The sequence below is a fragment of the Schistocerca americana genome, chromosome 7 (assembly GCF_021461395.2).
Source record: "Schistocerca americana isolate TAMUIC-IGC-003095 chromosome 7, iqSchAmer2.1, whole genome shotgun sequence".
Lineage (NCBI taxonomy): Eukaryota > Metazoa > Arthropoda > Insecta > Orthoptera > Acrididae > Schistocerca > Schistocerca americana.
The window spans coordinates 593,332,494-593,404,582 of NC_060125.1; the positions used below are offsets into that span (position 1 = coordinate 593,332,494).

General features: G+C 42.3%; 2 protein-coding genes and 1 non-coding gene across 4 annotated transcripts; 1 reads left to right on the forward strand and 2 right to left on the reverse strand.

The window, feature by feature from the left end:
- Positions 1-9,306: 9,306 nt before the first annotated feature.
- On the reverse strand, positions 9,307-17,197 carry LOC124623130 (prostaglandin reductase 1-like). The gene is made up of 2 exons (XM_047148919.1): positions 16,976-17,197; positions 9,307-9,924 (listed from the first exon to the last, which is right to left on the reverse strand). The coding sequence occupies exons 1-2, from the start codon at positions 17,195-17,197 to the stop codon at positions 9,307-9,309; spliced, it is 840 nt and encodes a 279-aa protein (XP_047004875.1).
- A 39-nt stretch (positions 17,198-17,236) lies between these two features.
- Positions 17,237-56,110, reverse strand: LOC124622392 (prostaglandin reductase 1-like). 2 transcript variants are annotated; one of them, XM_047148081.1, is made up of 3 exons: positions 55,910-56,110; positions 49,616-49,966; positions 40,901-41,535 (listed from the first exon to the last, which is right to left on the reverse strand). In XM_047148081.1, the coding sequence occupies exons 1-3, from the start codon at positions 56,108-56,110 to the stop codon at positions 41,083-41,085; spliced, it is 1,005 nt and encodes a 334-aa protein (XP_047004037.1). In that variant the 3' UTR covers positions 40,901-41,082. The 2 variants fall into 2 exon arrangements, 1 of the variants encoding a protein (XP_047004037.1); XR_006980628.1 differs by lacking the exons at positions 40,901-41,535; positions 49,616-49,966 and adding an exon at positions 17,237-17,326 and having other exon boundaries at positions 55,910-56,024.
- Positions 56,111-70,722: 14,612 nt separating this feature from the next.
- On the forward strand, positions 70,723-70,797 carry Trnas-uga. Its single transcript has one exon. It is a non-coding gene; the product is annotated as a tRNA-Ser (tRNA).
- Positions 70,798-72,089: the final 1,292 nt, after the last annotated feature.

A 72,089-nucleotide genomic window follows, 5' to 3' on the forward strand; every position in this document is an offset into this window, starting at 1 on the left:
AACACACCAGATTACTTATAACCAAAAATTTTAACAACTCACACAAACACATTAACTATGCACCCCGTAAGAGGGATGGAAATAGTACAAACACTGACACTAAGAAATTATTTGCCACAAAAAGTGCAATTTGTTTTTAAAGGGGCTCTTACGGTTGAAGGGTGGCAACTTTATAAAACCCATGAAATTCAGACTTACATGAAATGTACAACATGCTCTACATTACACATATAACGACTCGCAAGATGATAGGCAAGATAAAAACATATTTCAGGAATTCGGACTTTACCTTAATTCTATAAATTCGTTAACACCGAATCCGACAAACATGACAGAGGCAGCTATTAACGTACGGCAGATTGACCAGGGGCGGGGGATTACTAAACAACCCGAACCGCAGATTGCTGTAAACCTCCCCAATTCCACAAGGGAAAAACGGACCGCCCAATTCACAAATAACCACCTTCACGCGTGTGGGCAAACGGAGAAGAATGGTGGGACGACCCCCAAACAAAGCGGCTGGTGACCTCACCAAGAAAACAAGTAGAATTTAACAAGTAAATGAAACAACATATCTCCAACCACTTAACTTCTAATAAACTGCGATTTCTGTCGAAGACCTGGCGCAGCACCCCCAACGCTCTCCCGAACCGTCCGCTGCCAGCCGCTTCAACGGACGCAGGAAGGCGCGGCGATCTCCCGTCTCACGGCGTCGCAGCTCGCACCAGCCAGACCGATGTTGTGGTTTCGCTCCTGTTGGTTTCTTGTGAACCGCGAAGCCATTACCCCTTCTATACGGCGCTGCCCACTGGACTGACGTGGGGACCTCACACGAGCCGACGCTCAAGGCGGACAAGTCATCTCGCGTCTCAGTGCGCGACCGACCATCCGACCGATCCACCCGCCAATGACCGTTGCCCGAGCAACTCGAGCAGACTGGCGGCCTAACGCGCAGACTCAGATGCAGTAACTCAGCCCCTACCGGGCGACCACTAGCTAAGTTCTGTTACTGGCGGTGTGGCAAGACTCATTTTCTGGTTTTAAAGTTGATCCAAAGGATAGACATACTAGCACTCCGACGACAGACAGACACTAACTGCCGTACAAATGCAAACGACAGACAGACCAGCAACTGGTGACGCGAGACTGACCTAGCCTCACTCCGACTGACCCCCTGACCAGACTCACCAAGACTGGCAGACTAACCTCTTTGTCGGGCTCATAGCGCCCCTTAAATGCACGTGAACAGGCAACTTTTCCCCTTTCCCACCAGGGGGAGACACCAAAGCTGCGACTGCGACAGCGGCGCCACCGCCAGAATCGGAGGGCGACTGCTTTACACTACGCGCTGCGGCGCGCTCTTCAAAACAGCAATTTTTCCACGGCTCAACAGTGATGAAGGGCACGCTTAGCGTGCGTGTTTTATAATCCGTCTTTGTTAACAAATCAGATTAAACTTACTTCTCGTTTTCTCGTATTGCTGTACCTCAAGGACCCACCTCTAACAAATACTGACAAATATTTTGCCTAATTATCATCCTGGGCAGTAACACAAACTACCCCCTTATGGAAGTCGTGTCAGCATGGGGATAATTATGGAAAATCTTCAGTCCCGAAGAGGTGCAGTACAACGTGAACTTCGAGCAGCGGCAGCGTGAACATCTTCCGACTGCGCGGGGACATCCAACACTGGAATTCAGGTTCGTCTACTCCAGTTTGGCTAGAATATGAAACGCAGTGATGGATTTTTATTTTACATTGAGTGACTCATTGGCGTTAAATTAGCCAAAATGTTGCAATCCAGTCAGAGTAACGTTGTCGACCTACAAACTGTTATTAATGAACTGCAAGAAGAGATTCGGCAGTTAAAAGCAGAAAGAAGCGAGCGTAACATTCCGAAAGACTTGTCAAATGATAGTTCATGCAGTACAACTACAATAAAGAATTTTTCATTGTTGCCATCAGTACCAGTGTTTAGCGGGAAAACCAAAGATGACGTGAAAATGTTTTTTCGTAAACTTGAAGGTGCCGCCCTGTTAGGATCATGGAGAGATTCCGATAAGCTAGTGTTTGCCAAATTAAGAATTCAGGGAGCAGCACAAGATTTCATTAGCGCGGAGCCTACTTGCATGAAAACAGAAGATTACAATGAGCTTAGAACGATTGTTGTTCAGAGATTTAAACGTAAAAACGCGATCAGATTTTACAGAGAGTCGCTTTACAGTTTGCGAATGCGACGAAACGAATCTATCGAGCAGTTTGCCGAAAGAATTCGAAACATCAACGCTCAAACGTACGAGTTAGTAGAAGATGAAAATGAAAATGCACTCAGTTGTTCGAAGCCGACCAGAGAGCCTTGGACACATTCATTGCACAGAGAGGAAGTAAGCAAAGCTGGTAGACTGGCGCGATGTAAAACGTTTCAGGAAGCAGTAGCACCAGCTGTTGTTTTCGTTGAAGCACTAAGACGACCGAATGAGATGTAGAAGCAAGAACGCAGAGTTTTCAACACGACAGTACACTGCTACAGATGCAATAAGCTGGGTCACAAGCGTAAGGATTGTAAAGAGAATCAAATCTGCTATCATTGCTGGATGCAGGGTCCTGTTTCGAGAAATTGTCGCAACAAGAAAAAAGGTAATGCGAACAACAGACATTCTGCCAGATCTTTAAACGAGTACGGGGACGTACGGGCCACCACTCCCTCCGCCCCTTGCCAGAGACAGTGGTTCCTGTTAGTTCCAGCGAAAATCAGACCGAAAATGACTTCGTGATAGGTGCTGTATATCGTGGGAGAAACATCAAACTACTTATTCACACAGGAGCACAAATCTCATTAATGTGGTGTGGCATAGATAAACGGGATCAACTGAAACCGCCGCTATTAAAAGTGCGAGGATTAAACGGAGGGAAGCTACGCAACTATGGAGAAGTTGACGTAGAATTAATTCTTGGCCAAGGCCAAGATGAGGGTGAAAATAAAGATAAATACACAGCAAGGGTGCAAGTAGTTTCAAATAACGAAACACGTTACGACGGTGTACTTGGATTTGATTTATTGTCCGCTAACGGGGCAGAGATATTTTTCGCAGAAAGAAAGATCAGACAAGGCCGTAGCAACTACAACCTAGGAAATCGTTCTTCAGACCATACTCAAAGGAGCAGCAATACTCAGTTCAAACTGTCCGAGTCGATGTTCAAATTGATCAGCCTCAGCAAATTCTCAAGGGAGCAGGAAAGACAATCTACGTTGAAATTAAGTCACACCGATGCAAGGAAGGAAGTCTGTTATTAATTGAGCGATCCGAGAAAAGTGAGTTACTGGATATAATGCATTGTTATGTTGCTAGAAGTGTAGGTGTCGCTACAATGGTGAGACAGAATGTCGCAGAAGTCCCGGTTACAATAACGAATATGAGCAATGAGGATGATGTTTTGCCACGAGGAAAGAAAGTTGCTGAAACGTCGAGCGTAAGTTACAGTGACGTAATACAGATTCCAGATTAGGTAACAAATGCTGCAGTTATAAACACGGATTTTTGTAACAGTACCGCAAAATTGCAACGAGGAGACGAAGTTAATAATGAACTGAAGCGCAAGATTTGGAAGAAGATAGAAAATTTGACAGCTGATGAACAGAAGATATTACGCCTGTTTAGTTGGAGTACGCAGATTTATTCCGAGAACGTGCAAATTTACCTGTCACTCATTTAGTTCAGCATCGTATTCATACAGGCAATGCAGCACCAATCACACAGAAACCTTACCGAATACCATTCAGTCAAAGAGAGTTGGCAGAAAACATGGTTAAAGAACAATTAGAAGCCGGAATTATAAAACCAAGAGACCCTTTAGACCCACCATGGTGTTCGCCTGTTGTAAAGAAGAAATCAATTTCTGGAGAACCACAGTTCCGTTTTTGTGTTGATTAGCGATCTTTGAATGCTGTGAACACACCCAACATTTACCCCTTACCAAATTTAGTGGAAACCTTGGATTACTTGGGTAGATGTCGGCCGGCCGCGGTGGTCTAGCGGTTCTAGGCGCTCAGTCCGGAGCCGCGCGACTGCTACGGTCGCAGGTTCGAATCCTGCCTCGGGCATGGATGTGTGTGATGTCCTTAGGTTAGTTAGGTTTAAGTAGTTCTAAGTTCTAGGGGACTGATCACCATAGATGTTAAGTCCCATAGTGCTCAGAGCCATTTGAACCATTTTTTTGGTAGACGTCGAATTTTTTCAGTATGTGATTTAACAAGTGGTTATCTCCAGTTAGCAGTGCATCCAGATGATCAATCAAACAATTCATTTGTAACAGCAACAGGAGTATACAAGTATCATCATATGCCATTTGGACTTCGTAATGCTCCAGCTACATTTCAACGCCTGATGGATTCAGTTTTACGAGGGCTCAACCCAACACAAGCACTTGTTTACCTAGAGAATGTAATAGTTTTTAGTGAGAACACGAAGCAGCATATTGAGAGAATACAGGCTGTTTTTGAGCATATAAGAAGCGCAAACCTGTCTTTGTCAATAGATAAATACCATTTTGCACAAAGTAAAGTTAACTATCTTGGTCACCAGTGAAAGTGTTCGACCTGATCCAAAATTAATTGAGGATGTAAAGAATTTTCCTGAACCACAGAATTTGAAGGAACTACGATCATTCTTGGGACTGTAAAATTTCTACAGACGATTTATAGCCCGTTATGCGAGTATAGCTCTTCCATTGACACAGCTACTGAAGAAAGGAACCACATTTAATTGGTCAACAGAGTGCAAAAAGGCAATGGAACAACTTAAAACTGCTCTAACCACAGCCCCAACGTTAGCCTATCCGGATTTCAGTAAACCTTTTATTCTTTTAACAGATGCATCCAATTTTGCTATAGGTGCAATCTTGTCTCAAGAAGTGGATGGTCATGAACATCCAATCTCATTTGCTTCCAGACAATTAAACAAAGCAGAATGTAATTATACTACTACTGAGAAGGAGTTTTGTGCTTTGTGCTTTGGTTTTTGGTATAACACATAACATATGTTTCTTAACAGGAAGAGAATTCACAGTTATTATAGATCACGCTGCACATAAATGGTAATTGAGCTTAGAGGATCCAAGTTCCAGATTAACAAGATGGGCATTAAGACTGAGTGAATACCAGTTTAAGGTTATTCACCGACCTGGTAAATAACATTTGAATGCTGATGCAATGAGTCGAGAAGTCAATGTTTGTCTTACAATAAGTCGAGAAGAAGAGTTAAAGGCAGCTCAAGAAGAAGATCCACAATGAAAATTATGGAAAAATGATTATAGTTATGTCGAAATAGATGGATTATTGTACAAAATCACTAGTAAAGGAAACCGCCTAGTTATTCCAGAAAGCATGAAAGAGCAAATCATGAGATAACAACACGATTCTTTATTATCAGGACATTGTGGTAAAAAAGCAACAAACATAAAAACAGCTCAACTGTTTTGGTGCTCGAGTCGCAAAGCTGACGTTTTCGAGTTTGTTTCACAAAGTGATTCCTGTAACAGACGGCACACTGTAGGGAAAAGTAGATCACCATTGCAAGAACTGCCAGAGACAAGTGAACCATTTGAATGAGTGGGACTAGATGTCACAGGGCCGTTGCCTAAGACTAAAGATGGAAACAAATACATATTGACAATGTTAGACAATTTCTCTATATACCTTCTCATGATACCAGTACCTGATCAGAGCGCTGAGACTATAGCTAAAGTTTTTGTAAAAGAATCGATTCTTAAGTTTGGATCACCATTAAGTATAATTAGTGATCAAGGAACGAATTTTATGAGTGAATTACTTAAACAGACTTGTAAGCTCATGCAAATAACTCAGTTAAGGACTACATGAGCACACCCTGGAGGAAATGGAAGAGTCGAACGAGTCCACAGAACAATTATTAAAATGGTTAGCCATTATGTGAGCAGCAAACACGACAATTGGGATGTCTGTTTACCATATTTGATAAATTGTTAGAATGCCAAAATGCACAGCTCAACTGGCCTAAGTCCATATGAAATCGTCTACAGAAGAAGAATGCACTCACCCTTGGACTTTGCACGATCGACTGCCGGAATCAGCAACGAACATGTAAGGGATCTAGCACTAAAGGAAGCACGGAGGGGAGTGAAACAGCGAAATCATCAATCCTTTCTTCAGCAAGCAAGACAACACGACAGCCAAGCAGCAGTGCCATAGTATCGAGTTGGAGATCTTGTGTATCTGAGCAACGTGGTGTTAAAGAAGAGTCAAGTCAAAAATTTAAGAAGTTTTGGAAAGGACCATATCCAATATTGGAGGTGTTGTCGACAGTCACTCTTAAGCTCAAATTGCCCTTTCGTTCGATTGTCTTTCATGTCAATCGTGTAAAGCTATTTCTGGGTAGGTTTCCTGTAGTATCGCAAGACGACGAGAGCCGACCGAGAGGCAGACCTACTGTTCTCAAACCCAGGAAGCGAGAGTGGAGAGGTCGCAGTCCAGACTTCGAGGCCGAGGCATCGCCACGTTCCGAGCGATCCTGTTCCAGACACCCTTACAATCTGTGTAAACGTGTGTAGTGTGTGAGAGTGCAATGCGTATGTTTATTTCAGCCATGTGAGTATGTGAATGTGTTGTGAAAATTTAGTACTGAAGCTATTGCACGAGTGCAAAGTGAAACTAAGTCTTTTATTCCACAGGTTACCACAAGAAACTCATTTATTTTATGTTTATTGTTAGCTCTAGTATTTAGAACTAATTATCCATGTTCATTTTTATTCTAATGTTTGCTGTGATAGGGTATTCTACTAATGCTGCAGTAACAGTACTACAGAGTACAGGTGTTTTGTTTGAACCACGATCAGACATGGTAGTTTCAACAACCAATTCAAAATTTGTCCTCAAGTACAATCTGAGTGAAATCCAGTAACAGTTCAGTTCTGTAAAGAAACAAGTTGATCTAATCCGTTCTGTTAAGGGTAACGATACAACTTTGGAAATGGGTAAATCTTGGTATAATAACTAGATCACAGCTAAAATGCAGGTAGAGTCTACATTTGCTAATTATGAGCAAGAGATTTACCGTTTTTTAAAGCTTTTGTCACACAAAACTTTAATTAGGCATAAACGTGCCTGGTTTGATTTTGGAGGGAGTATCCTTTGTCTGTATTTGGTACTTTAACTAGTCGAGATCTGCTGGAAATTAAAGGCAAAATATTAGCTCTTGAAGAACAGTCCAGTACAGATTCAACTAACCTCTTTAATGAAATTATCGTATTAAAGAATATGCAAAGAACCATTACTAACCACACAGTTTTCATTGAACAGATTGTAAAGCAAATTATCTTACATTTCCACGTAATTCGTAATGAAACTAACGCAAGTATCCAAGAATTATTGCAAGGATTAAATGCTGTCAGTGCACACTTTGATTTAAACACACTTTTGTTAAGGATTACTGATAGTTTACCAAATGCTGTCATTGATGCCCTTAACTTAAGAACAGCCTTAGAAAGTAGTTCAAATGATTGTTTGAGCAGTGTACTACTACATCCAGAACAATTTTTACAAGTCCTACAATCAATTGAGCGAAAGCTAGATGCAACCTGTACTATGATTTACCCTGTGTACTCTTACAATTTATACGATTACTATAAGTTAACCTCTACACACTCTTTAATTATTGAAGATGAATTAACTGTTATTGTTTCTATTCTCATTGCTAGATCAAAGCATAATTTTGAAATGTGTAAGATTTATACTTACCCCGTGAAATGGACACAGGCAGGTACTCATGTAAAGTATGTACTGAATGATTACCTACTGATCAGCAAGGACTGAAGGTATTTTGTGTCCCTAAATGAAAGTGATTTGCATATGTGTAAATGTAGTCATAAGTTAATCGCCCTGAATCGGCAGTATTCTTAGACAGTAGAGTGTACAGCCGTGAGAAAGAATTGTTTATGAATCATTCCCCAAGAGATGATTGCTGTAGAATTTTAACGCATCTTTATCATCCATTTCTTAAACGATGTTCTGAAGGTATAATTTTCTCATTTAACTCCACGCTTGATGTCACATTTACATGTAAAAATTATGATGCACCTGAGGTACCCTTTACACTCAAATTGAATAATAGCGGATTAATTTTGAATGCCACACATTGTGATTTATCGTGTGAACTATTTGATATGCCTAGTGTATTGCCAACTACATGCCACTGGACATTTGCCATTAACGAGAATGTTGTCTGTTTGTTACAATGATTCATACATATTAAAATATGGAAAGCATTCCTTATCAAGTTTTCCTGAAGACAATAATTTAATTGAGGACATCCCTGAAAATGTAATCTCTTGCAATAATGAGTTAAACTTCATTGTAGCAGCGAATAGAATTAATTCCTTCGATTCATCCAGCAATGTTAATGCATACCTGATTGTCAGTATTGTGTTTTTATTGTTTTTATTAATTTGTCTTTTGTCAACAGCATTGGTCATGTATGAAACTGTCATCCTGAGCCGGCCGGAGTGGCCGTGCGGTTCTAGGCGCTACAGTCTGGAACCGAGCGACTGCTACGGTCGCAGGTTCGAATCCTGCCTCGGGCATAGATGTGTGAGATGTCCTTAGGTTAGTTAGGTTTAATTAGTTCTAAGTTCTAGGCGACTGATGACCTCAGATGTTAAATCGCATAGTGCTCAGAGCCATTTGAACCATTTGCCATCTTGAAGGCTCATTTCTTTGCACCAAACGTTACTGTATTTGCAAACGAAATACGTGTTGCAGTGCCTTCTGATGCCGCAAATGGCGAAATAGATTCGTAACGCCCAGGGGGTCGTTTGAAGCCACCTATGGTTGCTCTTTTTCTCTGGGTAAAGTGATGTAAGGGTTTAAGGGTTGCGCGCAGGCGTACGGTACGATACACGCGCTCGCCAGCCGATCTGTTTGGAATGCTGACAATTTGCTTGGTCAGTAGATGCGCGTCCGGCCACACTGCGATGCAGATTACGCCACTGGCCACTGTCTGCAGCATACAGTATTAACTAGCGTGGCCTCGGGCGCGAATATGTCTCTTTTCTTAGCTCATCATGGAGCCTTTCAATATGACCATAATTAGGATGTCAGACACAGTGATGATGGGTACGTGTTGCATGCATGTTTTATAATCCGCCTCTGTTAATAAACTGTTTAAACTTACTTCTTACTTACAAATCCTGTCAAAATATTAGTATAATTATCATCTGGGGCAACAACACAAACTATCCACTTACAATATTTATTTTCATGTATTTATTCAATTTTTATAATGATGTGGAATGATATTGAAAAACTGAAACCACAAACATAAGTTTTGAAGAACATTCTGTTGCAACCATGCACCTTTCTCTTGATGTACTGTGTACAAAATACTGAAAGAAATTGTCCTGGTCCTGCTTGTGAAATTGTTTACGATACACTATGGTTCTTCGCACTTTAACAACAGCCTTCCCCAAGTTGTCACCCTGCAGCATACCGGCGAAGGCTTTTGGGGTGTTTTGAAACCCTTCTGTTACAGTCTCACGGTATTTGATTTTTCCCTCTCGGACCCACTGCGTCAGCTGGGTAATGCCCTCTTCCCAGCGGTCGTGCCACTGTGAATACAGGAACCCCTCCATGCGGAGCTGCCTGAATACGGCTGCGGGCTGGATGATGGTAGCCTTCGGGAGGTTAGATTCGTTGTATCCAGATATCGAGCCGCACACCGAGATGCGGCCCCACTCTCGCATGCTGTTGATGACTGCGCTGCTCAGCTCGCCGCCCACGTTGTCGAAGTACACGTCGACGCCGTCAGGTGCCGCCTGCTTCAGCGCCTCTGTGACGTCATTTGTCTTGTAGTTAAATGCGTGATGGAATCCCAACTCCTCTTTCAGCCACTTCACCTGCGGAAGAGAGGACAGTTACGCAGCTAGAAGCGTGAGTTCTCAATTTTCGTAAATGGTTATTGAAATAGTACTAACTCATTTTGCTTTGTAGGTGACTGTTCAAAATCGTTCGAGGCGAATGTTTGGACTGTTCTTACTAATAGGTCCACAGTGAACACCTTCCCCTTTCTATCTCCATAAATAATACCTCTAAAGTGTGGTAGATTTTTGTACTATATTATTATCATTATTTCCAATTGCACTTTATTTTTCATTCTGGAATAATAAGGAGCAGTCAAATAGAAATGAGACAGATGGGAAAAAGTAGATCAACTGTTTATTATTTCAAAATTAATCGGCGTAACTGCTAACACGTTTACTCCACAGTGAGACAAAATCGTCGTTCCCTTCGTGGAAAAGCGTTTGCGATTGCCTACAGAATCTTGGTTATACTGAGGTGTGCATCTCTTCATCCGAAGCAAACTGACAGTCAAGAATGTCCTTCAGGGCTCCGAAAAGGTGGAAATCGCGTGGGGAGAGATTGAGACTCTATACAGGATGTGTGAGGGTCTCCTAGCGAAACTTCTGCAGCGAAATCGAAGCAATATGTGGGCCTGACCCTTGGCAAGTTGCCAAGTTTTTTTTTTTTCCAATGGGCTGCAGAAGTTTCTCTGGGAAGTCCTCACACATCCTCCATACAGCCTCAATCTCTCCCCACGCGATTTCCACATTTTTGGAGCACTGAAGAAAGACATTCGTAGCCGTTGCTTTTCTTCGGACGGACAGGTGCACGTCTCGTTACAACCAAGATTCTGTAGGCAACCGCAAACGTGTCTCCATAAAGGCAACGACCATCTTGTCTCACAGTGGAATAAATGTGTTAACAGTTACGTCAATTAATTTTGAAATAATAAACCGCTGACTTATTTTTTCCCCCTGTCTCATTTCCATTTGACTGCTCCTTATTTCGCTGAAGGTAGTGACCATCTTTTCCCACAGTGGTCTACACGTATTGGCAGTTACTCCGATTACTTTTTAAATTATGAAGTATACTTGCTTTTTTCCATTGGAATCATTTTTGCTTTTTTCCATCAGAATCATTTTCATTTGACTAGCACTTATAAAAGTGATATTATTAATGTAGTAGTGTTCTCTATTTTGACTATTTTCTTTTAATAACTTCCGGATATGTTATGATGTATTCTGTTCCATAGGATCAGCATAGATCGTTGTTCCTAAAAAGCAGATAGGGCGGTCACATTTGAGTAGCTGTAGTTGGCTGTACTCTCCAAGATCAAAGACATTTATAACTCTGTAACTAGATCGAGACAAAAAGGAATTTCGGATATGTGAAATTTCCGGCCAATAAATAGTTAATCGCTTGAAAATGATTAAAAAATGTGTTATCAATACAGTATACAGTGAGGAAACAAAACACTCTTCATCATGGCTAATTCATCAGTTAAAAAACCTCCATACTCATGTAGACGCTGAGTTTCAAGTTTGTCCTTACTTTCTTTCATGTCTTCATTGATAACAATAAATGTCCAATACTATGTGCCTCAGATATTCATTACAGCTCTCAGCCAGACTATTCAATTAAGTCCAGATCAGATGCTATACCATACACGCAGCTTCTACATCTGCATGTACATGTATAATCCACTGTGAATGTAGGGCCCTACATGGAGCACAATGCGTTCGTAGATCTATCATATTCTCAGTCAGTACATATACTCGTTTCATTATTTTTTGTTTCTCTTCTAATGAAATCTGGATAAATAACACCCAGCAGAATTGGTAGTGACACTGTATGTTAAGCTAACGCCATCTGGACCTTTTCATCATCATCATTAGTTGGTTCACTCATTACTGATTATCGTCACCTCATTTCGTCATTTATTTCTTAAGTAACTGAACCTTCGACCAGACGTCTCCATCCACCTCGATCTTTAACTCTTTCTAAAATAATGTAGAGAGGTAGAGTGATAATCTTCCTCACATGATCCAACCATCTCTTTGCCGCTCTTTCTCGTAGTCTTTTGCTTACGATTTTGCCTTACTAGACGATCCTCCCTAAACTGCCTGCTTCTATTCTCAAAATGTGCCCAAAGACCTAGAAATATTTTTGAATGAGATGGGAAGATAAATTTCTTATCACTCTAAGTTCTTCTATAATGGAAGCATTGGTTCTTCTTTCTGTCCATGATACGTATAAGGTCTTCCACGACCGGATATCGGTCACTAGCTTTCACGGCCCACGTCTCACGACTGTACAAGAATGATTCCACCAGACGCATCTTCATTGTTTTGGATATTGCCCGGTTCTGCCAGACCTTTGTGAGTTTAAACGTCGGGACCAGGAAATCCGGTTCCTCACTTAAATTCTTTATCACACTGTCCTGTGTCATTTGTCAGAGACCGTAAACAGATATAGTCATTCAGTACATTCAGATCTGTTAAGCAGCCTGCTAGTTGCATTTGATCTATATCTTGGTGTATTATAACTATTAGTTTGGGCTTTTTTGTGGTTATCTAGAGACCTAAATTTAAACAAGTAGTCTTCACTCTGGAGAACAGATCAATAAGTTCCTCCCCACTTCCAACAATAAGGGCACTATCATCTGCAAAGAGTAGATATTACATTTTCCTGCGCTCAGCATCGCTGCACATTACCGTCGTGACCACAGCAAGCTGTCTGTACGTGAATGGGGAAGAGGAGGAAACTGCGAACACAGACCATTTAAATGGTAGTGCAGTCGCAATGTATACGACTTGCTTTTATATTTCACGTTTCCCAACAACAAAGATCACGAACGAAACAATTTTTTTGCTTTGCAATTATTTTTGACGCGCTGAAAATATAATATAATTTTTGTGCGGTACAAATTCTCGGCGTAAGGGCAGACACCGACAGATTCACAGATTTTCGCACTCAGGTTGCTGTAAATCATGATTCGCTTAGTTTCATAATAGAAAAAATGTGTTTCACACAATTATGCCGGTCGAAATATTGTAGTACTTTTCCAACCTCATTATGGAGACTTGGAAATTCTACGAGAGGAAAGCAATGTAGACGTCCTAGACAGTTTTAACGTAAAAATATTTCTCATTAGAACGGGAACTACCTTTCAGGTCAGTCAGTTACAGTTAATTGCGCATGCACAGGAGCGCTTTCAACTGAGACGGCAAACGTCCTCGATAACACCTGTAAGACAGACAGACTGTCGTAGGACACTATCCTTGTAATTCTTTCATGGGCACAATGAATTCTTCAAATCTCGCGTTTTCCTTAACAGCAGCGAGCTTAGGGTTGGTTGGTTGGTTGGTTTGGGGAAGGAGACCAGACAGCGTGGTCATCGGTCCGAGCTTAGGGAATTGGACTGTGTTTGTCTGAATATGTCCCTTCTATAATCCGATCTTCTTTTTGAATGCATTCCCATAAAATCAGAAGAAAGATGTTTCTCCCTTGCAATGTCTTATTGTGGGCAGTGTGCAGTCAAGTCCACTTAAAATACTAGGATGATCTACTTTTCAAGCCTCCTCTCCAAACCCCCCCGTCCTCCTCTTTTTCATAAATTCAGCAATAGCGTATTGACTTAATCGACGTACTTTGTAGTGATATATAAAGTCTCCATACCTTCGATCAGTTCCATCGAAAACTGCTACAACTGAGAGTGGAATAATGTGAGCGACTTCAGCAACTTTACTACTCGTACCATTCATTTGTACCAGTGTGGCATGCCTGTACATGTAGCACAAAAAGCTTCTTGATCTGCAGAACAGTGAATTCCGTCTGTCGATTGTTGTAATTTTTCGCTCTTTCATTGTTCGCTAATTCTTTAAATTGTTTCTGCATGGTATTGTAATATACAAGAAACTGATATAGGCATGCGTATTCAAATAGGGAGATATGTAAACAGGCAGAATACGGCGCTGCGGTGCCAATGCCTACATACGACAGAAGTGTACGGTGCAGCTTTTAGATCGGTTACTGCTGCTACAATGGTAGGTTATCAAGATTTGAGTCTGGTGTTATAGTCGCCGCACGAGCGATGGGACACGGCCTCTCTGAGGCAGCGATGAAGAGGGAATATTCCCTTACGATCATTTCAAAAGTCTATCGTGGATATCAGGAATTCGGTAAAACATCAAATCTCCGACATATTTGCGGTCGGAAAAAGATCCTGCAAGAACGGGACCAACGACGACTGTACAGAATCGTTCGACGTGACAGAAGTGCAATCCTTCCCCAAACTGCTGCAGGTTTCAGTGCTAGGCCATCAACAAGTGTTAGCGTGCGAATCATTCAAAGGAACATCATCAATATGGGCTTTCGGAGCCGAAGGCCCACTCGTGTACCTTTGATAACTGCGTGACACGGAGCTTTACGCCTCGCCTGGGCCTGTCAATACCGGCATTGGACTGTCGATGACTGGAAACATGTTACCTGGTCGGACGAATCTCGTTTCAAACTGTATAGAGCGGATGGACGTGTACGGGTATGCAGACAACCTCATGAATCCATGGACGCTGCATTTCAGCAGGGGACTCTTCAAGCTGGTGGAGGTTCTGTAATGGTGGGGGTGGTTGCAGCTGGAGTGATATGGGACTACTGATACGTCTATATACAACACTGACAGGTGACACGTACGTAAGCATCCTGTCTGATCATCTGCATCCATTTATTCCCATTGTGCATTCTGACAGACTTGGGCAATTCCAGCAGGACAATGCGATACACCACGTGTCCAACAGAGTGACTCCAGGAACACTCTTCTGAGTTTAAACATTTCAGTTTAGTTTCACAGCAAATTTGCTGTACCCATCACTTATGCAAATGCATAACACATATTGGGAATAATAATCCCTATCTTCTGTCATCCCCATTCCTTTTTAAAGGCTTGTGACGATGGATTGCTAGACTGCTTATTTTGTGCTAACAGCCACTGGACCTGTGAACGTCTGTCATACCACAAACAAATAGCGGACGGTAGACAGCGCTGACACCATCATTCTGCCCAGCTGTAAAGAGTCGTGCCGACCAGCTTATGACACACTGCAATACTACACTACTGGCCATTAAAATTGCTACACCACGAAGATGTGCTACAGACGCGAAATTTAACCGACAGGAAGAAGATGCTGTGATATGCAAATGATTAGCTTTTCAGAGCATTCACACAAGGTTGGCGCCGGTGGCGACACCTACAACGTGATGACATGAGGAAAGTTTCCAACCGATTTCTCATGTACAAACAGCAGTTGGCCGGCGTTGCCTGGCGAAACGTTGTGATGCCTCGTGTAAGGAGGAGAAATGCGTACCATCACGTTTCCGACTTTGATAAAGGTCGGATTGTAGCCTATCGCGATTACGGTTTATCGTATCGCGACATTGCTGCTCGCATTGGTCGAGATCCAATGACTGTTAGCAGAATATGGAATCGGTGGGTTCAGGAGGGTAATATGGAACGCCGTGCTGGATCCCAACGGCCTCGTATCACTAGCAGTCGACATGACAGGCATCTTATCCGCATGGCTGTAACAGATCGTGCAGCAACGTCTCGATTCCTGAGTCAACAGATGGGGACGTTTGCAAGACAACAACCATCTGCACCAACAGTTCGACGACGTTTGCAGCAGCATGGACTATCAGCTCGGAGACGGTCACTGCGGTTACCCTTGACGCTGCATGACAGACAGGACCGCCTGCGACGGTGTACTCAATGACGAACCTGGGTGCACAAATGGCAAAACGTCATTTTTTCGGATGAATCGAGGTTCTGTTTACATCATCATGATTGTGGCATCCGTGTTTGGCGACATCGCGGTGAACGCACATTGGAAGCGTGTATTCGTCATCGCCATACTGGCGTATCACCCGGCGTGATGGTATTGGGTGCCACTGGTTACACGTCTCGGTCACCTCTTGTTCGCATTGAGGGCACTTTGAACAGTGGACGTTACATTTCAGATGTGTTACGACCCATGGCTCTACCCCTCATTCGATCCCTGCGAAACCCTACGTTTCAGCAGGATAATGCACGACCGCATGTTTCTGGATACAGAAAATGTTCGACTGCTGCCCTGACCAGCACATTCTCCAGATCTCTCACCAATTGAAAATGTCTGGTCAATGGTGGCCGAGCAACTGGCTCGTCACAATACGCCAGTCACTACTCTCGATGAACTGTGGTATCGTGTTGAAGTTGCATGGGCAGCTGTACCTGTACACGCCATCGAAGCTCCTTTTGACTCAATGCCCAGGCGTATCAACGACGTTATTGCGGCCAGAGGTGGTTGTTCTGGGTACTGATTTCTCAGGATCTATGCACACAAATTGCGGGAAACTGTAATCACATGTCAGTTCTAGTATAGTATATTTGTCCAATGAATACCCGTTTATCATCTGCATTTCTTCTTGGTGTAGCAATTTTAATGGCCAGTGGTGTAAATGAAATGTCGTGCTGTACCGGGTACTTCCAGAAAGGAATGATCAAATGCAAGAAGGACCGGACCAAGCCTTGGCCTGCAAAGCAGCCAGCACGAAGTGTGGCAGGCTGCGGCCGGCCCTGGTATAGAACCTTGACTGACTCCATTTGTCACGTCTAAGCATTTAGAGTATTCACCATCCACCTTTATGGTTGCAGTATGACTGGTACGAAGATCTTTCAATAATGATACTAGGTACTTCTAAACCCCAAAATCATTGAGCACATGCCTCTACTCGTCCCACATGACACAATCAAAGGTCTTTTTTATAATCTAGGAAAAAAATTTATGCAGGGCACAAAATTCACGACATTTTCCAGTTACCTGCCTCAAATTCAGGCTTGTCTCTCGAGTAGTTTTACTTGTGACAGGACGTGCTTGTTCTGCAGAAATCTGAGACTGCAGGAAGAACAGATGCAGTCCAGTTTTAGGCATTCGCCAGTCTGCTTGGTGGCATTCTCGATTCAACTAAACAGAATATCAGGTACCATGTCTGAATTCATGTAAATGTACTCCTCCTCGAAGTTACGTTCTTTGCAATACAGTGTAGCGAAACCAAAATGGGATAGTGTCTTACCTTAGCGTCTGATCCCGCGAAGCCAATTACTTTGCACCCCTTGAGGCGCGCTATCTGCCCAACTATGGACCCCACAGCACCTGCTGCCCCACTGACTACGGCGACCTCTCCCTTCTTTGGCTTGCAGACCTCAAGCAGTCCAAAGTAGGCCGTGATTCCAGGCATGCCCAGCACCCCCAGAGAGAGGGAGAGGGGCAGCTCCCCCAGGTCTGGCACCAGCATGGCCGGAGACATGAAGTAGGGCGCGTCCAGCCCCACATCGGCCAAGGTGCGGTCGCGCCACCCCCAGTAGCCGACCACGTACCGCCCCACGGGGAAGCCCGCCGCACGGCTCTCCACGATGCGGGCCACCTGTGGGCAGAGGATAATATTCTGTTACCTGCATATCACTGCATAACAACGAATAAACACCTCACCACAAACATCTACATCTACACAGATACTCCACAAGCCACTGTACAGTACGTGGTGGAGTGTACGTTGTACCACTACAAATCGTTTCATTTCCTGTGCCACTCGCATATAGGGCGAGGGAAAAACGGTTCTCTACATGCTACCGTATGAGCCCTAATTTCTTGTATCTGATCATTATGGTCCCTACGTGAAGTGTATGCTGGCGGCAGGAGGATCGTTCTGCAGTCAGCATCAAATGACAGTTCTCTAAATTTTCTCAATAATGCTCTTCAAATAGAACGTCTCCTTCCCGCCAGGGATTCCCATTTGATTTCCCCAAGCATCTGCGTAACATTTACCTGTTGTTCGAACATACTGGTAACAAATATAGCACCTCGCCTCTGAATTGCTTCAATGTCCTCGTTCTATCTGACCTGATGTGGATCCCAAATACTCGAGCGCTATTCAAGAACAGGTTGCACCAGCATACTGTTTGCGACCTCCTTTACAGATGAGCCATACTTTCCTAGAATTCACCCAATGAACCAGAGGCTATTATTCGCCTTCCTTACCAAGTCCTCACAGCTCGTTCCATTTCATATCGCTCTGCAACGGTACACTCAGATATTTAAACGAGGTGACTGTGTCAAGCAGGATTTATGCTGCATCTGAACATTACGGGTTAGGATTTTCTATTCATCCGCATTAACTTACGTTTTCTCACATTTAGAGCTAGCTACCATTCATCACACCAACTAGAAATCTTGCCTAAGTTAGCTTGTAACGTCCTACAGTCACTCAGTTTCGACACCATACGGTACACCACAGCAATCGTCAGTAAACAACACCAGATTGCTGCCCACTGCGTCCGCCAAATCATTTATGTATACTGAGAACAATAGCGGTCTTATCACACGTCCCTGGGGCACTGCTAACGGTATGATGAAAACTCGCTGTCTGTTAGTTAAGAAACCTCCGAGCCACTCACGCTTCTATGAATTATATGCTCGTATCTGTGTTAATAGCCTGCACAGGGACGCCATGTCAAATGCTTTCCGGAAATCTAAAAATACGGAATCTGTCTTTTGGCGTTCATCCGTAGTTCGCAGTATATTACGTGAGAAAAGGACAAGCGATGCTTCTAAAACTATGCTGATTCGTGGGCATTATCTTGTCGGCCTCAAGAAAATGTGTTATATTCGAGATGAGAATATACTCAACAATTCTGCAGCAAACGGCAGTTAGGGATATTGGTCTCTAATTTTGCGGATCCGTTCTTTTACCTTCTTATGTGCAGTAGTCACCTGCGCTTTTTTCCAGTCTCTTGGCGAGAGATCGCAATAAATGCAAGCTAGGTAGGGGGCCAGTGCCTTAGAGTACTCGCTGTAAATCCGAATTGTGATTCCATCCGGACCTGGTGACTTATTTACTTTCAAATCTTTCAGCTGTTCCCCAACACGCCACAGATACGTATTACTGTGTCGTCCACGCAGGCATCTGTCCAGTGCTCAAATGACGCTACGTTTGTGCGATTCGGCTGCGTGATCGATTTCTCGAATGCGAAATTTGAAGCTTCGGCTTTCGTTTTGCTATCTTTAACTACCACAGAAAAAACTGGTCAACAAGGGAATAAATGAAAGCCTTAGATATGCTTCGCGATTTTACATGGGGCCAGAAATTTCTCAGGTTCTCTGCCAGACCTTTTGCAAAGGTATGACACTGGCAGTTGTTGCATGCTTCGCGCATTATCTTTTCACAGACGCACGAATCTCTACTAACCTTTGCTTGTCGTTATTTGTGCGCTCTCTGACTTAATGATATAATAACATTTATTTCTCTCTCTCCTTTGTTTATTTGTAACATACCTATCCTTTATTGTTCTTAGGTGCTAATTTGTATATCTGGAATAGTCACACCACTAGCAGAAGATATATTGTGATGCTCTTCTGTTAGAGATTCACGGCCTTAAATAATATCGCTGCAATAGATAGACTTTCATTAGCACAGATATTGGACTGTCCAGGCCTAGAATAACCTTAAACGTTAAAACTTATGCCTACTTCAGGCTAAAGGATAGCCAACACTTAAGGATCATGTTTCGACGAAAATCGAGAAAAATATAACTTGTACAAATTATTGCGCTTGTCTTACTTCACAAAAGCATAGTTTCTTTATTTTTCACTTCTCATGACGCGTTTTGGTGTCAGCATCATCACATCTTACTTCGATAGATATTATCTTCTCACTTTGTGAACATTCCTTCATATGACTTCACTTACATCATGAAGAAATGTTTATAAAATGACAAGATACCTTGTATCGAATAAGATCTGAAACACATCATGAGAAGTGAAAAATAAAGAAAATGTATATTTTGGTGACCAAAACAAGTGTCATATGAAACTATAATATTCCAGAAGAGACCTTTGCGCAACTCCGGTTTTGCTCTGCACGGTCATTGTCGAGGCTACGCTGATCGTTAAGAGCTTAGTGACTGGCGTAACGTGTGACACATTCTGGCGGCAAGGGACAGCGCTTGAGGTTACCGAACTAAAATCGTTAATATTTCACAATGTTGCGTCACCGCCATTCTCCTATATAACACATTGCGAATTTAAAAAAAAAATATTCCGTATTTTGAGAGGTGGCAGTAGCGACCAAAACACAAAAAAATGTCCAGTAAACATAGGCTCTAAACACATACCTTAGGTGCTCTAAGTATTTGTTAATCGTCGCTGCTGTGAAAGACTTCTCTTGTACTGCAAGGTCTTTGCTATTAAGAAAGACATAGCACAGTCTAATACATACGCACCGTCACCACACACTCTGGTGCGAAAATCGTTATCGTTTGACGGTTGTAGCAGCGCTAGCGCTCAGTCGGTGAGAAAGCAGTCACATGCGTCGTAAACATAATGTTTGGTTGTAATTATTTTCTACTTAATTAACGAAAAGAACATATTTTTGTGTACCAAGAGACATGAATTATCATGAAATACATGTATAAACAGCCAATAACACTGCTTTATTGACATAAGCTATAGCTTACTCATGAAGAAATACTTTCGAATATGAGTATACTTGGAGCTTACCCCACTTTAAGCGAGAGAAATTAAACACGTATTTCATGCAAGAGAAGCATCTATTTCTATTGATGTTTGTTATTATCATACGCACTCTCCTTGATACTTAAAATTTTTCGTGGCGTCTAATGATTCGTCCATTTTTACACTTCGGTCGACTTCCTAATACACGAGTATTTTTGTAAATGTTATTACTTTTGCTTCAAAAGCGAATGTGCTGAAGATTCTTGCCGTTCGTGGCTCAGATTTATCAAGTATGGAATTGATTTCTTCATTCTTGGGAAACAGTGTTATTGCTTTTGACGATTTATTATCATACCTGTCGAGCTTTCTCTTAAGCTACAGTCCGTGGTGGCTTATTTGGTGCGTTAAATAATGTAGGTATTACATTCTATACAGGTGACCCAGGTTCCATATTCACTGATTTGGAGGAGAATGTAGGGAGCAAAACTCCGCTTTGTTTGGTATACTTATGACGTCTAGAGTTTATTATCAATTTTTTTGTTATAACAGGAGAACGACATTATTCAGTAAATATCCGAACGTTACAAGAAAATCGTAAGTAAACTGTCCTGTAATATACCGTTTCATACCTCCAAGTATCCTTAGGAAATTTTCCTATCACAATTAAAGTTCGATAACTGTTTTCGATTGCTATCTGCAGCCGTCTTCAGATCGTTCAAAATATGAAAAGGCGGTGAATAAGCATTGGAAAGCATCGTCAGCTGTAGCCATGCAACGACATACATTCGGAAGTACCAAAACAATACTTGTACATAGTTGAAAACGTCACCGTGAGCAAGGCAGGTTGTAGGGACGGTAATTTCGCAAGTTGACCGTCATATAGAAAATTGTCCAGTTGCGTGAGTAGTAGTTGGGTCAAAAAGCTCATTACTTGCAGTAGTATATAACGGGTATTATCGTGAGAGCAACATATCCGGCGGTTCCAAAAACGATCAACCGTTCCGTAGCCTGGCTTACACAAGACTGATCCTTTGTGGCGTATAACGTAGTCATCTTTATAAAATATGTACAGATTGAAGGATAATATGAGAACGCTGCACAGTACAAGTCTTACAAGGCAAGTTTTCTCGTGATTCTTGAACAGAGTATTCGCTATTACAGTGTGAAATGTACTGCAAAACTCAGTTAGTCTTTCTCCTCTCCCGTTCCTTCTGCCAAGCCCATAACACCACGTAAGTCTTTCTTCTATTCTTTCCCCTACAACGGCGTTCCAATCACTCACGATTATTAGAATTTCATCTCCCTTTATGTAGTGAATTACCCGTTCATATCTTCATGTACTTCTTTATTTGTTGCTGTTGGTATGCTGGCGAATCTGATAAGAACAACCGTATCGCGTAACTGCCCACAGCAGCTAACTTTCTGCCCTCGTTTCCTGTTCACAACGAATCCTACTCCCGTTATATAATTCTCTGCTGCTGTTGATATTACCATATATTCGTCTAACCAGATATCTCCATCGTCTTCCCATTTCACTTCCCTGACCTCCCACTATATCCTGATTTAGCCTCTGCATTTTCCTTTTCACATTTTCTATCTTTCCTGTAACGTTCAGACTTCTGGCATTCCATGCTCCGACTCGCACAATGTTATCCCATTGTTGGATATTCCATGTGTCCTCAAGGTCACCTCCACCTTGGCAGTCCCCTCCCGGAGATCGGAATGGGGGACTGGACCGAAATCATTTGCCAACGAAGAGACCATCGTGACAATTTTTCAGCGTGATCATATCTTATTTGCTTTTTATGAAGAGGTTTTCATTGCCTTCTGCATCCTCATTGTTGATTCTTCCGCCCTTTTGGGGCAGTTTCACACCCCAAGGGCAAGAGAGTGCCTAGAACCTCTGTCTGCTTCTCCGCCCTCTTTATTGGTTATGAACAGTCAATGAAAATTGTAGAAAGGTAGGAAACTACGGAGGTGGAATCTGGATAAGTTAAAAGAAACAGAGATTATTGAGAGTTTCAGATGGAGCATTAGCCAACGTTTGACTAAACCAGGGAGAGGAAATACAGTGGAAGCCGAATGTGTACCAAATGAAAAATTAAACAGTGAAGGCAAAAGAATAACTGATATGTAAAGCGACAAGACTTAGTAGAAATCCTGCGAAAACACAGGAGATTCCGAATTTAATTTACGAAAGAAGAAAATAATAAACTGTAGCAATTAACGCAGGCGAAAAGGAATGTAGACGTCTAAAAATGAGACATGCAGAATGTGCTAAATGGTTAAGCAGGAAAGACTAGAGAAGAAATGCAAAGCTGCAGAAGCATGAACAAATAGAGCAAAGATAGATACCACCTATAGGAAGAATTAAGATACCTTTGTAGAAAAGGGAAGCAGCTGTATGAAGGTTGCAGAGCAAGCTAGTGGTAGGCAGAGAAAGGGCAGCTGAAACATGGAAGGAGCGCGTAGAGGAGTTCTACGGGAGAAATTAACTTGGAAACAACATTACAGAAAGGGAAGAGGAAGTAGATGGATCTGAGATAGGAGACATTATACTGCGAGAAAACTTTGACAGAACACTGGAACGTGTAAGTCCAAACAAGGCTCCTGGATTAGACATTTGCACCGAATTATTGGGATCCGTGGGAGACGCAGCCTTTACGAAACTATTCCATCTTGTGTACGACATATATGAGACTGGCGAAATACCCTCAGGCTTCAGGAGGAATGTTACATTTCCAATTCCACATGAAGCACACACTGACAGGTGTGAATATTATCGAACTACCAGCGTTGAAGGTCAGAGTTGCTTAATACCGACCGAATTACACGGAAATGATGAAAGTCGTGGGATAGGAATATGCACATATACAGATGGAGGTAATGTGGCGTACTCCAGGTATAAAAGGACAGTGCGTTGGCGGTGCCGTCACTTGTAGTCAGGTGATCCCCGTGAGAAGATTTGCGACCTGATTATGGACGGACGACGGGAATTAAGAGACTATAAAACGCGAAATGGCAGTTGGAGCTAGACGCTTGGAACATTCCATTTCGGAAACCGTTCAGGAATTCAGTATTCCGAGACCCACAGCGTCGAGAGCCTGCTGAGGATACCAAATTTCAGGCATTATATCTCAACGAAGACAACGCGTTGGCCCACTGCCTGCACTTAACGACCGAGAACAGCGACTTTTGCATAGAGTCGTCAGTGCTAATAGACAAGCAACACTGCGTGCAATAACCGAAAAACATATCCGTAAGGACAGTGGGGTGTAATTTGGGGTTAATGGGCTATGGCAGCAGACATCCGAGACGAGTGTCTTTTCTAACGGTGTGACATCACCTGCGGCATCTCTCCTGAGCTCGTGACCATAATGGTGTGCGGTGCGTTTACGTGATCACTGACTGGAAATGGTTATGTTCGGCTACTTGGAGACCATTTGTAGTCATCTGTGGACTTCATGTCCCCAAAGAACGACGAAATTTTTGTAGATGACACTGCACCCGGTCACAGAATCACAACTGTTCACAATTGGTTTGAAGAACATCATGGCCAATTCGAGCCTATGATTTGACCGCCCAGATCACACAACATGAATCCCACGGATATTAATCGGACATAGTCCAGAGGTCAGTTCGTGCACAAAATCTTGGGCTGGCAACACTTTGGCAATTACAGACGGCTACAGAGGCAGTGTTCCTCATTGTTTCTGAAAAGGGCTTTCAACGACTTGTTGAGTGGATGCCAGGTCCAGCTTCTGCACTACTCCAGGCAAAAGGAGGTGTGGCACAACATTAGGAGGTATACCATGACTCTTGTCATCTCAGTCTATTTACAGAAGATTGGGATACGTTGTAGAAGCCATCCTCGGGGAAGGTCAGTTCTTCTTGTGCCACGGAAAAATGGAAATGAGCATACGGCAGCATTGGCTGGGAGGCCCCATCTGGAGAAGTTCGGTCGCCAAGTTCAAGTCTTATTTCAGTCGACGCCACACTGGGCGACTTGCGGGTCAGTAATGAGGATCAAATGATGATGAGGACAACACAACACCAAGTCCACGAATGGAGAAAATCCCCAACCAGGCCCGGAATCGAACCTGTGCTCACTGCATGGGAGGCAAGCACATAACCACCCAGTTAAGCAGGCGGACTGTTCCCGGGAAATTTTGGACCATGCGAGGCAACACTGCCCTTAAAACTGCCCTCGCAAGTGGCAAGATAACTAACATTGATGTGGATGCGGACAGGACATCCGACCTCACGAAAGACGGCGCCATCGGCACACGGGACGAGCTGGTAGACGTGTTTTGATCCCTCAGCACTGTCTAGCGGCCGCTGTCGGCTTTATCTGGCTCGCAGACCACACACTTTCTGTGCGAAAATGGATGCGATTAAAATAACTGCATAAACTCTGTTAGCGACTGGCAACGAAGAGTGGAGAAAATCGCAAAGACAATTCTGGTTTCGTCGGTGGCTTGAACGGCAAATTTCTGAAAGAGGATTACTACATAGCGCTGTACAACGATCTGAGATACACACAGTAGAAGTTATTCGTTAACTCAATTGAATTTTCAGACCATTTTCGTTTTTATGTTGAACACAGTGAAGGCACAGTGTCTAATGTCAGTTTATATGCCAGTATCACTTGGATTTCCGCTCCTCCCAGATTCTATAAAGCCCTCAACCCCTAGAACGCCACACACTCCAATTCATCTTCCGTATTGTCATTCCGTTCCCCATGTGGATCCTCTATGACCTCATCCCCTTCCCACATCTTCTTCTTTTCCTCGAACATATTCGCACCCTGTACATCGTTTGCTGACTCGATCCCCCACTGTCTGGTGTCTTCTGTCCTCTCTACCCCCAGCCTGTTGCCGCGCCTTTACTGTTGTGTCCCAGCCTCTCTCCATCTCCACACCCTCCACCTCCTTTCTCAGCGCCTACTCCTACTGCATGACGAACTTCACACTGACGTCTACCCCTCCTGCCAAAGCCCCACCTTCCCCCCTCCTACTCCTCAATGCTCCCTCTCCCCTCCTCTTCCCTTCCCTTGAGCGGTTTTACTCCCTCCTGCACCCCCCTCCCTTTCCCGTGCCCCCTTCTGTGTCTCTGCACTCCCTCCTCATTTACCTTCCCACTCCATCTCCCACCCCGACCGTCTCCTGCCTCTTGGTGCGCTCCCCGATCCCCCCTTTTTTCTTTTCCTCCCCCCTCCCCTTCAGCCCCCTCCCCCACTGTACCTCCATCTCCCCTCTTTTTCCCTCCTCTCTGGTCTCCTCTCCCTCTTCAGGTCCCTCCCGGTAGTTTTTATTCTTCATGTGTGCCCCATCGCTTACAGTGATCTTTTAAGTGTCTCTCATTCTGTGTGTTTTTATACTGTGGCTGACTCTTAACTTGTGCATGTGACTCCAGTGTATTTTAAGTGCTCCCCGACTCACCAACTATGTTCTTTTAATTTTATGTGTACTTTTTTGAGCTGGCCCCCACCCCGCCCCCCTAAATGAACGTTCCCGTGTCAGTGTATCCTTCACCTCCAACTGTCTCCACTTATGATGTTTTTATATCCCCCTTTTGCCGCATTTTTTTCTGTATAGTTTCCTATTTTTATTTCATTGTAACGTCACTCGGCTGAAGAGCAGTGCATTGTGCCCATACGGGGCAGGGGAATGAAACCACAATAAAGAAAAAAGAAATTTCAGTTTGCGCATACATAATATCCATATTTTTTATGCTGCACTGACCACTAACACCCTGAACTAACAAATGTCATCACATAGGTTTCAAGATCACGATTCGTTACTTAATTTCATTGAAATGGGAGAAGAGACTCTTTGAGAAGCTGCTCACTACCGTAAAAAGATATTTATCGGTGAAATACAAAAATTACCCTGTCATAAGCCTAGATATTGGTATATATATTTTACAGAAAGTTTCTTAACGTTAAAAACTTCCAGTGTGTAACTTGTGTTTGCTTTCAGACATATACCGGCAGTCACGTTCAGATTTCTGTTCACCAGGGAATCATTCCAGTCGTTGGCCTTTCCAATAATAACTGCAGAAAATAGATCATTTATACCAAATAACATCGCTTTTGAGATAATTTATCTGTCAAACGAAAGAAAAAGACCTAAAGACATAGAACCTTTAAGGAAACATAAGGCGAAAAATATTTTAGTAGAAGGTGGTGGACAACTAGAACCTGCAACATCAGCCATCATCACTCTGAGAGCACGATGCTATCAACTATGCTACAGCCCCGACTTAGCAAGCATATACGATACACACTATCTAAACACTGTATCTATAAATGTCATTATTTGAAACTTAATATGGAAATCATACCAAAAAGACGCGATTTTGATAAATCATCATTCTGCCTTATCATTGAAATGGTATACATTCGTAGCACGCAAGTTATAACAATAAAAAATCTACTACAGACAGGCTTTACCTACCGATATGTAGTTTCCTGTCATTTTATTACAACAAATCGTAGCTAAAACGACGCACTTTTGAGGGATCCTCAATTCGCTGAGGCTTTGGAACAGCTTATATTCATACTACGTAGTCTACGAGAGAGAGAACCGACCAAATACCATGTTTACTGCCATACTGTATGGCACCTCCAATGCTGAGCTTGTAACATAAAACTAGGTCGCATCTCACTGGCCACATTCTCCTCCACCGGGCAAAAATCCGACATGCCACATACGTTATTTCACGCTACGCAGTGTAGTGGGACGTAGAATTCCATACCGTGACGTCACCAGCTCCTCGGCCGCATGCATTTTCACATCCCGTGGGACGATGGCTTAAGATTTATCTTAGAAGATAGCTTAAAGAAACGCAAACCTACGTTTATATTATTTGTAGTTTTACAGAAGTCTTGGCTTGAATACATTCTTTTAAGTTCTAAAGGTAGCAGCAACTAAATACAGGGAACTAAAGATCATATACAGCTTTTACAGAAACCAGATTGTGGTTATTTGAGCCTAAGGACATGAAAGGGAAGCAATGGTTGAAAAGGGAGTGGGGCAGGGTTGTAGCGTATCTCCGGTGTTATTCAATCCGTTCATTGCGCAAGCAGCACAGGAAGCCTAGGAGAAGTTTGAAAAGGGAATTACAATTCAGGAAGAAGAAATCTAAACTTTGAACTTTGGCGATGACATTGTAATTCTGTCAGAGATACCAAAGGACTTCGAGGAGCAGCTGAAAGGAGTGGATATTGTCTTGAAAATAGATTACATGATGAGCATCAACATAAGTGAAACAAGAGTAATGGAATGCATTTGGACTAAATCAGGAGGACGTGAGGGATTTAGGTTGGGAAATGAGACACTGAAAGTAGTACTTAATTGTTGATATTTGGGCAGTAAAGGAACTGCCGATGGTCGAAGTAGAGGGAATATGAAATACCAACTGGCTACAGCAGAGAAAGCATTTCTAAAAGAAGAGGAATTTGTTAACGTCAAACACAAATGTTAGTTTTCGGAAGTTTTTTCATAAGGTACTTGTCTTGAGTGTAGCCTTGGAGAGAAGCGGAACGTGGACATTAAGCACTTCAGACTACTTTTGAAATGCAGTGCTAAAGAAGAATGCTCGAAAACAGATAGTTGCACCATGTAATTAATGAGAAATACTGAATCGAACAGGAGAGAAAAGAACTTTATGGCACAACACCACTAAAAGAAGGGATCGGCTGATAGGTCACATTCTTAAGCATCAAGGAATTGTCAACTTGCTGTTGGAGGGAAATGTGTGTGTGTGTGGGGTGGCGGAGTAAACATTGTAGAGTTTGACCAAGAGACGAATACAGTAAACAGGATCAAATCGATGTAAGTCGCAATTGTTATTCAAAGATGGAAAGCTTTGCACAGGATAGACTAGAGACGAGAGCTGCATGAAGCCAGTCTTCGGACTGAAGACAACAACAACTACTTATGTTACAGTCGATTCTGCATAGTGATTTATACCCAGTTTCGCTGCTAAACATAAACATTTGTAAACTCAGCAAGATCTACGAAAAGAGTATACTGTAGTGCAGTGACTTCAAATTAAATAATTTCGTTGTGCATGTGTTGGGAAGTAACTTTTGCTTTTATTAATTTGCACTAATTTTCTTTAAAGAATGATGAATATTCGAGCAGTGAGTGCGACGTTTTCCAAGTTAGAAGACTGTTATGGAATTTGCACAACAGACTATACTCAGCCGGCCGGACTGGCCGAGTGGTTCTAGGCGCTACAGTCTGGAACAGCGCGACCGTATGGTACCAAGTTCGAATCCTGCCTCGGGCATGGGTGTGTGTGATGTCCTTAGGTTAGTTAGGTTTAAGTAGTTCTAAGCTCTAGGGGACTGATGACCTGAGAAGTTAAGTCCCATAGTGCTCAGAGCCATTTGAACCAAGACTATACTCTTTACGTGAATTACGATAGGAACAGCTGCTCGATATGAAATATCATTGACATCGGGAGATTGTGGAATAAAACACTAGTCACACTCTTGTCTGACAGTTCTGCATATTGTCCATAGCTCCTTGTTTTTACAGAACTGTCACCGTTTAGTTTTTAATACGAACACTGTTTGCGAAAATCACATAATACAATTTGATATCTTCCCATAAATCGAGAAGGTTGAACAATGTTCAAAACAAAACGAAATGTTGTTACTGTCACTTCGGGCTCTTTTGCCCATGTGGTCGAACACGACTCAGTCGAGCTTGAAGTTTCTTCAGTATCGTCACATATGCATCAGAATTTATGGTGGTTCCATTTGGCATGACGTCCACAAGCAAGAGTCCTTCGGAATCGAAAAACGCCGTAGCGATAACTTTTCCAGCAGTTGTGGTTTTGAATTTTTTTTCTTGGGTGAATTTGCATGATGCCACTCCATTGATTGCCTCTTCGTCGCTGGTGAAAAATGATGGAGCCATGTTTCATCACCTGTCACACCGCACCCATGGTCTCCGAGCTGATAGTCCATGCTGCTGCAAACGTTGTCGAACTGTTCGTGCAGATGTTTGTTCTCTTGCAAACGTCCCCATCTGTTGACTCAGGGATCGAGACGTGGCTGCACGATCCGTTGCAGCCGTGCGGATAAGATGCCTGTCATCTCGACTGCTAGTGATACGAGGCCGTTGGGATCCAGCAAAGCGTTCCGTATTACCCTCCTGAACCCACCGATTCCATATTCTGCTAACAGTCATTGGATCTCGATCAACGCGAGCAGATATGTCGAGATACGATAAACCGGAATCTCGATAGGCTACAATCCGACCTTTATCAAAGTCGTAAACGTGTTTGTTCGCATTTCTCCTCCTTACACGAGGCATCACAACAACGTTTCACGAGGCAACGCCGGTCAACTGCTGTTTGTGTATGAGAAATCGGTTGGAAACTTTCCTCATGTCAGCCCGTTGTAGATGTCGCCACCGGCACCAACCTTGTGAGAATGCTCTGAAAAGCTAATCATTTGCATATCACAGCATCTTCTTCCTGTCGGTTAAATTTCGCGTCTTAGCACGTCATCTTCCTGGTGTAGCAATTTTAATGGCCAGTAGTGTATTATTATTATTATTACTATTACTATTGAAACATCCCGGCAGATTAAAACTGTGTGCCAGATTGGGTTAACCTAAGCGTTCAAATGTTCAAATGTGTGTGTGTATTCCTAAGAGACGAAACTACTGAGGTCATCGGTCCCTAGACTTACACACTACTTAAACTAACTTACGCTAATAACAATACACACACCCATGCCCGAGGGAAGGCTCGAACCTCCTGCAGGAGGGGCCGCACAGTCCGTGACATGGCGCCTCAAATCGCGCGGCCACTCCGCGTGGCGAACCTAAGTGTCTTGCCGGCGAATGCGCTTCAGACTGAGACATCCAGGCACGACTCACGACCCACGTCCATAGCTTTACATCTACCAGTATATGCTACTAAAGTGTTCTTTACGATTTTCATGCTGGAATATGAAAGTAGAATTAGTGTGACCCATAGTTTTATATTTATAACTATTGTTTTTAATAATGTCTGAATGTACTCTGAGGTATCTGATATCTATTGTTATTGACACGCTGTTCCGATGACCCAAAAGCTAAACTTTTTTTTTATTATTTTCATACTGGAATATGAAAGTAGAATTAGTTGTGTCCCACAGCTTTATGTTTATAACTATTATCTTTTCACTGTATCTGGATGTATTTTGATGTATCTGTTACCTAGTGTCATTGAGACTGTGTTCGAATAGCTCAAAAGCTAAATAAATGTGTATGTTATCAAAAACGTGTTTTTTAGAATATCTTAAGTTTAGCTTGCAAAACATTCTGTTTACAGCATTCTTCTGGGTATTTTCCAGCTTTATCAAGCTTTTATATCGAAGACTGGCAATGTATAAGTTGCCCCGAAAACAACAATCAATAGGCAAAACTGATAGAAATAGTAATTACATTTTTTGCTAGTGTGTAAAGCGTTCCGTACGTCTTATTCCACCACCTTTCGGCCGTATTCGGAATAGTGTTAATTCACCGCCTGATATCGAGGCTGATAACCGTAGCTGATAGCCATGATTGATAGCCATCTTCAAGGTGAGTCGCTGGCAGAATATAAACCACTTGACTTAACACGTGGAGTAGGATCACGAGTACGACTGAGATGACTATGCTAACAACAAGAGTGTCAAGTCATAGATAAAACTTCATGAGTCTCACAACGGGACCGCGCCTCTTCGTCATCACCGTTTTCGTTTAAATTTGTGGTACATGCAGGGCTCGGCCAAAAATGGAAGTGACAGATGTGGGTGCTACAGATGACCAAACGCTTAGAAAAGAGTAGCATTTTTGGCGCGGATCGGGAGAGACACGAGCTGTTTATGTTATCGTACTTTCTCCGCAGCAGTTGGCGCAGCGGAAAAGAGTACTGAACAGTCAGCCGAGGGCCGTGGGATCGTTTCTCTGTGTAGGAACTTATTTTTGTTTTTAGTTTTTATGTTCCTTACACTGCAAATAAACCTAAACAATCACTCACTCACGCACTCGAGAGTCCGTTACAGCAGCAACGTATTTTCGCCATCTGTCCCTGTCTTGGGCTATTTCCTTCCATTCCGCTTCAGTACCTAGGCTCCTCAAATCAGCCTTCACATTGTCCTCCCATCTACGCCTCGGTCTCCCCACAGTACGTTTTCCCTCTAAGTGCCCTACCAGTACTCCGCTCGCTGACCTGCCCTCATCCATTCGAGCTACGTGACCCGCCCATCGCAGCCTACGTGATTTAATAATACTGATTATGTCAGGGCTTGAATAGAGTTCGTAAACCTCTTAGTTACGCAGTTTTCGTCACTCTCCGCTAATGTCATCCCTTTTTGCTCCGAAAATTTTCCTCAAAATTTTGTTTTCAAATACCCGAAACGGCTTTTCATTTTGCACAGTGAGAGACCAAGTCTCACACCCATACAACATAACTGGTAGAATAATAGTTTTGTATATTCTAAATTCCTAGACAGTATCAGTGATGAAAGTAATCTATTCAGTGAGAAGTAGCACGCATTTCCCGTCCGTAATCTCTTCTTCAGTTCGGATTCAATCTCATTTCTCGAAGCCACGCCTAGATACATAAATGTGTTCACTTTTTCAAACTGCATGTCTCCCACTCTTAACATTTCATGGTCTACTGCTGTTGGCATTCTAGTAGTAACCAGGTATTTAGTTTTGTCTTCACTTATCCTTAGACGTACATCTTCACTAGCCTTGATTAACGTATTCGCATTTGCTGTAACAAATTCTTTCTTATCGCTATTTCCATTTAACTCCACACCCTCTGAATTATCTGCTACCATTCGTACAATATATTCTAGGACTAAATTAAAAAATGGCGGAGACAGGGCATCTCCTTGCTTAAGTCCGTTCTTTATTACAAAATTCTTCTGACTCCAATTTCCCCACGCGTACTCTACCTTTTGTGTTTTTCAAACTCCCTTCTATAAGTCTAACATACTTCTTTGGTATTCCAAGTTCCAAAAGAATTCTATACAATTTTGATTGCAATGCTGAATCATAAGCTTTTGTAAAAGCTATGAAAAGATTATGAAATGGTTAATTGTATTCCCATTTCTTTTCCAAAAATTTGATGCAGGGTGAATATTTGGTCTATAGTTGATCTGTTCCTCCGAAAGCCAGCTTGGTAATCCCCCACAATTTCATCTGCATGTGGTGTAAGCCTGCTTAGCAGAATATTCGAGAAAATTGTGGAACATAATAGTAATAGCGAAATCCCTCTATAATTACTACAATCCGTTTTGTCGCCCTTCTTAAAAATTGGGATCAGAATCTACTCCTGCCACTCTTCAGGTATCATCTCTAAGTTCCATACATTAGTTATCACTGGTGTCTTACGGTTTTTCAATTTGTTGATTGCATCTCTGCTGTATGTATTTCGTACGCCTGCTCATTTCCTGCTTCCTGGTGTACATTTAATACATGCTCAAAATACGCCTTCCATTTACTTAATATAGCACTGGGGTCTGTCAGTATTCCCCCGGCATCCTCTTGAAGTGCCTTGAACCCCTTCCTATAACCATTTATGTCTAGGTAAAGTTCCCTAATGTTTTTTGTTTCACTGTTTGTTTCCATTTTTTTAACTTGATTGTTCAAATAATCCCTCTTATTTGCCCGTATCCTACGACCAACTTCCCTTCTCATGTTCAAGAACTCCTCTCGTTTTTTGTCTCCCATTCTATTCCAATCTAATCGCGCTTTTCTCCTTTCCTCTACCAATTTCTTGCATTCCTCACCAAACCACGATTTCCCCCTGTTCTTAATTGTACCTATTGTGACCTTCGGTGCCTCTTTGATATTATTCCTCACAGAGATCCACTGTTTATTTACATCCTCGTCTTGATCTTCGTGTGTCCTGAGAGCATCAAACCTATTTGAAATTTCTACCATGTACCTTCTTCTAAAGTTTTCATCAATTAGCTTGTCAGTGTCGAACCTAACAAGTTCTGCATTGTGACACCTTGATGTTGCTGTAGATAGCCGTTGGTGAACTTTGGCACCTACAAGGAAATGATCAGAATCGCAGTCTGCTGCCCTGAAAGTCCCAACATTTTCTTAACTAGTGTGCCAACTCCGATCTACAAGAACAAGATCAATTTGGTTTCGGGTGTGTCCATCCAGAGAGACCCAAATTGCTTTATGAATGTACTTCCTTTTGAAAGATGTGCTCGAAACAATCACGTCTTTTGAAACAGCAAAATTAACCACTCTTGTGCCATTATCATTCGAAATGTTATGCAAACTTTCTTACCCAATTGTAGGCCGGAATGCTTCCTCCTTCACTGTCTTCGCAGTAAAATGATCTATGATTAATTTTGTGTCGTACGAGGAGAACTCATCAACCTAAATAATGCTCACTGTATTGTATTTGTTGATATTTTCATAGAACAAAGGGCAAAGGAAAATGTGGGATTGCAATTAAATTTCCAGAAGGGGGTTGTAAGGCGTGCACGAAAACTTCGTGTATAAAATTAGACACTTATTTTTTGCAGTTGATGATTTACACATGCTGGATTAATGTTCATCGTAAAAACAGGGAAATCAGAAATTTTCTCGGCGTCTTGCACTCCTTGTAAAGCCGTTGCATTGTTCTTTTACAGTTGCTATAAAAAATAGTCGGCTTACATTCATAAAAGGTTGTCTCTCATCGCGTAGTTTGGCGGCAAACCACACGTAGCGCATCATTTCGCCAAATATTCTTGAGAATAGCTAGTGACGTACAGCGGAATGTATTTTGAAGCAGTCTGCTCAGAACGTGATTTTTTTTTCTCTGGACGAGATAAGAGCAGTTTTGATGCTCTTTGGTCAAATGTTTTAGCGGACGATAAAATTGGACATCGCAGGGTGGCTCTAGCAAAGTCCATTTGGAGGAGAAGGGGGGTGGGGAATTACTTTTCCAAAATCCTCGTCGTATAATTGTGAGTTTCATGCCCTCCCCACGAGTCATTCAATAGAAGAAATTTGTTCTCCTGCGCGTAGGGTTTCATCACATCAAATACACTATACTGAGCGTTATCTCGATTTGCTTCCGGTGTAAGTAACGTAGAAATTGAAAATAAAAAGTAGTTACCGGACAGGGAATCGATGCCAGGATCCTCAGATTGCCGTTCTGTACTCTTCCCGCTGCTCTAACTGCCCCCTGAAAACTACGCTAAGACAAAGGGCTCATGTCTCGCCCGACCCGCGTAAAAATTCTATTTTTTCCAAACACGTGACAATCTGGAACGTCCACTTCTGTCACTTTCATTCCTAGCCTAGCCCTGAATGTGCACCGAATTCGGTAGAAATCGGTGGTGACGAATTGGCGCGGTACCCTAGTAAGAGTGAAATAGAGTCAGCAAATTCATAGAGCTCACTAATGATGAGCATGATTATTAAAATGGACTGCATTTGTTGGAATGCCTGGCAGTAGAGACTCAGAACTATATTCCTCCAGCGGCGCAGACGTGAAATAAAGGGTTTCCATGATTTGTCGAACTGGGAACTCTCCTCTCGGTTGAGGAGGCTGTCTGCTAATCGTGTTTGCGCAGCTTCCTGAACTACTGAGTACCGATAGGATGAGGCTGTGGCCTGTACCTCTACGTCCCCGTAGTCCACTGAATGGCCTGTGCGAGTAGAACGTTGAGCAGCTGCAGAACGCTGGTGTGTCGCTGTTGACCTGTGCACCGCTCTCGCGTGATGCGTATTGTTTGTCCTACGTACCTCTTACCACAACGACAAGGCATTTTATTTATACCCGCTTTTATTGAAAGTAGACCATTTTTCACAGATCTCAGAAGAGATGCTATCTTGGCCCGTGGCAAGAAGATCATACGTACTTTATGTACTTTATCATTATTCTGGCAGTTTGGGTAAAAACATTTCCCACAAACGGCAGAAAAGCCGTAGATTTTTCCATCTCTTTCTTCTTGCTTTTTCTTTGGTTGGTCTGACGTTCTCGCTTGTAGAATCCTATAAATTTAACGGTTAGTGCCTCCATTTTCACTGAGTACGTTTTCGAAGGGTACCAGTTCATCCTATAGGCTGTCAGCGTCACACATTACATATGCCCTTCAGCAGGGTTGAAAGTTTATCATCCGCAGTACCATAAGAAGAAATAATAATATCCCAGACGCTCCCCTGCAAGATGATGAACTATTCTATCCGCTGGAAAAAGTGCAAGTAACACATTGTCCTTACATCGTTTGCACGAAGTATTATAGTAATACGAACTCCTGAAAAACACTGGGGAGAACGTAATATACAAAATTTATTGCAAGTTACATTAACGATCCTCTAAAATGAATTTTCGATCATATACAAAAGAAACTCCGCCTGAACAGTCCAAGAAGGCCCAACAGTACCGACCGGCCGCCGTGTCATCCTCAGCCGGCCTGAGTGGCCGTGCGGTTCTAGGCGCTACAGTCTGGAACCAAGCGACCGCTACGGTCGCAGGTTCGAATCCTGCCTCGGGCATGGATGTGTGTGATGTCCTTAGGTTAGTTAGGTTTAAGTACTTCTAAGTTCTCGGGGACTGATGACCACAGATGTTAAGTCCCATAGTGCTCAGAGCCATTTGAACCATTTTCATTTACTTCCTCAATCGCATTGCACATCGCGAACTGTGCACTGACAAGCGGTTATGAAAAATGGTAATATACTATCTTGCACTGCACATAGCAAGTACGAGTAATTAAATTTGATTTTTAACAGTCACATCATTATTCCTGGTAGCAACAAGTTGCGGAGCAGATGAGCGTTCAGTGCCCACAGGTAGGCCAATAAACTTAAGTACCACCAAAGTTCATGTTCCAATGTAAGGCACGGTGTTTGGCAGAGTGTATTTGTGAAAATAATATCAGTATCACTTCAGAAGTTTTGCACCAGTAAAAGATATTGTGAATTTTCATGCAGTTTTATCAGAAAGTCAGATGCGTTAATTTTTATGTTCATTTGCTGTTTAATTACAATAACAGTACCAGTACAGGGTTTTTTTGTAAGACTAACGATAAAGATTAGTAATATTCAGGGCCAACATTTTTAAATGAGTAATTTTGTTTTGCACTGAGATGGCGTATGTAAATTTCATTGAAAACGGATTGCCCTCTCACAGACCAATTGTTTGATGTACAGGCTAGTGTGTATCTTGCATCGTGTAGCGAGATTCTCAAATCTCCCTTTAAAAATAAATTTTCACATAGTTACGAACTTCACATTGACGAACGTGAGGTTGAAAAAATAAGTTGCTTCCAAAAGTAATCGTCCGTTTTCCGTGACCAACGAAATGATGAGGAAAACTATCCAAACAATTCGTGGTAACCGTCTTTTCAGAATGTATAATTTGTTGGACAACTACTTGCATGTTTCTCGGATTGTAAGTAATTTGGTACTAATAGTTCTGTGCTCGTTGGGTTAACAGTCATGTGATAGAATTATATTCAGGGGGAGTTAAGTAACTCATGAAGAGATATGATAAATCCTTAAATCTGACTGGTGATTATGTAGAGAAGTAATGCAAACATCTATAGTAAATCCCCACTAATTCCATCCCTTCCCGACAAAAAAATAAATAAATAAAAAATTGAAACGTATGTGAATTCCTAAGGGACCAAACTGCTGAGGTCATCCGTCCCTAGACTTACACATTGCTTAAACTATCTTACACCACACACACCCATGCGGGAGGACCCGAACGTCCGCGGTAGGGGCCGTGCAATCCGTGACATGGCGCCTCAAACCGCGCGGCCACTCCGCGCTGCTTCCCTTCCCCTCCTATTCACCTGTAGGCCGGAAAGGTTCCAGATGGTAAAACCATGAAAACAATGGTATAGGTTTAAATGTTGATGTGTCACTTAATAATCGTTCTTCTGTTTACACTCTTGAAATAGTTAACTAATTCGTATGAGCATGAAGATTTATTACGTAACTGTCTACAGATGTGCCTTCTCAGCGGAGATTTAATTCACACTCAATCTTTTTCCAAACATGTTTAAACATCCGATGACTCGTGACTTCATCTACTCCGAGGCTCCCCTTAAATCCAAGCGCCGTGCCCCGCTCAAGAAGTGCCTCAAACAAACAACAATACAACACAAAACAAATGTTTGAACATATAAAAATGTCCTTTGCATTAAAATGACTCTTTCATGTATTTTTTAAACATCATTAACATTATTATAATATTCGCTCTAGAAACTTTTTTTATCATTTATATACGGCGACGAGAGTTCTAACTAATAAAAAAATTAATTCTTTTTAATTTTACTATTCACGCTTAAATATTGTACGTGGTGGGAGATTATGATTACTTTTATATAGCTATAACAATGAAATCCTACACGAAGCTGAAATGCAGTCGTACTGCACCTTTTGTTCATAAATGGTTATCAAGAATACTTTCTTTCGTATGAAATGCTAATGACATAAAACACTGTAATATTCCATAATTTACTACGTAAAAAGTCTTAAACTTAAGAAAAGAGGGGCCACAGGCTACAGAAACTTCATACGCCTAATGATTACGCGACTAATCCAGAATTACACTTCGCAAAAAATTCTGTATCCTCACAGGCCGACAACGAATAACATACATATCTGTGTTGCGTACAGGGACACAACAATTTAGAAACCTGCTCAGTTTGCTTTCTCAAGCTTACATAATGAGTTACGCTAAATTCTATCTCTTTGATCGCTTAAAAGGGTATTAAAATGCGGTAGTGTATTCATCAAGTTTGTTAAATGTTTGAATTTGCATTGCAAACTTCAACGCATTTAATCCAGTCGCACATTTTTTGTGATATCATTACATATCTTCTGAACTCTGGCTACTAGCTATACTCAACGATAGTTAGTGATCACAAGACAAATATTACAGACTAAAAATACACGCTTTGTAACAAACATAGGTAGGAATTTATTAGAAGAAATAGTTATTAACGAAGGAGAAAGAAAAGGACGTGGCACTCTGCTATTCATTCTGTTATTTACAGTGACTTCACTCTTTGTAAATGAAAATGTAATATAAACAAAGGAATTAAGATTACAAATGTTCTTCTGTTTGCTGATGATATCGTTATCATTCAGAAGAATGAGAAAGACGCATAATGTTACATTTCAACTTAACTACTACGTCCACGGTTTGTTAGATTCATTATTACAGCTGCAGATAACTATTTTAGAAAACATTTATGTGATCCCGACTTTCTACAATTCGGACTAGGACTGGCCCCAATTATACAGGTTTCGCTATAGTTTTAAGACTTTTCTACTAAATTGGCTGAACAATTTCAATATTTCATTTATATCTGTAGTTCTCTGTAGGGAGCTTCCGATAAGTATCGTCGTTCAGTAGCGCACAGATCTTCGTATCATAGTCCTCGAACTCCATAATTACGGCGGCATTGCCCTTGTCAGCGGGAAGTACCACAATGCTTTCATCATTACGTAGTGCTCGAAGGCCGTTGCGCTCAGCCCTGGTCATGTTGGATGCTCGTAACTTCGCCTTTGTCAGTATAAAGCTGGGTTCTCGCCGTATTTCGTCCGCTGTTTCATGTGGGAGACTGTGGACTGCCTGTTCAACACCGCTTATTACTTCACAGACAGGAATGTCCCTCGGGGAAGGTGCGAAATTAAGTCCTTTCTTAAGTGCCGACATTGCACCCGCGTCTATATCTCTCGCCGTCAAGTTGATGACGGTGCGTTCTGAAGATCTATGGTCCGCACCATGTTGTTGTTGCGAAAGGCGGCCGAACTTTCCTTTCTGCTTCTCTGTAGTTCTTTTCTGTGCTGACGTCTGTTGAGATACCGTAGCAGCGTCGACCCATTCCCAGTCCAAAGCTGTGAGTGTTTTTGATAACTGCAGGTGCAAGGCCATAATAGGACGTCCATTTGCATCCAGCTGTTGCCTTGTGTTGTGAATCCTTTCTCGTAATAATGCAAAGCTGGCATGACGAAAAGACACAAGATCAAATCAATCTTCAGGCCTCCAACGAAAATCAGCCAATTACTGAGACCAGTTAAAGGCGCTGTAGGTCTCAGAACACCTGGAGTCTACGGAATATCTTGTGAGTGTGGCCAGAAGTACATCGGACAAACAGTGCGCACTGTGGAACAACGCAGGAAAGAACATGAGAGGTATTATCGCCTACGCTATCCAGAGAAATCTGCGTTAGCTGAGCATGCGTTAAAAAACGGTCACCACATAAAATTTGGCGATACCTCTGTCGTGGCTCGCACTGACGGCTTCTGGGACAGTTTAATAAAGGAAGCTACTGAAATAAAAATTACCACAAACACCCTGAATAGAGACGGTGGCTTGCAGCTCAGCACTGCGTGGGATCCAGCGATCGCGCTCTTGAAGAGGGCACATCGAACGCCGACTCAAAACATGCCCATATATGGCAATGTCACGGGCACCAGTGACGTCACAGCCGGCAGCTAGCGTATATAAGGGCACACCAACAGCCCACTGGCAGTCATAACACTTGACAATGGCCAAGGAGTGCTTGGCCGAAAGCTCGTGTAGTTTTAAGCAATTGACACGGTTGGAAACCCGAGAACATTTTAATCAATGTTATCACCGCGAGACTCTGCATTCATACAGCTTCAAATACCGGTTCTCTAAATTTTTTCAATAGTGTTCCCCGAAAAGAACGTCGCCTTCCCTCCAGGGATTTCGACTTGAGTTCCCAAAGCACATCCATAGAACTTGCGTGTTGTTCGAGCCCACCAGTAACACATCTAGCGGCCTGACTTTGATCCGGCCTGGTGGGAATCCCAAACACGCTAGCAATACTCAAGAATAGGTCGCATTAACACTGTACCATAATTCTCCCAGTAAACTGAAGTCGACCATTATCCTTTCCTACCACAATCCGCATATGTGCGTTCCATTTCATATCGCTTTGCAAGTTACCCCCAGGTATTTAAAAGATGTCACAGTGTGAAGATGGACACTGCTAACGCTGCATCCAAACATTACAGGTTTGTTCTTCCTACTCCTTCGTATTAACTTACATTTATCTACATTCAGAGCTAGCTGCCATTCATCACACCAAGTAGAAATTTTTTGTAAGTCATCTTGTTTCATTCTATAGTGTTTCGACCACGACAACTTACCTTACACACTGTATAATCAGCAAACAACTGTAAATTGCTCCCCACCCTGTCCGCCACATCACTTATGTGTATAGAAAATAATAACGGTCCTATCACACTACCCTGGGGCACTCCTGACGGTACCCTTGTCTCTGATGAACACTCTCTGTCGAGGACTTCATATTTGGGTTCTATTACTTAAGAACACAAACATTAACCAGCTACATGAATATTATCTATCGTATCATGCTCTTATAGTTGTTGGTGTGCAGCGCTTAAGTTATGTTGTTTTTTGCGACAATTACGTGCTGTGACATATAATCTGACTGTGGAGTTAAATAATGGACACAACACACAAAAGGTTTTCTATAAAATTTATTTCTTATTAGTTTACAAAAATGAAAGCACAAACAAATTCTTAAAGAATATTCTGTCCCAGTCATCCAGCTACCTTTTGTAATTCACTGCACAAAATACTGTAACAAATTGTCTTTGGCCCTGCTCATGCGCCCAAATCTAGTACGGAAGTATGCTTCACGCTTCAGACTTTAACAACAGCTTTCCCTAGGTTCTCTCCTTGCAGCATGCCAACAAAGGCTTTGGGAGTGTTCTGGAAGCCGTCGGTAACAGTCTCGTGGTACTTGATTTTCCCCTCCCTGATCCACTGCATCAGCTGTCCGATGCCCTCTCCCCAGCGGTCGTGCCATCGCATGTACATGAATCCCTCCATGCGGAGCTGCTTGAATATGGCTGCGTGCTGGATGATGGTAGCCTTCGGGAGATTAGACTCGTTGTATCCAGATATCGCGCCGCACACGGAGATGCGACCGTACTCTCGCATGCTGTTGATGATTGCGCTGCTCATCTCGCCGCCCACGTTGTCGAAGTACACGTCGACGCCGTCAGGTGCCGCCTGCTTCAGCGCCTCTGTGACGTCATTCGTCTTGTAGTTAAATGCGTGATGGAATCCCAACTCCTCTTTCAGCCACTTCACCTGCGAAAGAGAGGCCAGTTATATCGCTACAAGAGGACGTTTTCACATTGTGTAAATAAGTTACAGCTAATTACTATAATGACATCCACTCCTGATTCGGCTGGCTGGCTCTGAGCACTATGGGACTCAACTGCTGAGGTCATTAGTCCCCTAGAACTTAGAACTAGTTAAACCTAACTAACCTAAGGACATCACAAACATCCATGCCCGAGGCAGGATTCGAACCTGCGACCGTAGTGGTCTTGCGGTTCCAGACTGCAGCGCCTTTAACCGCACGGCCACTTCGGCCGGCTCCTGATTCGGATTTTCACTCGTTTTCCCAAATCATTCCAGATGAACGACACAATTTTTGCTACAAATAGGTCATAATTAGCACTTCTCCTCTGCAGCTTTAATAGATATCTGATTATGGTGGCATATGTTTATCATACAATAATTTTTGCCTTGCCTTTCATTTTTACTGAAATGGTAAAACTGCGTTGTTTAGTGTCTTATTATTTCAACTACATTCTTCCTTCATTAACTTCCGAATAGATTAGTTTTTGGAGGGGGTCCACCTTCACAAACACCCAGTTTTACCTTTTCTCCTGTTTACCACATATGTTTCGCTGAATATTGAGAATCATCAGTGGGCCTTTATTTTATTTCTATTAAACAGGAAAAATTGCTCTTTACTATGTACTTGTAAACATATAAATTTGGGTTTTGAAGACAGTATTTACTATTTATATGCAGTGGTTTTCCTGGGTTTTTATGTTTTTTTTATTGCACTTGTTTTCTTTCGCGGCTTGTCTTTTGCCACCAGATAGATCTTAATGTGGAAAAGTTATTTACTTCGAAATTTTACGCCTGGGATGTTATGGTCGACCTAACATTAACTAATTCTATTTGGAAGATTTGTGTGCATGCATGCATGTATGTGTGTGTGTGTGTGTGTGTGTGTGTGTGTGTGTGTGTGTGTGTGTGTGTGTGCGTGTCTTTGTGTGTGTGAATGGGTGTGGGTCTTATCTATTTACTTACTTTTTTATCTAATTATTTATTTTATTTTCATTTATTTCTATGTATTTTCTTTTAAAAGATGTGTGTGTAAGGGAAGGGGGGGGGGGAGGGGGAGCTTATAGGTCGGTGTTGTCCGATAGTTCTTTGAGGGCGGGGAACACACTTCCATTATAGGGAGTTCTGTATACATCTATTATTTGTTTGTAAACGAACACAGACAGAAGAGCTTCAACCTCAAGATGACAACTTCTGGATTTGTTACTCGACGCTCTATTCAATAGCTAACAACAGATTCCGGTACATCCTTGTAACTAACCACTTTTGTTTATATTACCCCCAAAAATTTTGTATAGGTGGCGATGAGATCAGATCATTAATGTGGAAAAAATGTTGCGTCGCTGCATGCTTCCCCGTTCTGTATTACGTTTCTATTCTGTATATTTTTGTCGATATTTTAATTTCAAAGAAAGACAGTAATAAACATAAGATCTCCCGTTTACAGTAGACGTTTGCAGTGCAAGAACACACAGACACAGCAGAAGTACGAGTACTGTGACATAAGTCAAGCCTGCGATGAGTACGTACAATGAACTGTCTGTCGGGGTTTTGAAACAACCACAGAGTGTAATTTTTCTGAATTTACTCACGTAATTATCGTTAATGAAACATAACTAGTCATTTTTTTCTACTGTCCTTAGCGGGTCAGTGTTACACTGTGGCCTTCAAACAATGATAATGCGCCAAGACTCGACCAGATAGTACGTGGTTAGAATATTCGTGAAGAATGAGATTTCGAGCTTTAAAATTAGCTGTTGTGCTTGAGAGACTGAGTGCAAACGGTTTATGGTTCATCAGTACAGTACGGAGTGAAGACACGTGAGTACTGCTCATCAACATCTATCCTTGAGACGTCTCCAGAGAAGAGTGGAGGCTGTGAACGCACGCCCAGTTTCATTCTCTTTTTCTTATTTTTCATATGTATATTCACCGATAGTAATACAAATACGACACTTCATCTCTCAAGCTCTCTTTATACCGGCCAACCAAACAATATGCTTTTGTACGAGTGACACATCATACAATTTTTTGAAAATAGGCAACATTATCTCGTTGAATGGAGGTGCGACCTTAAACATCTGATCAAAAGCATCCAGATACCTATTACTGGACATTAATATGGGAGGTGTCCACCCTTCGCCTTTATGACAGCTGGAAACCTCCTAGGGACACTTTTAGTGAGGTGTGTATTTGTGAAGAAACGCCATCCCATTCTTCCTCAAGAACCGAAACGAAAGAAGATTGATTGATTGATTTTAACAGGAGAGCTAAAACAGCTTAGGTCTAACCCGCCACTGCCCGCACCGAAACTAGGTTTATCGTGCGGTATCGCTCCCTGTCTATCTAGTAAAGCCAACCAGTGCCCTTAAATAGTGCAAAGAGTCCCTCTACCAGTTTTTTGTTAGACACAATTTCTTCAAGTCTAGTTGTCCCGAAGATTCTGTATCATTTACTCTCCAATGCCATGCATTCAAAGATTAGGTGTGATGCAGTTTCTTCACCCTCATCACAGATCCTTCATTTAGGGTCCTCTTCCATTATACCCATTGTGTGTAGGTGTTTTTTGAAGTTCCCATGGCCGATCATCAGTCCAGTCATGACTTTGATCTCTTTCCCGTTCAATCCCAGGATTACAGAGCTTCTTTTAAAACATGGCTTGGGCATCATTACCTTACCATGTTTTTGTTTATGGACCATGGTCCAATATCCTACATGCTGTTTCCTAAGCCAGTTCAGTAGTTCTAATTTGATCATAGCCTTGATGATTTTCAATACAGGTTCTGGTCCAATAAATGGAGTTGTTGCCCCCATCCTACCCAATCTATCGGCTTGTTCATTGCCACAGGTCCCTGAGTGGCCAGGGACCCACACTAGGTTCACCCTATTGCTTCCCCCCAGCTCCACCAGAGCCCTGTGGCAATCTGCAACAATCTTAGATCTTGTTGCAGGAGCTGCCAATGATTTCAGGGCTGCCTGGCTGTCTGAATAGATGTAGATGCTACGGTCATTGTAGCACCTACTCATATTCTCCTCCTCACATGCCCTAATTGCAGTAATTTCGGCTTGGAATACAGAGGCCAGCTTCCCTAGAGACATGCTGCTCTCCAGTCTTGGTTGAACCCTGTACAACCCTGCCCCGACGCCTTGATCTGTTTTCGACCCATCGGTGAACCAAACAATGTCCCTCGTACGGTGTCGAACTGTTTTCTTCCACTGCTCCCTACTTCCAATTATTATGTTGTAAGGCTTGTCGAAGCAGTTCGGAGTTATTATATAGTCGGCGGGCATTTCCCTGGCCATACCTATATTTACCTCACTCACTATGTTAGTGTGTGATTCTGGATATCTGAATGAGACCCAGTTTTGGCCATTTTTAAGTCTGTATGCCCCAGCTGCTGCCTCCATCTTAACCCAAAGGTGAAGTGGAGGCATATCCAGCATGGCTTCCATTCCAGCGGTTGGTGTGCTGCTAATTCCGCCCGTTATGGCCTCTCCCAGATGTTATTCAATTTGTATATTGAGCAAGCAGTAAAGGAAACAAAAGAAGAAATCGGAGTAGGTATTAAAATCCATGGAGAAGAAATAAAAACTTTAAGGTTCGCCGATGACATTGTAATTCTGTCAGAGACAGCAAAGGACTTGGAAGAGCAGTTGAACGGAATGGACAGTGTCTTGAAGGGAGAATATAAGATGAACATCAACAAAAGCAAAACGAGGATAATGGAATGAGGTCGAACTAAGTCGGGCGATGCTGAGGGAATTAGATTAGGAAATGAGACACTTAAAGTAGTAAAGGAGTTTTTCTATTTGGGGAGCAAAGCAACTGACGATGGTCGAAGTAGAGATGATATAAAATGTAGACTGGCAATGGCAAGGAAAGCGTTTCTGAAGAAGAGAAATTTGTTAACATCGAGTATAGATTTAAATGTCAGGAAGTTGTTTCTGAAAGTATTTGTATGGAGTGTAGCCATGTATGGAAGTGAAACATGGACGATAAATAGTTTGGACAAGATGAGAATAGAAGCTTTCGAAATGTTGTGCTACAGAAGAATGATGAAGATTAGATGGGTAGATCACATAACTAATGAGGAGGTATTGAACAGAATTGGGGAGAAGAGGAGTTTGTGGCCCAACTTGACTAGAAGACGGGATCGGTTGGTAGGACATGTTCTGAGGCATCGAGGGATCACCAATTTAGTATTGGAGGGTAGCGTGGAGGGTAAAAATCGTAGAGGGAGACCAAGAGATGAATATACTAAGCAGATTCAGAAGGATGTAGGCTGCAGTAGGTACTGGGAGATGAAGAAGCTTGCACAGGATAGAGTAGCATGGAGATCTGCATAAAACCAGTCTCAGGACTGAAGACCACAACAACAACAACATGGTTCATATACATGAGTATTTTCTTCTTAACAAATAACATAGACCACAACAACAACATGGCTAAGCAGGTCAATCTCTGCACCTTAGCAAGCTCTTTAGCAGCAACCCGCTGTTCTACCTTCTTTCACCCCACTATGGCCCCATATGAAATCCTAGGTCTAACCACTGTGGTGTATTTCCAGTGCATACCCCTGGGGCTTAGGCCCCAGTTTTTGCGAGAAGTCCTCCTAGTAACGAAAGAAGATAGTGAAGTTGGACAGTGGGATCTGGTGCGAAGTCGACGTCCTAACGGTGATTCACTAAGCTCAGATAGGGGCTCTGGGTAGGCTAGTCAATTTTAAGAACGTTATTGTACACAAACCATGGACGCTGCTTTGTGGCAGAGTGTAGTGTCACGCTGATACAACTTTCATCGTCTCCAAACTGTACCTCTACTGTACACAGTATGCAATATTGCAGAATGTGTTCGTATCCTTCCGCATTTAGTGTTTTCTTAAACCCAATAAGGGGACCACTCCATAACCATGACAAACACCCCAGTAGCATAAAATCACTTCCTCCGCATTTTACTGTTGGTAATAACTGATCACAGGAACGTTCTCCAGGCATCCAGCACACCGGGAACTTCCCACGCAATTGTCACAAGGTATAGTGTGATTCATTACTCCAAATCATCAGTTTCATCCACTATCCAGTGATGTTGTTGTTTACAGCTCTCCAAGCGTCGCTTTGTACTGACTGCAGAAACGTGTGGCCTATAAGCAGCTGCTCGATCACTGTACCCCATGTTTGTTAACTCCCTGTGCACAACCAATGTGCTGGCCGTACTGCTGGTAGCACTTTGGAACTGACGAGTGAAATCTATCGCTGATTTCACGCGATTTTTATAACCACATTCCGCAATATTCGATGGTACCTGTCCCTCAGTGTGTGACCCTGCCTGCTCTCGGTTTACTGTGGCTGTTCCATCGCTTTTCGACTTCAAATTCGAAGTAACAGAGCTCTCCCGACTGATAAATCCTGCTGTCGCTGCTTCTCTCCCCACTTCCTTTTATACTGGCACGTCTGCCTCTAGCGACATTTAGTCGTCAATTTCCCATTACATAGAGGTGTCCGAATACGTTTGACCAGGTAATGCACATGTCTCTATCTACACTTTGTACGAGGGTTGCCAGACATTAATGCACCGCATTTTTTTTCTTCAATAATTCTTTATTGGACATAATGAGAATTACACGCACGAAAGAGTGGTGTTTTATCTACATACCCTATTTTTTCACGTAATCTCCATCCCGTTCTATGGTCTTCCTCCAGCGCAAAACGTCCTGTCGGTACCAGTCCTTGCCCTGGTGACGGAGCCAGTGCTTCGCTGTGTGAATCACCTCCTCATTGTCCTCAAAGTGTCTTCCACGAATGGCATCTTTTATTGGCCCAAGCAAGTGTTAAGCCCGAGGGGGTAGGTCAGGGCTGTAGGGTTGATGGAGTATCACTGTCCAACCCTGTTCTGCGATGCGTTCAGCAGTCCTCATACTTGTGTGGGGCCGAGCGTTATCGTGTTGCAGCAAAACATTTGCTGGATTGTTGTGGCGCCTAAGTCGCCGGAAGCGCGTCTTCAGTTTTGTTAATGTGTTGACGTATGCTCCTGAATTAATGGTACCGCCTCTTGGTATCATATCAACGAGAATCACACCTTAACAGCCCCAGAACACGATGATCATGATCTTACTGGCGGAAGCAGGTGCTTCGAATTTTTTCTTCTGCGGGGAAAGAGAACGGCGCCATTCCATCGACTGTCGTTTTGTTTTGGGCTCAAGATGGTGAACCCAGGTTTCATCACCTGTCACAATCTGGGACAATAAGGCCTCCCCCTCAGCTTCAAAACGTTGCAGCAAATCAAGACAAAATGTTTTTTTCCGTGCGATTTGTGATCCACCGTTAGACACCGCATGACCCATCTTGCACACGCTTTTGAATATCCAAAAATGCAGATAATTGCATCCACACTTCCTTTGCTGATTGACAGATGCAGCGCAAACTACCGAGTCGTAATGCGTCTGTCCTCGTGAAGCCGGCCGGTGTGGCCGAGCGGTTCTAGGCGCTTCAGTCTGGAACCGCGCGACTGCTACGGTCGCAGGTTCGAATCCTGCCTCGGGCATGGATGTGTGTGGTGTCCTTAGGTTAGTTAGGTTTAAGTAGTTCTAGGTTCTATGGGACTGATGACCTCAGATGTTGAGTCCCATAGTGCTCAGAGCCATTTGAACCATTTGTCCATTTGTCCTCGTGAATGGCAACATCAGCTCGCTGCAACATGTCAGGTGTGACAGCCGTGGATGGTCTCCCCGACCGCTGCAAATCGTCGAGCTCCACCGAACCACCTTCTGATGACCTCACCCTCCGTGCCCAGCTACTAACTGTACTCCTGTCGACAGCAGATGCTGCATAGACTTTGCACAAATGTTTGTGAGTATTCCCCACTGTTTCTCCTCTACAGTGAGAAATTCAATGGCGGCACGTTGCTTGTAACGTGTGTCACCCTCGGACGCCACTTTGAAACTGTCCTGCAGCTACGCTATCTGTCGGAAGTGACAGATACTTGGCGCGCTCACTCAGGAGACTTCAGATAATACATACGTAACGTTTCCCATTCGTAGCATTGTTTTCAGCTGAGATAAAAATGGGATGCATTACTTTCTGGGCAGCCTTCCTATGTCTGAAGAATGTAAGGATTTTGAGGAAAACTCAGCAGTACTTACGAACAAGTGTCACTGATCTGATGAGATTATGCTGCACTGACCTCACCTGCGTCTGTTGTGTACATAGTTCCACGTAGTCAGCGCATACACAACTTTCCCACTAGAGCGCGCCCCACTAAGCACAACAGCGCAGGCACAGCGCTCGTCCATCTCCGCACTACGAGATGGCGCTGCCATAGAGACAGACCAAATTCTGCTTCCGCAGATCCGTGTATTAATATGTAACGCAGCCATTGAGATTGCTGCTAAAGTAGAACTTTTTCTCCTTGCAGATCACACTCGCGCAATGATACACGAATGCGCGTGGTATTATAACGAGTGTACAGACCTCCGATTAGTCAGTCTGCATTTGTCTGCACTAATCTATACAAGTCTGCATTAGTCTGTACCAGTCTACATTTGTCTGTACCAGTCTATAGTAAAGTTTCAGTCTGCGCCTAATACGATTACTATATTCCTGTACATAGCCATGAAGATAAATGTATACACACTTTTGTCAAGTATCAGAGATATATGTGAGAATAAGACTAACGTACCAATACCAAAGGAACTTCAGATTGTCAATTGTAAATACCATCCAGAACCAAGTTAAGTAATTTTTATGTTTGTTATTATTTTAATAAATGTGTGTGAAAATTAATCAAGTTCTGTTTTAGGTTGGTCACTGTCAATCTGCTACTCTAAGCGTGCAAGTGGCATTTCTATCGTCCGACCTAACGGCAGAAGATAAACACGCCACGATAAGACCACGAGACATATTGCTGACACTCAACTACTTCGTTAGAGCGACATGTCAAATAATCTGATGGTGTGTGTACTGAAGGTCTTACAGTACGCACACCACAGCGTCATAGGTGCAGGAATCGCAAATGGAAGCGGTGTCTTACCTTAGTGTCTGATCCCGCGAAGCCAATTACTTTGCACCCCTTGAGGCGCGCTATCTGCCCGACTATGGACCCCACAGCACCTGCTGCCCCACTGACTACGGCGACCTCTCCCTCCTTAGGCTTGCAGATCTCCAGCAGTCCAAAGTAGGCCGTGATTCCGGGCATGCCCAGCACCCCCAGAGAGAGGGAGAGGGGCAGCTCCCCCAGGTCTGGCACCAGCATGACCGGCGACATGAAGTAGGGCGCATCCGGCCCCACGTCGGCCACGGTGCGGTCGCGCCACCCCCAGTAGCCGACCACGTACCGCCCCACTGGGAAGTCCGCAGCACGGCTCTCCACGATGCGGGCCACCTGTGGGCAGAGATTAGCACACATACCTCTAGAGACAGCGTAAACTGTGACTTCCTGGCAACAGTGATTTCTGTTAATTGCAATAACTGGTATTTTTAGTAGTGTTTTTTTCCAGTTTTGCGAATTCACAACCTGTATCCCTCCACAATGGAAGTGAAACGTGGACAATAAATAGTTTAGACAAGAAAAGAATAGAACATTTCGAAATGTGGTGCTACAGAAGAATGCTGATCACAATGAAGATCACATAACTAATGAGGAGTTATTGAATAGAACTGGGGAGAAGAGAAGCTTGTGGCACGACGTGACTAGAAGAAGGGATCGGTTGGCAGGACATGTTCTGATCACCAATTTAGTATTGGAAGGCAGCGTGGAGGGTAAAAATCGTAGAGGGAGGCCAAGAGATGAATACACTAAGCAGATTCAGCAGGATGTAGGTTGCAGTAGGTACTGGGAGACGAAGAAGCTTGCAAAGGATAGAGTAGCATGGAGAGCTGCATCAAACCAGTCTCAGGACTGAAGACCACAACACATCACTCCACAATCCACCAACATTAAAATATTCCTGCTGCTATCGCCTCACCTATTACATTGTGATTAGTGACTTGTAAGGACTAACAGTCACTGACAAGTGCGTTGCTGACTGGTATACCTAGCCAGGTGGATTGTGACAACGTGACGGGAGCCATACGTTCTCGCTTGTAAAGGCGATTACTTCTTTAGACCTAACGTTAGCGTTTTCGATAACCGACGAGACAAAATGTTAGGTGAGATGATATAGTTAATACTCGTATTTAGAACCATTCATCCTCAGTTGTTGCTGACATGCTAGAGTGTGATATTAGAACTCCACAAAATCTTGGTTGTAATGACAGACTGAGACAGACTGATCTCTAGCGTAGCCCGATGTTTGGATTTGGTTGGAAGGCGATAGTTTGCTTTTGAATTGGCGAAGCTAACGAATGAAAATGGCAAATAAAAGTTGTGGTAAAAGATTGACCTACATCGTAGCCTGATGTTTACGTTCACGCAATTTGCTTCGTTTATCACACTTTTCATCACAAAATCTAAAACTGCAAGGCAAAGTCAGAAAACGTATCTCAGATAATGGACAGGAGTACTACATAACTTTTACCACATAGTAAACAAAAGTTACTTGAGAACTGGACACGACTGTGCACAGAGAAAATTTTGCCCCAACTAAACGGTCTGTAGTAAGTATGGATTAAATGTGTTCTTCATTTGGCTTTAAATTTTTTAGTAATGAAACAAGTTTGAATATATTAATGGTGGATGTTGAGAATGATAACATAATCTGCCGTACAGTACAGTTCGAGTTTGTGTTTAGAATACGTGGACCACTTCTTCGACCATAGACAGGTTATACATCGATAGCCTGAGACACAAGGCACCCAGAACGAAGTACGAACGTCTGTCAACAGATGGCGTCTGACATTGAAAGTTACAATGCTACTTTTATAAGAATAACCTTGGTTTTAGTTGTTACTTGTGACTCAGATAATAACCTGTGTGTTCCATGATAGTGTGGATGCCGTAAAACAGTGGAATGCAGTCTGCATGAAACTGAAATCACAGCCACATACTGGTAATTTGTTACTGTCAAAGCCGTGACTTATTAATCATTTTATACGTTCCTGACATTGTATCAGCTTTACTAGCGATCTTGGCGTTTGAAAGTTTCTTCAGAGTTCTCAATCACTTGTTGATTTCTTGCCACCCAAGTTCTCTACAAAGCGCTCGAGAAAGATCTACTGCAGACTGCATAACAGAAAGGAATTACAGCGTGAGAATTATTGAACTATATGAAAAAAACGTAAATTAGTTACAAACTACAGCGTGCACACACCTTATTCAACATTTAAACGTTACTACATATATTCGGATATAGGTTATGACATGTTCGATAAGACTGCCTTCATTGGCGTTGATGTGGCACAGACGAATAGCGAAATTCTGCATGACCTGCTGAAGTGTCGGAACATTGATCTTGTCGATGGCCTCTGGAATAGCTGGTTTCAGCTCAGCAATAGTTTTGGGGTTATTGCTATACACCTTGTCTTTAATATAGCCCCACAAAAAGGAATCGCATGTATTCAGATCCGGAGAATATGGCGGCCAATCGAGGCTCATGCCAGTGGCCCCTATACATCCCAAAGCCAGAATGCGGTCCCCAAACTGATCCTCGAGGACGTCAAACACTCTCCTTCTTCGATGGGATCGAGCTCTGTCTTGCATGACCCACATCTTGTCTAAATCAGGGTCACGTTGGGTAATGGGGACGAAATCATCTCCAAAGCCTTCACGTACTGTTCGGTAGCCACCTTGCCATCAAGGAATATCGCACCGATTATTCCATGGCTGGACATTGCACGCCACACAGTCAACTGTTGAGGGTGAAGAGACTTCTCGATCGCGCATTGTGGATTCTCAGTTCCCCAAATGCGCCAATTTTCCTTATTGACGAACCCATCCAAATGAAAGTGGGCTTCTTCGCTAAACCAAACCATGCATCTGTGTACTAATTCCCACCGTGCCCTGCGGCCAACCGTACAGTTTGAACGTGCTAACGCAAACCGTTCAGAAGTAATGACGATTTAATTTCATACAGTTCAATAGTTATCACGCAGTACTTTCCATCGATTTACTTTCGTAATATTAACGTCACACTGTAGTGTATGGTAAAATATAGTCTGACAACACGGTAATATTTAATGATATGCTGTTTCGTGGTCTTCATTCCAAAGACTGATTTGATGCGTCTGTATCTGCTAGACCTTCTGATTAAGTCTCATCATCTCTGCATACCTAATGCAAGCTTTGTCCGTATGAAACTCCATAGCCGAACACTGGCCGCCCTCTACTATTTGTAGCCCCACTCTTCTCCGAATTACCAAACTGACTATTGCTTGATGCCTCATGATCCAATCTTACAGTTAAGTTGTGCTCATGCACTTTTTTCTGCTCAACACGATTCAGTTTCTCTTCATCAGTTATCCAGTCTACTCATCTAATGTTAAGCATTCTCCGTAACATCGGACATAAAAGCTTCTATTCTGTTCATGTCTACTCTGTTTATTCTACACGAATCGATTACAGATAAGGCTACTACAATCCAGCAAATACTATCGTCTAAGACATTCAGACTTTTAAATTTGTACTCGATATCACCCTTTTTCTTGCGTTGCTTGAGGCTTACCCGACGGATTACTAGGTAAGGTTGTCGGAAGGGAGGTCGATTGTCGTGGTGAAATACCCATAATGTTTCATTGACGCAGCTGATTGACATCTGCAGGTGCGTCGAACTCACTGCTGAGTTATGACAGTCATAACATTCATTACTCAGCAATGTATTAGGCGCACCTGAAGGTGTCATTCGGTTGCGTTTGATGAAATATTGTCGAAATTCACAACGACATTCGACCTCACACCCGACAACTGTTTCCACTCCCTATTTCTTATTTTTAGAAAAGATTTCATTGCTACTGCTAGTATGCATTTTATATTCTCGTTACTTCTGCCATCGTAAGTTATTTTGCTGTCCAAATAGTAAAAGTCATCTGTTACTTCTAGTATCTTGTTTCATAATCTAATTCCCTCATCATCGCCTGATTTAATTCCACTACACTTCGTTACCTTTGCTTTGCTATTGTTAATATTCATCTTACAACTTCTTTTGAAGACACTATCCATTTGTTCAAATAACCTTCCAAGTTTTTGCACTGTTTGGTAGAACTGCAATGCTGTCAGAGAACTGAAGCGTTTTTTATTTGTTCTGCTTCAACTTTAATTTCCTTTCCAAATTTCTCCTGAGTTTCCTTCATTGCTTGTTCAGTGTACTGACTGAATAATATGATGGAGAGGCAGTTACTGATTTCCTTTTCGTATTCTTCTTGGCAGCTGGAGTCTGGTTACTGTGCAATCTAAATACATTTCCCTCCCCGTATTTTATTTTAGATAACTTTTTAATTCCAAAGAGTGTATTCCAGTCAATATTGTCATTGTTTTTTTTCTAAATATGCAAATGCTATAAATATTGTTTTGCCGTTTTTGAATCTATCTGCCAAGATAAATTTTCTCGTATGATCCTACATTTCTCCAGAACCCAAAAATATCCCCCCCCCTCCCCCCCAGGCCATTGATACCTGTCGTTCTATTCGTCTTCAGGTGAATTAGTGATCTAACAATGCTTTTTATACGTAGATACCACATCAGTTAATACTGTTCTGCGTTTGTACAAGCGGGTGAAAGCTGTAGTGTAAGTTAGAAGAAACTAAACCTTGAACCGAAGGGCTGCTATACTCTTATCAACTGCTATGTATTCAAAAGAGTGATACGATTCTGTTGACAACACGTCTTCTAGGAAAATGCAAGATGTCGGTTCAGAGAAATAAAATATTTCTTGTTACATAAAGCTTATGAAATATGTCGATGGACAAGGAGTGATTGGACTAGTGTCAGTTAGTCACAGCGAATGGTATTACATAAAGTAACTGTTGACTAAAGATCGTATAACGCACTTGCCAGTTGTCAACGATATTAAGAATAACGTAAATACAAGTCAGGCTATTCCTATTTTTCTAAACACACGGAATTTGGATATTTCTGATAGACCATAAACATCTGTAAATGTCGAATCAATGTGTGTGATAAGTAGCAGTTCACAACAAGATGACTTTTACAGTATAACAGTAATGGCAACTTTCTTATACAGTGAGACTGATGGTTTACTTAACGACATATGAATTGATCGTGTACTGTTGTAGGGAAGAGAGTCATGGATCCTTAAAAACGAGATAAAAGCAAACCACAAGCAGCAGAAATGAGATTTTTTAGGGAAGTGAGAGTTGTTTCCAGTGAAGACCGCATAAGAAATGAAGTTGTTAGGAACGAACTAAATATTTATAACGCTAATGAAAAGACTGAACAAAATAAAACTGTATGCTAACATCACCCACAAAGAATGAGTGGCCACGCTGTACCAGCCAAGAGGAAGAAGGGACGTACGATGGCCCAGAAAGAGGTGGCAGTAAAAGGTGAAGCCGGAAGAGGCACAAACGAGTCAGTCTTGAAGGACAGAAGAAGGAGAAGATAAAATTGATCGTAACTAAAGGACCACGGCAAAAATCGCATTCAGTTAACGATAGATTTATGTCTATCATTTTATGATCAAGTAAATAAAAAAAGGCGTACACCAACAAACTAATTATTCATAATGTTATCATTTGAGATTAATACCAACTCACAAAGCAGTTTCAGTATCGATCTGATTACTTCAGCTTTGTTACTTATTAGAAATAAGCATGTGATAATATTATTCTCATTCATCATCGCCTGTAAGCAACTTAAATCTGCCACGGTTCGCGCCGCTGCCCCCGTCGAAGGTTCGAGTCCTTCCTCGGGCATGGGTGTTTGTGTTTGTCCTTAGCGTAGGTTAGGTTAAGTTAGATTAAGTAGTTTGTAAGCCTAGGGACCGATGGCCTCAGCAATTTGGTCGCATAGGAACTTACGACAAATTTCCAAACTTAAATCAAGTAATAAAAAAAAAAAAGATAAAAGTGAAATACGAGTGTCTGTCAAAACGCCTGAAAAGGCTTTTATCTTTCAAAAAATTGAACTCGTTCGTGTACGACATTTTTTGCAAAGTTTTATCATCTGTCATTACCCAAAAGTAAATTGATTCATTGACTTCAGCACAGCAAATTGTTTTTATTTTATTTTTGCATCAGTGGTGAACAGAAACAGGGGGTGCCAATGGAAAGTCAGTGATGTTATTTGTGAGCGTGTGTGTGTGGACTTGTGTTCTTCAGTATGGCGTACCTGTAATAATTTTGTCATTCGCAATGGTGTTCTTCTGTCAGGACAGTAATTAGTGCGAGTTAATTAGAATTGGTTAGCAACGGAGGCATATGAAAGAAACTTCACCTGTGAGCCGATCATGGTGGCGCCGACTTGGTGCATGTTCTTGTACGCCCTCTGGTAGGGATCGACGCTGATGTAGACTGCCTCGGCGAGTATCTGGCCATCGCGGAGAGCCGGCAGGTCCTCCTCCTCGATGCGGTAGTCTTGGAGCCGCGGCTCTCCCTGGAACACGCGGGCGATCACGATCTTGCGCGCCTTCACCATGGCTGCCGGTGTCCTACTGCCAGCGCGGTCGCTGCACGCCGCTTATATAACGCGGCCGCGCCGCGAGACCTTGACGCGTTGTCATCGCTATCTGTATTGGGTCCCAGATGGAAGGTCGTCAGACTCACTGTGCTGAATCACTGTGGGCCTGAGAGGCGATGAGATGCAAATTTCACCACTCTCTTGCAATTTGACATCCGTTTGTTGTGTAAATTAATAGCTAGTTCTCTCTACAAATGTACTCTCGCCAAATTCTGGGGCAACTCTTCACATAGTGTTGCTACAGTACAGTACGGAAGGTAAATGAAAGAAATACGCAATGAGACGAACAGAAATTATACTTTTATTCACAGTCAATAATTACACTAAAGTCAGCGGGATTTGCACTGAGGTGACAAAAGTCACAGGATACGATTCAGTGCCTTGTTGGACCTCCTTTTGCCCTGCAGAAATACTGAAACCATGCTGCCTCTATAGCCGTCCAGAATGCTGAAGATGTTTCCGGTGCAGGATTTTGTGCACGAAGCGACATCTTGATTATATCCCATTAATGTTCGATGCGATTCATGTCGGGCGATCTGGGTCGCCAAATCATTCGATTGAATTGTCCAGAATATTCTTCAGGCCAATGTCCACAGCTCGTGGTCTTGCGGTAGCGTTCTCACTTCTCGCGCAAGGGGTCCCGGGTTCGATTCCCGGCGGGGTCAGGGATATTCTCTTCGAGATGACTGGGTGTTGTGTGTCTTTCATCATCATTTCATCATCATTGACTCGCAAGTCGCCGAAGTGGCGTCAGCTAAAAAGGACTTGCACTTTCGGCGGCTGAACACCCCGCATGGGGTCTCCCGGCCACCAATGATGTACGATCATTTCATTCAGACCAATCGCGAACAACTGTGGCCCGGTGGCATGGCGCATTGTCGTCCATAAAAATTCCTTCGTTGTTTGGGAACACAAAGTCCATGAATGGCTGAAAATGGTCTCCAGGTAGGCGAACGTAACCATTCCCAGTCAATGACCGTTTCAGTTCCATGAAAACAGAAAACCAACTTGCACATACCTTGTTGACGACTTGGGTTCAGGGCTTCATGCAGGCTGCGCGACACTTGAATCCTACCGGCAGCTCTCACCAACTGAAATCCGGACTCGTACGACCAGGTAACGCTTCTCCAGCCGTCTTGCCGATATGGTCACGAGCCCAGGAGAGGTGCTGCAGGCATTGTCGTGCTACGGTCGCAGGTTCGAATCCTGTCTCGGGCATGGATGTGTGATGTCCTTAGGTTAGTTAGGTTTAAGTAGTTCTAAGTTCTAGGGGACTGATGACCTCAGAAGTTAAGTCCCATAGTGCTCAGAGCCATTGGAAACATTGTCGTGCTGTTAGCAAAGGCACAAGCGTCGGTTGTCTGCTGCCATGGCCTATTAACGCCAAATTTCGCCTCACTGTCCTAACAGACATGTTTGTCGTACTTGCCACATTGATGTCTGTGGTTATTTCACGTAGTGCTCGTTATCTGTTAGCACTGAAAGCTCCACACGAATGCAGCTGCTCTCGGTCGTTACGTGAGGGCCACTGCGTTGTCTGTGCTGACGGGTGATAACTGAAATTTGGTCATATCGCCACATTCTTGACACTGTGGATCTAGGAATACTGAATTCCCTAACGATGCCCCATGTGTCTAGCTCTAACTACGATTTCGGTTTCAACGCCTTTTAATTCCCATCGCGTGGTCATAATCAAGCCGGAATCCTTTCCTCATGAACCATCTGAGTATAAATGACAGCTCCATCATTGCACTGCCCTTTTATACCTTGTGTACACGATATTACCGCCGTCTGTATATGTCGTCCTATCCCCCTATGGGATTCACACGGATATGAACATATACAGGGTGACTCACCTAACGTTACCGCTGGATAATTTCGTAAAACACATCAAATACTGACGAACCGATTCCACAGACCGAATGTGAGGAGAGGGGCTAGTGTAATTGTTTAATACAAACCATACAAAAATGCACGGAAGTACGTTTTTTTACACAAACATACGTTTTTTTAAATAGAACCCCGTTAGTTTTGTTAGCACATCTGAACATATAAACAAATACGTAATCAGTGCCGTTTGTTGCATTGTAAAATGTTAATTACATCCGGAGATATTGTAACCTAAAGTTGACGCTTGAGTACCACTCCTCCGCTGTTCGTTTCAACGTACCGGTGTTCAGACTCTCCGGAAAACGAAAACCGTCGTCAAGAAAAACTGACTGAAAGACAGAAATAGAACGAACTGGACGACTATTTCCCGCAAGAGAACTGGCAGCATGTGGTAGGAACTACAGTGTGTCTCAAGCCTCGGAGTAGATGAAGTCACGAGTCATCGAATGTTTAAACATGTTTGGAAAAAGATTGAGTGTGAATTAAATCTCCACTCAGAATGAACATCTGTAGACAGTTACTTAAAAAATCTTCATGCTCATACGAATTAGTCAGCTATTTCAAGAGTGTAAACAGAAGAACGATTATTAAGTGACAGCCCGCATCTCGTGGTCGTGCGGTAGCGTTCTCGCTTCCCACGCCCGGGTTCCCGGGTTCGATTCCCGGCGGGGTCAGGGATTTTCTCTGCCTCGTGATGGCTGGGTGTTGTGTGCTGTCCTTAGGTTAGTTAGGTTTAAGTAGTTCTAAGTTCTAGGGGACTGATGACCATAGATGTTAAGTCCCATAGTGCTCAGAGGCATTTGAACCATTAAGTGACACATCAACATTTAAACCTATACCAATGTTTTCATGGTTTTACCATCCGGAACCTTTCCGGCCTACAGGTGGATAGGAGGGGAAGGGAAGCAGCGCGGAGTGGCCGCGCGGTTTGATGCGCCATGTCACGGATTGCACGACCCCTACCGCGGAGGTTCGGGTCCTCCCGCATGGGTGTGTGTGGTGTAAGATAGTTTAAGCAATGTGTAAGTCTAGGGACCGATGACCTCAGCAGTTTGGTCCCTTAGGAACTCACATACGTTTCAATTTTTTATTTATTTATTTTTTGTCAGGAAGGGAAGGAATTAGTGGGGATTTACTATAGATGTTTGCATTACTTCTCTACATAATCACCAGTCAGATTTAAGCATTTATCATCTCTCTTCATGAGTTACTTAACTCCCTCTGAATATAATGCTACCACGTGACTGTTAACCCAACGAGCACAGAACTATTGGTACCAAATTACTTACAATCCGAGAAACATGCAAGTAATTGTCCAACAAATGATACATCCTGAAAAGACGGTTACCACAAATTGTTTGGATAGTTTTCCTCATCATTTCGTTGGTCACGGAAAACGGACGATCATTTTTGGAAGCAACTTATTTTTTTAACCTCGTGTTCGTCAATGTGAAGTTCGTAACTATGTGAATATTTATTTTAAAGGGAAATTTCAGGATCTCACGCTACACGATGCAAGATACACACTAGCCCGTACATCAAACAATTGGTCTGTGAGAGGGCAATCCGTTTTCAATGAAATTTACATACGCCATCTCAGTGCAAAACAAATTTACTCAGTTAAAAACGTTGGCCCTGAATATTACTAATCTTTATCGTTAGTCTCATAAAAAATCACTGTACCGGAACTGTTATTATAATTAAACAGCAAATTAACATAAAAATTAACGCATCTGACTTCCTGATAAAACTGGATGAAAATTCACAAGATCTTTTACTGGTACAAAACTTCTGAAGTGATACTGATATTATTTTCACAAATACACTCTGCCAAACACCGTGCCTTACATTGGAACATGAACTTTGGTGGTACTTAAATTTATTGGCCTACCTGTGCGCACTGAACGCTCATCTGCTCCGCAACTTGTTGCTACCAGGAATAATGATGTGACTGTTAAAAATCAAATTTCATTAATCGTACTTGCTATGTGCAGTGCAAGATAGTATATTACCATTTTTCATAACCGCTTGTCAGTGCACAGTTCGCGATGTGCAATGCGATTGAGCATGTAAATGAAAATGGGAAACTAATCTTAACTACTGTTAAATGAGAAGAAAGGCTACAAGTTTAGCTGTGCTTCATTAAGCTACAACAACAATACACTTTATCGTAAGGTCCTCACGTCTAGACAAGTTAGCAAAATATTTCTTAATAACTCCCCTGTATACTATTGCCTCCCCTGACACTTGTTTCAACTATAAGACAGGACCATATGCTCCATTACAAAATTTCTACAGCAAACTTCAACCATACGCAATGTTCTAGCAACAAGAAGCTACACAGTTACAAATATAAAAAAACTAAATTACCTTAAAAGTTCATTCAATATAATTTCATTTTCTCACTATCTTCCCTTAAAACATATTATTACAAAATCCTTTTTGAATAATGCTGCCTCCACAACACAGCAGACCAGCTTCCATCCCTTTCAAATCAAATACTTTGCCAGACTGTTCAACACACTCTGCTACTGCTGTTATCCGACGTACTCTGACAAAGCAAAGTTAACTTCTCTGACCGACATCGCCGGTGTCAAACACAGTTTTACAAAGAATATGATTTTATCGATATTACAGAGACTGAATACATTTATCAATTTCGTAACTTCATTCACATTTAGGGCCAAAACTTCCAGAAAATCGTCATGGCAAATAGCACAGCCCACCTTCAACTTCTGTCAGCGCTGTGAACATCCGTGTTATCACTCCTACACGAAGGACACCAATGATGCACAACATATCTACTGAAACTATCGTGGCGTCATTCTTCTGAACTCTGGCTACTAGCTATACTCAACGATAGTTAATGACCACAAGAAAAATATTACAGAAGCTGTTATTTCTGGGAAACGAAATTGATTTATATCATATCATACACTCATGGACAATGTGTTTGTAATTAAGAAGATTTTAGAAAAACACAGTGATGTTAATCCAGAAACACATATGGCCATTTTGATAGCCAAAGGAAGATTGCCCCTGAATGTGGATAATCTTTGTCACCTAACAGAGGTAGGAAAAGTCTTTAAAAATACACGCTTTGTAACAAACATAGGTAGGTATTTATTAGAAGAAATAGGTATTATGGAAGGTGTAAGAAAAGGACGTGACATCTGCTATGTATAAATGAAGATATCTGAACAGAATTATATATTTTCAGCACTAAAAAGATTCAAAAGTATCATGAAAATTGGAGACCTCATGAGAATGACAAGTCGTAGAATTCACCTAGATCCTGAACTACAAGCGGAATAGAAAAACAGTTGGGTAAAGGCAGTAGGCTGTGCTTTGTAAGGAAGACGATGACGACGAGATTCCGTAAGTATACAGCACAAATTTCGCAATTGGTATCTTTAGCTTTGAGATTCTTTGTCACTAAGAACACGATTATAGAACGGATATAGTCATATTAACAGAATCTTCCGTCGGTTCTTGGTATAACAACATTATAATAATAAATGAAAAGCACCAGTTTGCTTTTGTTCTACAATATTACTTTTATTGCTAACCGGTTTTCGGCTTACAAGTAAATTTCTGAAGATGGCCTTGTAAGCCGAGAACCGGTTAGCAATAAAAGTAATATTGTAGAAAGAAAGCAAACTGGTGCTTTTCATTTATTATTATAACGGATTTAGTATTTGACGGGGTTTTCAATTCTAAAACCAGTTTTTAACGGCTACCGTAGGCGAACGAGAAGAAACGAGGCTTTCTCGCAGCTCCTAGTAAGTTGATCTACAGATTAAAATCAGTGAGTCGATGTGGACTTAATTTCATCGGAAATGGTTCTCATAGTAATCTACGTCTATATTCACGTGACTACCATGCAACTGGCAACTAAGCACCTGGCAGAGGGTACATCGAACCACTTTCACACTATTTCTCTGCCGTTCCATTCTCGAACAGCGCGTGGGCAAAAAGAAAACGAAAATCTTGCCGTGAGAGCTCTGATTCCTCTTGTTTCATTGCGATAATCTCCTTATGTAGGTGGGCGTCAACAAGATGTTTTTGCGTTCGGAGGAGAAAGTTGGTAATTTAAATTTCGTGAAAAAAATCTCGCCGGAACAAAAAATGCCTTCGTTTTAATGATTGCCACCACTGGTTCGTGTATCTTACCCATAACACACTCTCCCCTATTTCGCGACAGTAAAAAACGAGCTGCCCTTCGAATTTTTTCGATGTCCACACCGCACAGCAGTACTCGAGCACAGAACGGACAAGTGAGATGTAGTCTCCTATTGCACCTTCTAAATGATGTATCAGTAAATCACAGTCTTTGGTTCGCCTTCCCCACAACATTGTCTATGTGATCGTTCCAGTTAAAGTTGTTCGTAATTGTACCCCCTAAGTATTTACTTGAATTCACGGCCTTCAGATTTGTGTCATTTATCGTGCAACCGAAAAGTGACGAATTCCTTTTAGCAGGTACTCGTGAGGGTGACCTCACACTTATCATTATTTAGGGTCAACTGCCACTTTTCACACCATACAAATTCCTTCTCTAAAGCACTTTGCAATTGGTTTTGATCTTCTGATGACTTTACTGGACGGTAAATGAGTACTTCATGTGCACACAATCTAAGAGCGCTACTCACATTGTCTCTTAAATCGTTTATGTAGATTAGGAACAACAAAGGACCTATAACACTAGCTTGGGGAATGCCAGATATTGCTTATGTTTTACTGTGTCACTTTCCCCCGATTACTGCGAAACGTGAACTTTCTCACAGAAAATCACGAAGCCACTCGCACAACTGAGACGGTACTCCATAGGTACGCAATTGGATTAGAATTCTCTTCTGAGGCACGGTCTCAAAAACCTATCTAAAAATATGCTATCAATTTGAGATCCCCTGTCGATAGCACCCATTTCTTCATGAGAATAAAGAACTAGTTGTGTTGCACAAGAACGGTATTATCTACAATGTCCTTACTTTTCCAGAATGCTGAGCATTTAACCAGTGTATGTATGATAATATGGAATTCATACGACAGCCCCTACAGTGGCTTGCCCAGGGTTGCAATACGTTTGCTACTGAGGGTTTAGCACATGTATTTGGCGTATTATCCTGGTAATTCCCAAAACACAAACTATAAATAGACACGAGCCCACAGAAGACAAGTCTATATCCGACCTCTCGGCGGATGCCACAGAAGAGATGGAGGCGAATTACCGTAATACTGCACTCTAAACCTGTATATGAATTAATGTACAAGACATGCGTTCTGCCGCTAAAACGCACTATGAACATTAGTTACACGTAGAATAACATTGATAACAGGTTATTAGGCTACTACACATTGCTATAGTATCAACCATGGACACGGATTCAGTAAACATCGTTCACGTGAAACACAACTAGCTCTTTATTCTCACGATGTAATGAGTGCTATCGACATGGGGTGTCAAATTGACTTCGTATTTTTAGATTTCCAGAGGGCTTTTAACACCGTTTCTCAGAAAAGACTTCTTGTCAGACCGCATGCCTATGGAGTATCGTCTCAGTTACGCGACAGGATTTGTGATTTGCAGTCAGAAAGGTTACAATTCGTGGTATATGATGTAAAATCATCCAGTAAAACAGAAGTGATACCTGTCGTATTCCAAAGAAGTGTTATAGGCCGTCTGCTGTTCCTGATCTGCATACACTATTTAGGAGACAGTCTGAGCAGCCCTCTTAGATTGTTTGCAGATGATGCTGTCATTTGCAGTCTTGTCAACCCATCAAATGGTCAAAACTAATTGCAAAATGATTTAAACAAGATGTATGCTAGCGCGGAAACTGGCTACTGACTCTAAATATAGAAAACGTGAAATCATCCACGTGAGTGCTAAAGAAATCTGTTAAATTCCGGTTACACGATAAATCACACAAATCTAAAGGCTGTAAATTGAAGTAACTTAGCGAGTACAGTTACAAATAACTTAAGTTGAAACGATCACGTAGATAATGTTGTGGGGAAAGCAAACCAAAGACTGCAAATTATTGGCAGAACACTTACGAAATGCAACAGGTCTACTAAAGAGACTGCTTAACACTACGCTTGTCTTCTGGAGTATTGCTGAGCAGCGTGGGATCCGCATCGGGTAGCAGGGACGGAACACATCGAAAAAGTTCAAAGAATGGCAGCTCGTTTCGTACTGTCGCGAAACAGGGGAGAGAGTGCCACGGGTATGATACGCGAATCGAAATAGCAATCGTTAAAACAAAGGCGTTTTTCGTTGTGGCAGGATCCTCCCACGAAATTTCAGTTTACAACTCTCTCCTCAGAGTTTGAAAATGTTTTGTTGGTACCCATCTAAATAGGCAGAAATGATTATCGTAATAAAATAAGAAAAATCAGAGCTCATACGGAAAGATTTAAATGTTCGTTTTTCCCGCACGCCGTTCAAGAGTGGAACGGTAGAAAAATAACTTAAATTTGGTTCAGTGAACCCTCTGACAGAAACTTAACAGTGAACTGCAGAGTAATCATGTAGCTGTAGTTTGGTTTCTCTTGCCCTATTGTGGGTAGGAGGCGGCAGAACTCTCCTTGTGCCTTTGACACTAGGTCCAGCTGTTGATACATGTAGCGTGTTGGTGTCGGGTAGTCAAGATCTCGCTAAGCGAGTACCCGTTCTCATTTCCCGATGAACATCTGCAATCGGAACATGACTTAAAGAAGAAACGTGATTATATTTTAACGTCCGGTAGACGGCGAGTTCGTTAGGTGACAGAGCACTTTGGTGCGCATATTGGTGGAGAGTAGGAAAGGAGGTCGGCCGTTTACAAAGGATCCAACCACGAATTTGCGATAAACGGTTAGGAAGCTTTAGCGGACATTACGAAACATCAGCCGAACAGCACAGCAATTTCAGACGTAGTAGTGCATCGAAACACTTCCACAGGTTTAATGTTACAAGTGCAAAGTAACATTATTTTAGAAACAACTCAAACAAATGAACTCGGTATATGTGCTATTTGTTTCGAGGGCGTTAAAATTCCTCTGCACCTCTATATTATGTCGAACTGACAAGATACTAGCTTATTGCAAACTATGTTACATGTTCTTGCGCAATCGAAAAGTAGGTTTTGCAGACGGTACTCTAGTTGTACACCGCGTCCATTACTGCAAGTCGTGCAGTTGCAGAGAATGATGACGAAGCACCTGTGTCATCTGTTAGCCGCGCTAATTCGTTCCCCGGCTGTGTGCCGCATATGTGCTGACACAACAGATAATGCCACTCAAACAAAACAGACTGGGATTTTCCTCTTTTGGCGCAATCAAAGCTGTAGATAATAATCAAAACTCTTTCAGAAATAAGAATACATTCGTGCTTTGTAAAATCCATCGAGAATCAAATATTGTTGTTGTTGTGTTCTTCACTTCTGAGACTGGTTTGATGCAGCTCTCCATGCTACTATATCCTGTACAAGCTGCTTCGTTTCCCAGTACGTGCTGCAGTCTACATCCTTCTGAATCTGCTTAGTGTATTCATCTCTTGGTCTCCCTCTACGATTTTTACCCTCCACGCTGCCCTCCAATGCTAAATTTGTGATCTCTTGATGCCTCACAACATGTCCTACCAACAGATCCCTTCTTCGAGTTAAGTTGTGCCACAAACTCCTCTTCTCCCCAATTCTATTCAATACCTCAAATTAAGTCGGGTGATGCTGAGGGAATTAGATTAGGAAATGAGACACTTAAAGTAGTAAAGGGGTTTTGCTATTTGGGGAGCAAAATAACTGATGATGGTCGGAGTAGAGAGGATATAAAATGTAGACTGGCAATGGCAAGGAAAGCGTTTCTGAAGAAGAAAAATTTATTAACATCGAGTATAGATTTAAGTGTCAGGAAATCATTTCTGAAAGTATTTGTATGGAGTGCAGCCATGTATTGAAGTGAAACGTGGATGATAAATAGTTTAGACAAGAAGAGAATAGAAGCTTTCGAAATGTGGTGCTACAGAAGAATGCTGAAGATTAGATGGGTAGATCACATAACTAATGAGGAGGTATTGAATTGAATTGGGGAGAAGAGGAGTTTGTGGCACAATTTGACTAGAGGAAGGGATCGTTTGGTAGGACATGTTCTGAGACATCGAAGGATCACCAATTTAGTATTGGAGGGCAGAGTGGAGGGTAAAAATCGTAGAGGAAAACCAAGAGATGAATACACTAAGCAGATTCAGAAGGATGTAGGCTGCAGTATGTACTGGGAGATGAAGAAGCTTGCACAGGATAGAGCAGCATGGAGAGCTGCATCAAACCAGTCTCAGGACTGAAAACCACAACAACAACAACCTCCTCATTAGTTATGAGATCTACCCATCTAATCTTCAGCATTATTCTGTAGCACCACATTTCTAAAGCTTCTATTCTCTTCTTGTTCGAACTATTTATTGCCCATGTTTCACTTCCGTACATGGCTACACTCCTTATAAATACTCTCAGAAACGACTTCCTGACACTTTAAGCTATACTCGATGATAACAAATTTCTCTTCTTCAGAAACGCTTTCCTTGCCATTGCCAGTCTACATTTTATATCCTCTCTACTTCGACCATCATCAGTTATTTTGCTCCCCAAATAGCAAAACTCATTTACTACTTTAAGCGTCTCATTTCCTAATCTAATTCCTGCAGCATCACTCCATTTAATTTGACTACATTCCATTATCCTTGTTTTGCTTTTGTTAATGTTCATCTTATATCCTCCATTCAAGACACTGTCCATTCCGTTCAGGCTCTTCCAGGTTCTTTGCTGTCTCTGACAGAATTACAATGTCATCGGCGAACCTCAAAAGTTTTTATTTCTTTTCCACTGATTTTAATTCCTACTCCTCATTTTTCTTTTATTTCCCTTACTGCTTGCTCAGTATACAGACTGAATAACATCGGGGAGAGGCTACAACCCTGTCTCACTCCCTTCCCAACCACTGCTTGCCTTTCACGTCCCTCGACTCTTATAACTGCCAAATGGTTTCTGTACAAATTGTAAATAGCCTTTCGCTCCCTGTATTTTCCCCTGCCATCTTCAGAATTTGAAAGAGAATATTCCACTCAACATTGTCAAAAGCTTTCTCTATGTCTACAAATGATAGAAACGTAGGTTTGCCTTTTCTTAATCTAGCTTCTAAGGTAAGTCGTAGGGTCAGTATTGCCTCACGTGTTCCAATATTTCTACGGAATCCAAACTGATCTTCCCCGAGGTTGGCTTCTACCAGTTTTTCCATTCGTCTGTTAAGAATTCGCGTTAGTATTTTGCAGCCGTGATTTATTAAACTGATAGTTCGGTAATTTTCACATCTGTCAACACCTGTCTCAATCAAATAAGGCCTCTAATTCTGAATTGCTTGCATATTGACTTATTAAAAATGTTCCTAAGGTTCATAAAGATGTCCAAAGATGAGTAAGGAATATGTAGCTCACAATTAGGTGCCTAGCAGAGCATTCATCGAATCACCTTCAAGCTATCTCTCTGCAGTTCCACTCTCGAACAGCGTCTGGGAAAAACGAACACTTAAAACTTTTGAAGCCAGCTCTGAATCCTCTTACGTCATTACAATGATCTCCAGATGATCAAAACCAACTGCAAAACGATTTGGACGGGATGTTTGTATGATGCGACAGTCGTCTTTGACTCTAAATAATGAAATCTGTGAAGTCATCCACAAGAGTTCTAAAAGGAATACGCTAAATTTCGGTTACTCGATAAATCACACAGATGCGAATTCATCTAATACTAAGGGATTACACTTACTACTAACTTAAACCAGAACGATGACATAGATAATGTTGTGGGTTAAGTGAACCAATGACTGCGCTTTATTGGCACAACATTTAGAAGATGCAACAGGACTGCTGAAGAGACTACCTACATCACACTTGTCAATCCCCTTCTGCTACGCGGTGTGTAATCCGCAGCAGATTAAATTGACGGTGTACGTTGAAAGTGTTCAAAGAATGGTGGCTCGTTTTGCGTTATCGCGAAATAGGAGAGACAGTGTCATGGATATAACAGGCGAGTTGACCTGGAAATCATTAAAACAAAGGCGTTTTTCGTTGCGGCATGATCTTCTCATGAAATTTCAGTCCCCAGCTAAGTTGGTGCTCGCCTACATAGGGAGAAATGATCACTGTAATGAAGTAAGAGAAATCAGCTCGCTTGGAAAGTTTTTAAGTGTTCGTTTTTCCCGGACACTGTTCGAGAGTGGAACGGCAGAGAGATAGTGTGAAGGTGATTCGATGAATCCTCTGCTAGACACCTAATTGTGAACTGCAGGGTAGTTATGTAGACGTAGCTGCAAATTTAGAAGTAGACGACGGAACTGTGGTCATTAATTTGATGATATGTGGAAAAACTGCGATCTACTTAAATTGGAGTGGTCGTACAGATGCATGAGATTACACCTATTTTGATAAATCATTGTGCAAGATCGTTCGGTCACACTAAAATCACAATGTACCGTAATCCAGGTTGAAATGAGTTTGCTCACGAATCTAAAATTCCCCGAAATTTGATCAGATCCAACGACAAATGGAAAGGATAATTTCAAGCTGATTACATCTCTTCAAGTCAAAGTTCGAAGACCATAACGCTTGGTATGGGAAAATTTTAATTATTCATAAATATTAAATCTAAGCGCCTTTTTAGATTTCATTAACAATGGAGAAGGAACAACAATTTATTGTAGTCTACGTACCATAGAAGTAATTTTATTCAGATGAGCTCTGTTTTTTTCTTATGTTCTAGAAATTCGTAACGTTGGAAGCAACAACAATAGAATTCACGTTGTATCTCGAGTGGGGAAGAAAAGTGAAAATGCAGAATGACTGGAATGTTAGTTTTTTTATTATGAATTGTAGCAAGAGTCTGAAACCGTATTCTGTACGTGAAACACAGTCGCATTTGAGAAAGTATTTTTTAACGGTAAAATGGAAGTATCATAAGCGGACGAGCATTTAGCCATCAACCGATGACAGTTGCCAATATTTCTGCTAAGAATTTGAAATTCTTATTTGTCCACGTGTTAATGAACAAATACTTCTGCTATCAAGGACAAAGACAAATCCTGCAATGTCTTAATTTTAGTACATGCGCCCTGCAAAATAAAGTACTAATGGCTTTTGTTTGTTTGGAGTTTCAGAGTAGTGACCTGATTTTTGGAAGCACAGTATTAATGTACTTGTACGCAAGATTTTTGGAGAAGAGTAGCGGCATCGCAGAAGTCTAGCAGCTTCAGAACAAAAGCGAAACTCTCTGGCCAGAGTACATAGCACTGCAGTCGTATGTAAGCTGTCAGAGTACGGCGTAGAAGATACGGGTAAGGATGATGTAAAATCGCGCCCGAAATAAGATCTAAGGTAAAAACTAAGACTTTTTATGTAATTGTTGATCAAATGGTTTACTCTGATCAAAAAAAATTGCCGAATTATGATATAACGATGATTCGAAAACCGAGTTGCTATCGAGCTTTGCAGAAAATCCCAAAATATCGAGTCCGCCAGAAAAATGTATACCCACTGTAAGAAAGGAAAAGTATTACTTATGTTTTATTTTACATATAATAATTGATCGCACATGTTGTATAACCTTTAGTTTAGCACATGGTTGCTTTAAATGTTCAAAATGTCCACCGCTGGCGGCTATACGCAATAACAGAACGCTGAGCGGTCGCGGCAACTACGTCAGTGGAAACCGCTGCACGTGTAGCTGTAATCCCCTGGCGAAGTTCCTCTCGCATGCGTTGCTTGTGTCAATAGACGTTATCTTTCACAGTTTCCCACAAGTCCATAGGTGTTAGATCTGGTGACCGTGAAGGGAACTCAATGGGCCCTTTTCGTCCAATCCAATGCCCCGGAAAATTGTCATCTAGGAAAGCTCGTACAGCTAGGTGGTAGTGTGGTGGCGCACCGACCTGTTGGTAGAAGACCACTTCATCAGCTCCATAAAGCGCACGTATACCTGGCAAAATTGAGGAGCATAACATTTCCAGGTACCCTTTTCCAGTGACAGTAGCATAAAAGAAAAAGGGTCCTGCTAAGCCTCTAGATGATAGTCCACACCACACGTGAACCCCTGGTAGATAGACTGTTTTATCCACATAAACATGCTGATTTTCCGGTGCCCAGTACAAACTGTTATGCCGTTTCACGATTCCACTAAGTTTAAATTGTGCCTTGTCACTCCACTCTTCTTCGTCACAAATTGTTCCTCATTAATCACCATTTGCTGATGCCCTTCGCAATATTGCATTCGGCGATCAGGATCGTCATCATTAATCGCGTGCAGTAATCGTGGAATGTAAACTTTCCACTTTGCAGATTTCAGAATTCTTCGTACATTGGTACTGCTATGAAACTTCCTGGCAGATTAAAACTGTGTGCCGCACCAAGACTCGAACTCGGGACCTTTGCCTTTCTCAGGCAACTGCTCTACCAACTGAGCTACCCAGGCACGACTCACGCCCCATCCTCACAGCTTCACTTCTGCCAGGCTCTGGCTAAGCCATGTCTCCGCAATATCCTTTCTTTCAGGAGTGCTAGTTCTGCAATGTTCGCAGGAGAGCTTCTGTAAAGTTTGGAAGGTAGGAGACGAGGTACTGGCAGAAGTGAAGCTGTGAGGACGGGGCGTGAGTCGTGCTTGGGTAGCTCAGTTGGTAGAGCACTTGCCCGTGAAAGGCAAAGGTCCCGAGTTCGAGTCTCGGTCCGGCACACAGTTTTAATCTGCCAGGAAGTTTCATGTGAGCGCACACTCCGCTGCAGAGTGAAAATCTCATTCTGGACTAGTACTGCTAACGTCCACTTCATGTGCACATTGCGTAGCAGACTTTTGTGAAAAATTAACAAACGTTTCCAACACGAGAGCCGCCGAAGCAGGACTTGTAGCTGTATGCTGTCTTCCTGACCTTCCTTTGTGGATATCGCAAATCGTCCTATGCAATTAAAACTTGACAGTGACACGTTTAATTGTTAAGCAGGTTGTTAGTTCTGTTTCAAACTCCCGTCTCCATTGATGTTGCACTTCAACGGCATTATCAAACTTGAAAAACCACTTCACAATACATTTTCGTTACTCGAATGTCAAGCGTGCCCCAACCATTATGTTTTCTGAACATCGAGATGAAAGTACTAACATCTGTTGAGCCAAAGACCGTACTAAACACACTCATGACTCAAATCGAACAACAATATCGATCTCTCGATAGAACCTGACAAAGGGTGTATTCATTTTTCTGGCGGACTCTGTATAATAATCGATACTTTTGAAGGGAAGTGTGGGTCTGTATTTGAGTTTAGTGCTAAGCTGTAATTGAAAACTGATGCACAAACAGTGTCAGATGTCTAGGTACTTAGAGTAGGCAGTGCGAGTACGTAATAACATTATGTTGCAGTCAGTCTTGGAAACTTTGCACCGAATGTTTACTAGCATTACAATAAGACTCAGAGCAGTTATTCTGAAGTATGAACCAATTGTTTCGAAGTGTGTACCATATGTTTACTGATCTTAAAAATGATCTTAATTAAAACAAATTCTCACTCACAAAGGAATATAATAGAAGTGTTATTTCTTGAGGTTGTAAGCTAGAACAAAAGGTAGAGAAAGTGTAAGAAGACTGTATGTTTGGATTCAAGTGATGGTGATTCATTGTAACAAAAGGTTAGCGACGACTGTAGTAGCAGACAATATAAGCTAGAGGAGCAGTGCGCGGAAGTTGAATCATCCCTAGAAGACGGATTATTTCAGGTGCAGGTGCGATGTATTGCTGAGCATGAAGATCTAGAAGCCAAACATGCCGAAGGGCTGAAAGAAATTTATCGGAATATAGTGTGGCCGTCTTTTGGAGTCTGGTTCATGTACAGGTAAGTGTGTACCTGTGGAAAGTTCTCTGATTAAGTGTAAGAATTTTTGCAAGTTTGATTAATCAGGAACATTTCGCCCAATAGATTGTTTTTAAAGACTTTAGAGATGTTTTACTCAGTTATTGGAATGAAAAGAACTAGTCA

Excerpts from the sequence above, each read along its gene's own strand:
- LOC124623130 (XM_047148919.1), bottom strand. The coding sequence starts at position 17,197 with ATGCTGGTGCCAGACCTGGGGGAGCTGCCCCTCTCCCTCTCTCTGGGG. Across the intron at positions 9,925-16,975 it reads TCGCGGGATCAGACGCTAAG|GTGAAGTGGCTGAAAGAGGA; the intron begins GTAAGACACTAT and ends TCTCTTCCGCAG.
- LOC124622392 (XM_047148081.1), bottom strand. The coding sequence starts at position 56,110 with ATGGTGAAGGCGCGCAAGATCGTGATCGCCCGCGTGTTCCAGGGAGAG. Across the intron at positions 49,967-55,909 it reads CCACCATGATCGGCTCACAG|GTGGCCCGCATCGTGGAGAG; the intron begins GTGAAGTTTCTT and ends CTCTGCCCACAG. Across the intron at positions 41,536-49,615 it reads TCGCGGGATCAGACACTAAG|GTGAAGTGGCTGAAAGAGGA; the intron begins GTAAGACACCGC and ends TCTCTTTCGCAG.